The sequence below is a fragment of the Macaca thibetana genome, chromosome 12 (genome assembly GCF_024542745.1).
Source record: "Macaca thibetana thibetana isolate TM-01 chromosome 12, ASM2454274v1, whole genome shotgun sequence".
Taxonomy (NCBI): domain Eukaryota; kingdom Metazoa; phylum Chordata; class Mammalia; order Primates; family Cercopithecidae; genus Macaca; species Macaca thibetana.
In genome coordinates, this window is record NC_065589.1 from 25937128 (window position 1) to 25999629 (window position 62502).

Genomic DNA, 62502 nt, shown 5'->3' on the forward strand with positions numbered 1-62502 from the left:
ATTGAATGTAAAAGGCATTTATTCATTCAATCTAAAATAATAAGATGTACCATTTAGTTTAGGTTCTATTAAGAAAGGGGCGGAACACTGCTAAGAATCACATGATCTTGTCATTTGTAAACAGCATCCTGGTTGTTCCAAAAACCAAAGGCCCCAGGAAGAAAGTCTTGCTAAAGAGATGGTGGGCAGGAATTGGATCTGGGTTGGAAGGGAATCAGCAAGCAGCCAATTCTAAGGTAGTTTCACCCTAAACCCAAGGCCTGTATTTAGAATATTTCAAATAGACACCCTATGACTTTGATGAAAATCAAGTTGGCAGCTTCAGAGAAAATCAGCCTGGGATTGCCAAAGCATGATTATTTTATTAGATTGCATGTTATCTTGAAATGGTAAAATAGGCCAGGCGCAGTGGCTCACACCTATAATCCCAGCACTTTGGGAGGCCGAGGCTGGTGGATCACCTGAGATCAGGAGTTCAAGACCAGCCTGGCCAGCGTGGTGAAACCCTATCTCTACTAAAAATACAAAAATTAGCCGGGCTTGATGGCACATGCCTGTAGTCCCAGCTGCTTGGGAGGCTGAGGCAGGAGAATCACTTGAATCCAGGAAGTGGAGGTTGCAGTGAGCCAATATAGTACCACTACACTCCAGCCTAGGCAACAGGTGAGATTCCGTCTCAAAAAAAAAAAGAAAGAAAAAGAAAGAAAGAAAGAAAGAAAGAAAGAAAGAAAGAAAGAAAGAAAGAAAGAAAGAAAGAAAGAAAGAAAAATAAAAAAGAAAAGAAAAGAAAAGAAAAGAAAAGAAAAGAAAAGAAAAGAAAAGAAAAGAAAAGAAAAGAAAAGAAAAGAAAGGAAAGGAAAGGAAAGGAAAGGAAAGGAAAGGAAAGGAAAGGAAAGGAAAGGAAAGGAAAGGAAAGGAAAGGAAAGGAAAGGAAAGGAAAGGAAGGAAAGGAAGGAAAGGAAAGGAAAGGAAGAAAGGAAAGAAAGAAAGAAAGAAAGAAAGAAAGAAAAAAGAAAGAAAGAAAGAAAGAAAGAAAGAAAGAAAGAAAGAAAGAAAGAAAGAAAGAAAGAAAGAAAGAAAGAAAGAAAGAAAGAAGTGGTAAAATAAGCCTGTGACTTGCCACACGGTGGTTTAGTCCATCTCACCTACTCACTGCTCCCTGACTTTACCAGGCTACTTAGCTCCTCTGTGTACTTTCCAAAGTAGTTTTCTCTGCCTGAAACATCCTTGTTCATCCAGAAAATACAACTCAAGACTTACCATCTTAGGGAGACTTTCCCTGACCTCCTCACCAAGGAGGAGCTGGAGCTGCCAGCCCCCCGAAATAGACCACTCCTTCCTTAGACCTACCGCTAACTATACACCCCACTTCTGGGTAAACTAGGCCCTCTCAGACCAAAACAGCTTGACAAAGACAAACCTGGCACGGGGCTCTTCGCTTGGTGTTGCTGACTCTAATAGCCAGAATCTTGCCTGATTGTCAAGCAAGATTGTCACGGTCTGGTAACAATAAGCTTACCCTGCGGGCTCTTTAATTCTGAATGTTTTGAAGATAGTGAAAGGATTTGATGAGAAAGGCAGAGCCCAAATGAGTTCTACATACATTTTACTAAAAAGCCCACTTTATCCTATTCAAGGCAACCACCAGGCTAGGGAGTGCCCTCAGATCAGCTGTCAGTTTCCCTCCCTCTGAAGCAGTAAAGAGCCTTCACCTTAGGGAGTGGGTTGTTCAGGCATGGCCTTCTCTCCTCCAGCTGGCACTCACAGTTCCTCCAGTCCTCACCTGTGCATGCCACGTCTTATTCTGCATTGCCAGTTCTCAGTTACCGAATCTCTGAATTGTTGAGTTTGTTTTTAAAACTGTTCTTAAAACCCAACAAAAACCCTCCCTTACTAACAAGCCGTGCAAGGAGCTTGGGTCTGTTTGTACAGCCCAGCAGCTTTCTCTCTAATCTGGGCATGAGGATCTCAGACTCCCAGTGTTCTCTCTGCCTGGGAGGATCATTTCAAATTCCTTTTGGCGGGAAAGGGAAGTTCCTACCGGGAGACTTGACAAGAAAGGATCAATTCGTTCATTCCTCAGCACCCACAGCAACTCAAGAGCTTTACTGTTTAACCACTTTGTGCCCACTCGTCTGTAGACACCAATAATCTTAATCACACTGTGTTTTAATTAAGGATTCCCATATATATGTGTCTGGAAGTCCCTGGAAACCTGGAAGCATGTCTTAATTATCTTTGAATTCACAGCATTGAGCACAGTGCCTGCCAACCTCAATAGGTATTAATTTAAATGAATAACTGAATGCAAAAATGAGGTGGATTCAAACTGCATCTGCTTTGTGAAGAGATCTGGAGCACTGAAGTTCGAGCTGATAACACTCCCAGACTCTTGTCTCCATTGTACACCATCCTGTGTGATCACCAGTTGCTGAAAACATGCTCCTCTTTGTCCTTTGGTTTCTTTCTCTGTTCCCTTTTCTCACTGTTCCCCATTTCCATCTTCTCCCCAACCTCCAAAAAGCACATAAGATTTAAACGAACAAATCATCTATCTACATAAAGTTTGTTCGGAGATGGCATCACACCCTAGTAAAATCGCTTGGCACAGTTAAACAGCTGAAGTGAGATTGTGCAGACGGTGCAGGAATGCAGGAAATAAACAAAGGAAAAAAGCAAAGGCCTCCAGGTTGAGGTCTTTGGGAGACAGCCCATTGTCAGCTGCCTCTGCCACCCCATTTTTTTGGACAGGATCTCCCAACATTATCCAGAGCACACATGACGGAGCCTCCTCTGTTGGGGTGCCAGAGCAGCTTCTCACTGTCACCCCCACAGCCATCTTTCTCAACAGAAAGCATCCCCTGGTACAAAGCAATCTGGGCTTTTACCCTCGGAGGATGGACAACTTCTGTCTGTGATGAATCCTACCAAGCCCCAGTTACCAGGTGTATCAGTCAGAATGGACAGGCAAAGTATGCTTTATAACAACCCCCAAATCTAAGAGGCTTAAAACAACACAGGTTTGTTTTATATCACGTGTGCATTGCAGACCTGCTGCCATGCACCTCTTCTCCCTCCAGGATCCAGGCTGATGGGGCCAATCATCGTCAGTGTCAGTGACAGAGGGCAAAAGGGGAAGAGTGCAGTGAATCCCACACCATCTCTTAAAGCTTCAGACAGGAAATGACAACCAACACTTCCACTCACATTCCATTGGCCAGAGCAAGTCACTGGCCGTGTCTGTATTCAAGTGGGTAAGGAAAGGTATAATAAAACTATCCCATGCCCGTGTGAGCCCCAATGACCAGCACACACTGTGTCTTCCATGAAGTTGGAGTCCAATTAATCTATGTTTAACAGGAGAAAAAAAAAAAAAAAGATTAATGTCCCACTAGGGAAAAGGTAAAGAAAGGAAATGAAGCAGGAATATGCAAGACGAGAAGGGAGATAAGTACAGAGATGCTCTATGCAAAAGAAAGACTGACCCAGGGGAAGGGCCCAGGAGTCCTGAGTGAGTGGAGGTAGCTTGTCCCCTGTCTAGGGATCGGGAAATGAAACCGAAAAGGACAGAATTATGGAAAGAGACAAAAAGAATATGGTAGCAGCCAGAGGTAGAGCAGAGATGGTGAAAGAGGACATTTAGAAAGTCTTGTTATATGGGATATGCTATGCCCTCTTCCGGCAGCTCCCCCTGCTTTAGGAGCGTGATTTGTGGGTTTTGAAAGTGACAACATGCTGAGGCTGGTCTCAGGGCAGGCACCAGGCAAGGCCAGAGTCTGCCAAGGAGGCCCAATTACTGTCTACAGGCCAGAGTCAAGTTTCATTTTGTTTTGTTTTCCTGATCTGGCTCCAGTGGATCCATCCCTCATCCTCTGCTGTGTCCCAGCCCCAACCCAGGTGCATGCACTGTGCTCTACCCCAGGGCCACACCAGGCCTGTTCAGCACTCCCCTGCTTTTGTGTCTTGGTGCTTATTGTCTTTACCACCTCCTCAGCCCCAGCCTCAATGTCTCCCACATTTTCTTCCACCTCTTCCACTCTCGAAATCCTCCCTGCTCATCAAGCTCCGTCTCAGAGACCACCAGTTCCCTTGAATCACCAAGTCAAGCTGCTCGTCCTCTCTGTGCCACAGCCGTCCCCCTCCTGGAGGAATGCCGTTATACTAGAATTACTGTTGACATGCTGTTGCCCTTGAAAGACCATGAGACCTTGGAAGGCAGGGGATCATTTCTACTCAGCTTCCATTTTTGTCCCCAGCTCCCATGACAGGATTGCATCATGACCACGATGATGCTAATAGGAACAATCGTGACAGATGAGGTTGGTGCTGGGCCCTCTTTGAAGGGCTCAAGTCCATCCTCATTTTATCTATACAACCACTCTGGCGAGTGTGATGCCTTATTCTCCAGTTGAAAACCTGGCGACCCAGAGAGTAAGTAACAAGTCTCAAATCCCACAGCTCTGGAGTCAGACCGACCTCTATGGGAACACTTTCCTCAGTACTTACCTACGTGTGTGCCATTAACACCAGTGGCCAGTTGCTTCTCCAGAGTTCTGAGCACACACAACTCAGTGGTGGACTGGGATTTCAGCTCAAGTCTTGCTGACGCCAGAGATTATGTTTTGTGGCAGAGACCACAAGAGGCTCACCAAGCCATCATCTTTTACCCCCAGGCACTACATTTCCCTCCTGGTATGCGAGGTGTGGCCATGTGGGCGAGAGTGATGAACACCGCCTATTGACCAGTCCATGGAAACTTTCTGTACAGGCACCCATGGCCTCTCCTCCCCAACCCCTGCTGCCCTGTGAATGCAAGGCTCCAATGGAGGACACTGAGCTAGATGGCTGGTGTTTTCATGAAGTAGAGTCCCCTACCCTCTGCCCCTGCCTGAGGGTCCCCACCTCCAACAGTGTACCCCTCCACCCTGGAGATGTGAGCAAGAAATCAACATCTATTGTGTTAAGCCATTGAGGTTTGGTTGCTGATTGTTTAAACCACACAAACCTAAACAGCACTCCCTAGATTGTTAATTGTAAAGCAATATTTAGGGCAAATGGCAAGACTGCAGCAGTTTTATTATCTTAGCAAGAACCAGGAGAGGGTCCACAGGCGTGCTTAGAAGATTTGATGTCCATTCATCCATTTGAGGCTACACACCTTGAGGGCAGGCCACAGACTAGAGTCCTAAGAATGAGCTGGACAAAGGTTGAAGGGAGGTGGAGAAAGCTGAGCCAAGCCCCTGAAAGCAAGGAGGAGAGTCAGAAAAACGTGTGACTCAGAGTGTGCCTTGGAGAGTCTTCAGGGCAGAGCAGGGTGATTTCTGTCTACAAGGACAAACTGGTGCAGCTGAGGGCAGCTCCAAAAAGGAAAGGAGTTAAGGCTCCCTCCTGCCCTGCATGCTTGCCAAGTGTGAGAGGAGCCTGCATGGCCGCCATACTGGATGGGCAGCCTGGGCCACCCAGCTGAGATCTGGCCAAGTTCCTTCCCAGGTGGCCCCCTGAAACACGAGCTGGCGTTGTCTCCAGGCAGCCTGCTTTCCATTGCCACTCTCTTTCTTTCTCTTTTTCTTTCTCTGCAATCTCCTCTCCCTACCACCTCCCTCCTACACATAAGTCAATGCATTAGGGAGAGATTGACAGTCCCCTGGGGCAGAGAACACCCTAAACCTACAAGCAGACATCCCTCTGCCCACCCACACATTGTGCCCTGAATATTTGAATGTCAACACCCAGGGTGCCCTGCCTGCCCATGCCAGAACCATTAAACAGCCAATGCCAGCATCTGGATCTGAGAGCTGGCAGAGCTAGGTGTGCCTCCAAAGGCAATATGTTTGCTTTCAGACCAGCTTGAATGGGGAAGGAGCTGCTTTGCTGGCAGCCTTGGTCCCCATGACAGAGCTCTTCTAGCTTGGCTCAAACTAGCATAAGGCAAAAAGAAACCTGCATGCATTTAGAAGCCATTTCTGAAGCCATCTGTCCAGGCTCCAAGGCCCCTATACTACCCACCAAGTCCTCTCACCAACACAGCCTTCCAGATTCTAGTGCAGTCCAGCCCTCAACCCAAGACTGGGCTGCTAGAGAACTTTCTCAAAACCCAGATTTGGGGAGTATTTCTGCACCCCTATCCCATAATTTCAGCATGCAACAGCTTTCTCTTTGCATTCAGAGAGGGGAAGCAACTTGCCAAAAACCACACAGGTGTGATGAGACCCCAGCCTTGGTCCTAGTGTCCTGGAGTTCCCCCAATCAGCTGAGAGGTATCAGTTCACAGTTCCAGAGAACAGCTTGGGAAAAGCCGACTTCTCTAGGTCAAGAAGGAAGGGGGAGTCATACAGGGAGTGCAAATAAAGCACCAGGCAAATATCTGAGAGAACAAACATAAGGAATGATGATATATGTTAGGGAAGGGAGTGGATGGATCCAAAGAAGAAAATGCAAAAACAGCAAGCAGGACATGACCTCCATGCTCAGCATTATCCAAGGAGGGTTCCTTTTGTGCTGAGTAAATAAGACCGGTCTGCTTCTGCCCCTATAGGAATATTAAGCACCATTCCTGATTCAGGTAGATATTTAACAGCTCAATAATTCATTCATTCATTTAGTTAAAACTGTTGTGCTCATTGTGTGTCTGACATCATGGTGGCAACGGAAAGATTAAAGATGTGGCCTCTGTAAGGTGGAGCTTTCCTACGCTCATGTGTATAGCCAGCCCCTTTCCTCCCTGCCATATTCAGATGATGGCTTTCCAGGTGGCAAGGATGTGTCCCCCTGAGTTATCCATGCTCCCTTGCCACCTTCACCCCTACCCAATAGCATAGGGGTAAAAGTGAACTCTGGAACCACACTGCTTGTTTTCAAAAGTAGGCTCTGCTCCTTCCCAACTTGGGGATCTTGGGTAAGTTCCTTAGCTGTGTGCCTCAGCTGTTTCAGTTGCAAAGTGGAGTTAATAATAGAACTCCCTTCATAGAGTTGAGGACTGAATGAGTTAACACACAGTGTCTTAGCACAGTATCGGATGCATAACAAGCATTCCATAAACAGTAGCTGTTGATATCATTGAACTGACCACACAACAAAAGTCACTGCCAAACATAAGGAAGCAGTTGTCAATGGCCATAGACCTGAGCAAAGCTGAAAGGTTTGCATAGAAAACCAGACAATGAATCTGGCCTCCTTGCATGGACTCTAATCGGATAAATACAGGAAATCAAGCATTTATACATCTACAGGCCAAGAGATAAATGGATTATTGGAATGGTGATTGGCTAATAAGTTTGGAGAATTTCCTATTTAAACCTAAATATGAAAGACCCACTCCCGCTCTCTGGCTCTCAGCCATGGCACTGTTGTAGGAGAAAAGGTAGGTGAAGTGGGATGGGAGTCCCACACAGACTTCTGAGAGGGTGCTATGGCTCAGAACCAGGAAAGGCAGGGGTCCTAACAGGAGATCAATGTAAATCCAAGTCCTTGAGAAAGGTGATAGGTGGCCATGGCTAAAGGTTTTCACAATTTTGACACCATACTTTCCCTGGTGTCTTCCCACCTGCCCTCCCTCATCTCAGCCCAGGGTGGGGTCAAAGACAGAAGGATTTGGAAGGCTGGACCCGAAGTCCCAGGAAAACTCCTTTCTCTGTTCCCCTGGATTAGAAGATTAGGAAAACAAAGGAGCAATTTACCAGTGGATTCTGCAATTCTCCCATATTAGACTCAGCCACCACTGAGTTCCCACCATCTCAAGTGGCTGGAGAGGGGGTTGAGACCGGCTGTCTGGCCTTAAGCAGTGTCATTGCACAGATGCTTCTCCCAGAGATGCTCCTCTGCCTTCCTATGCATGCAGTGTGGAGGAGAAGGGAGTGAGTGTATAAGTGTGGACACGTGTACGTGTGTATATGGGTTGCTTAGGGGAAAATCAGAGGCAAGGGAAATAGGTACTGAGTCAGAAAATCTTCCACAGATCTTCTGTTCAGAAAAATGCATGGTTCCCACCCAGTTTTCTTAAATCAAGAAGACGGACAATGACCATGGAAACTGATACAACTGAACTGACTTCCAACAGAAACACTCTGCAAGACAGAGACAATTGGAAACTTGTGGAAAATTGATGAAGAAAGAAACATGCCCACAATTTCATTATGGACAGAATTTGGGTATATTTCTTCCAGTTTTTTTCCTCTTATGTTTCTTTTAAAATATGTATACTCATTATCATGCAGTTCAAACTTTCCTGGGTCCTGTGATGTCTTCTTTTTCTTAACACTATATCACAAGCATTTTTCCATGTTCCACACATTTTTATCCATCTAGCTTTCTTATACGATGAAACCGAACTGGAGGATTGATTGTTTTTGTTTCTCTTTTTAAATTTTTATTATTTTATTTTTCCATAAGTTATTGGGATACAGGTAGTATTTGGTTACATGAGTAAGTTCTTTAGTGGTGATTTGTGAGATTTTGGCTCACCCATCACTGAAGCAGTATACACTGCACCATACTTGTCTTTTATCCCTCACCCGCACCCCCGCTTCTTCCCCCCAAGTCCCCAGAGTCCATTGTATCATTCTTAGCCATTGCATCCTCGTAGCTTAGTTCCCACATATCAGTGAGAACATATGATGTTTGGTTTTCCATTCCTGAGTTACTTTACTTAGAATAATAGTCTCCAATCTCATCCAGGTCACTGTAAATGCTGTTAATTCATTCCTTTTCATGGATGAGTAGTATTCTATCATATATATATATATATATATACCACAGCTTCTTTATCCACTCATTGTTTGATGGGCATTTGGGTTGGTTCCACAATTTTGTAATTGTGAATTGTGCTGCTGTAAACATGTGTGTGCAAGTATCTTTTTCTAATAACGACTTCTTTTCCTCTGGGTAGATACCAAGTAGTGGGATTGCTGGATCAAATGGTAGTTCTACTTTTAGTACTTTAAGGAATCTGCACACTGTTTTCCACAGTGGCTATACTAGTTTACATTCCCACCAGCAGTGTAGATGTGTTTCCTGATCACCGCATCCACACAAACATCTACTGTTTTTTGATTTTTTTGATTATGGCCATACTTGCAGGAGTAAGGTGGTATCGCTTTGTGGTTTTGATTTGCATTTCCCTGATCATAAGTGTTGTTGAGCATTTTTTCATATATTTGTTGGTCATTTGTTTATCTTCTTTTGAGAATTGTTTATTCATGTCCTTAGCCCACTTTTTGATGAAATCGTTTGTTTTTTTCTTACTGATTTGAGTTCATTGTAGATTCTAGATATTAGTCCTTTGTCAGATGTATAGATTGTGAAGGTTTTCTCTCACCCTGTGGGTTGTCTGTTTACTCTGCTGACTGTTCCTTTTGCCATGCAAAAGCTCTTTAGTTTAATTAGGTCCCAGCTATTTACCTTTGTTTTTATTGCATTTGCTTTTGGGTTCTTGGTCATAAAATCCTTGTCTAAGCCAATGTCTAGAAGGGTTTTTCCAATGTTATCTTCTAGAAGTTTTATAGTTTCAGGTCTTAGGTTTAAGTCCTTAATCGATCTTGAGTTGACTTTTGTATAAGTTGAAAGATGAGGATCCAGTTTCATTCTCCTACACATATCTAGCCAATTATCCCAGCACCATTTGTAAAAAATGGTGTCCTTTCCCCACTTTATGTTTTTGTTTGCTTTATTGAAGATCAGTTGGCTGTAGGCATTTGAGTTTATTTCTGGGTTCTCTATTCTGTTCCATTGGTCTATGTGTCTATTTTTATACAAGTACCACGCTGTTTTGGTCACTATGACCTTATAGTAGGGTTTGAAATCAGGTAGTGTGATGCCTCCAAATTTGTCCTTTTTGCTTAGTCTTGCTTTGGCTATGTAGGCTCTTTTTTGGTTCCATATGAACTTTAGAATTGTTTTTTCTAAGTCTTGAAGAATAGTGGTGGTATTTTTATGGGGATTATGTTGAATTTGTAGATTGCTTTTGGTAGTATGGTCATTTTCACAATATCGATTCTACCCATCCATAAGCATGAGGTGTGTTTCCATTTGTTCATGTCGTCTATGATTTCTTTCAGCAGTGTTTTATAGTTTTCCTTGTAGAGGTCTTTCTACTCCTTAGTTAGGTATATTCCTAAGTTTGTTTGTTTGTTTGTTTTGTAGCTATTGTAAAAGGGGTTGAGTTCTTGATTTGATTCTCCACTTGGTCACTATTGTTGTAGAGAAGAGGTACTGATTTATGTACATTAATCTTGTATCCAGAAACTTTGCTGAATTCTTTTATCAGTTCTAGGAGTCTGGAGGAGTCCTTAGGGTTTTCAAGGTAAATGATCATATTGCCACCAAACAGTGACAGTCTGAATTCCTCTTTACAGATTTGGATGCCCTTTATTTTTTTCTCTTGTCTGATTGCTCTGGCTAGGAGTTCCAGTACTATATTGAAGAGGAATGGTGAGAGTGGGCATTCTTGTCTTATTCTCAGAGAGAATGCTTTCAACTTTTCCCCGTTCAGTATTTTGTTGGCTGTGGGTCTGTCATAGATGACTTTTATTACATTAAGGTATTTCCCTTGTATGCCAATTTTGCTGAGGGTTTTAATCATAAAGCAATGCTGGATTTTGTTGAATGCTTTTTCTGCATCTATTGAGATGATCATGTGATTTTTGTTTTTAATTCTGTTTATGTGGTGTATCACATTTATTTACTTGCACATGTTAAAACATCCCTGCATCCCTGGTATGAAACCACTTGATCATGGTGGATTATCTTTTTGATGTGTTGCTGGATTCTGTTAGCTAGTGTGTTGTTAAGGATTTTAGTATCTATGTTCATTAAGGATATCAGTCTGTAGATTCTTTTTTGGTTATGTCCTTTCCTGGTTTTGGTATTAGGGTGATGTTGGTTTCATAGAATGAATTAGGGAGGGTTCCTTCTTTCTCTATCTTGTGGAATGGTGTCAAAAGGATTGGTACCAATTCTTCTTTGAATATCTGATAGAAGTCTGCTGTGAATACATCTGGTCCTGGAATTTTTTGTTGTTGTTGGAAAGATTTTAGTTACTGTTTCAATCTCACTGCTTGTTATTGGTCTGTTCAGGGTATCTAATTCTTCCTGATTTAAGCTAGGAGGGTTGTATTTTCCATAAATTTATCCATCTCTTCTAGGTTTTCTAGTTTATGTGCGTAAAGTAGTAGTAGCTACTACTCATAGTAGCCCAAATGATCTTTTTTATTTCAGTGGTGTCAGTTGTAATATCTCCTGTTTCATTTCTTAGTGAGGTTATTTGGATTTTCTCTCTTCTTTACTTGCTTAATCTTGAATGGTCTATCAATTTTATTTACCTTTTCAAATAACCAGATTTTTGTTTCATTTATCTTTTTAAATTTTTTTTGTTTCAATTTCATTTAGTTCTGTTCTGATCTTGGTTATTTCCTTTCTTCTGCTGGGTTTGGGTTTGGTTTGTTATTGTTTCTCTAGTTCCATGAGGTGTGACCTTAGATTGTCTGTGCTCTTTCAGACTTTTCGATGTAGACATTTAGGGTTGTGAACTTTCCTTTTAGAACTGCCTTAGCTGTATCTTAGAGGTTTTGATAGGTTGTGTGATTATTGTCATTCAGCTCGAATAATTTTTTAATTTCCATCATGATTTCATTTTTGACCCAATGCTAATTCAGGAGCAGGTTATTTAATTTCCATGTATTTGCATGGTTTTGAAGGTTCCTTTTGAAATTGGTTTCCAGTTTTATTCCACTGTGGTCTGAGAGAGTGTTTGATATAATTTCAATTTTCTTAAATTTATTGAGGCTCGTTTTATGGCCTATCACCTGGTCTATCTTTGAGAAAGTTCCATGCGCTGTTGCATAGAATGTGTATTCTGCAGTTGTTAGATGAAATGTTCTGTATATATTTGTTAAGTCCATTTGTTCTAAGGTATACTTTAAGTCCATTGTTTTTTTGTTGACTTTCTGTCTTGATGACCTGTCTAGTGCTGTCAGTGGAGTATTGAAGTCCCCCGCTATTATTGTGTTGCTGTCTATCTCATTTCTTAGGTCTATTAGTAATTGTTTTATAAATTTGGGAGCTCCAGTGTTAGATGCATATATGTTTACAATCATGATATTTCCCTATTGGACTAGGCCTTTTACCATTATATACTGTCCCTCTTTGTCTCTTTTAACTGCTGTTGCTTTAAAGTTTGTTTTGTCTGATGTAAGCATAGCCACTCCTGCTTGCTTTTAGTGTCCATTTGCATGAAATGCCTTTTTCCACCCCTTTACTTTATGTGAGTCCTGATGTGTTGGGTGAGTCTCCTGAAGGCAGCAGATAGTTGGTTGGAGAGTTTTTATCCATTCTGCAGTTCTGTATCTTTTAAGTGGAGCATTTAGGTCATTTACATTCAATGTTAGTATTGAAACGTGAGGTACCATTGCATTCCCCATGCTCTTTGTTGCCTGTGTACTTTATTTTTTGGTTTTATGTTTTTGCTTTTTAACTTGTGTTTTTGTTTTATAGGTCCTGTGTGATTTATGCTTTAAAGAGGATCTCTTCTGAGGTGTTTCCAGGATTTGTTTCAAGATTTGGAGCTCCTTTTAACAGTTCTTATAGTGCTGGTTTGGTAATGGCAAATTCTCTCAGCATTTGTTTGTCTGAAAATGACTGTATCTTTCCTTCGTATATGATGCTTAATTTCACTGGATACAAAATTATTGGCTGATAATTGTTTTATTTGAGGAGGCTGAAGATAGGGCCCCAATCCCTTCTAGCTTGTAGGATTTCTCCTGAGAAATCTGCTGTTAATCTGATAGGTTTTCCTGTATAGGTTACCTGGGGCTTCTGTCTCACAGCTCTTGAGATTCTTTCCTTCAGCTTAACTTTGGATAACCTGATGACAATGTGCCTAGGCAAAGATCTCTTTGTGATGAATTTCCCAGGTGTTCTTTGTACTTCTTGTACTTGCACGTCTAAGTCTCTAGCAAGGCTGGGGAAGTTTTCCTCTATTATTCCCCCAAATATGTTTACCAAGCTTTTAGAATTGTCTTCTTCCTCAGGAAGACCAATAATTCTTAGATTTGGTCATTTAACATAATCCCAGACTTCTTGGAGGCTTTGTTCATTTTTTCTTATTCTTTTTCCTTTGTCTTTGTTGGACTGGGTTAATTTGAGAACTTGTCTTCGAGCTCTGAATTCCTTTCTTCTACTTGTTCAATTCTATTGCTAAGACTTTCCAGAGCATTTCAAATTTCTAAAAGTGTGTCCCAAGTTTCCTGGATTTTTTGTTTTTTCTTTAAGCTATATCTATTTCTTTGACTATTTCTCCCTTCACTTCTTGTATCATTTTTTGAATTTCCTTGCATTGTACTTTGCCTTTCTCTGGTCCTTCCCTGATTAGCTTAATGACTAACCTGAATTCTTTTTCAGGTAAATCAGGGATTTCTTATTGGTTTAGATCCATTGCTGGTGAACTAGTGTGATTGGGGGGGGGCGGGGCGCGGTGCTGACGAGCTTTATTTTGTCATATTACCAGGGTTGGTTTTCTGGTTCCTTCTCTTTTGGGTAGGCTCTGTCAGAAGGAAAGTCTAGGGCTGAAGGCTGTTGTTCAGATTTTTTTGTCTCACAGGGTGTTCCCTGATGTACTCTCCCCCTTTCCCTGTGGATGTGGCTTCCTGTGAGCCAAACTGCAGTGATTATTGTCTCTCTTGTGAGTCTGGCCACCCAGCAAATCTACCTGGCTCTGGGCTGGTACTGGGGGTTGTCTGCACAGAGTCCTGTGATGTGAACCATCTATGAGTCTCTCAGCTGTGTAGATACCAGCACCTTTTCCAGTGGAGGTGGCAAGAGGGTGCAATAGACTCTGTGAGGGTCCTTAGCTTTGGTGGTTTAATGCTCTATTTTTGTGCTAGTTGGCCTCCTGCCAGGAGGTGACACTTTCCAGAAAACATCAGCTGTAGTAGCGTGGAGAGGGACCAGTGGCAGATGGGGCCCTAGAACTCCAAATATTATACACCCTTTGTCTTCCACTACCAGGGTGGGTAGGGAAGGACCATCAGGTGGGGGCAGGGCCAGGCGTGTCTGAGCTCAGACTGTCCTTGGGCAGGTCTTGCTGCGGCTGCTATGGGGGATGGGGGTGAAATTCCCAGGTCACTGGAGTTGTGTACCTAGGAGGATTAGGGTTGCCTCTGCTGAGTCATGCAGGTTGTCAGGGAATCGGGGGAAAGCCAGCAGTCACAGGCCTCACCCAGCTCCCATGCAAACCAAAGGGCTGGTCTCAGTCTCACCGTGCCCCCCACAATAGCCCTGAGTCTGTTTCCAGGCAGAGGGCGAGATTGGGCTTGAAAACTTGCCCAAGGCTTTACACCTCCCAGAGTATTTGGGGTGTCTCCTGGTCCTGTGGGAGCAGTCTGCTTCCTTCAGAGGGTCACTGGGTTCTCTCAGGATTGCTGGTTTGTTCTTACAGTCAATCTGATGCTAAAATTCACAATACAAGCCTCCACATGCTGCTCTGTCCAGAGCTGCAATCTAGTCCTGCCTCCCATCCACCATGATCTGCAAATCCTTGGATGATTGATTGTTGAAGGTATCCAACATGATTCACAGCAGAGAAGGAAAGACCAAAGTCACCATATTGAAGCTCATCCAAGGCTACTTCCAAATACACTACGGGAGGCACAATCTTTTCAGTTGCTTTATGATACAAATAAAATAAGAGAAAGCAATGAAAACTGAAGCTGTAAGGAAAATTTTCTGACTATAAAGATAATTGTACCCTAACATGGATAAGGAGTTCCTTAGATCTTTCTGTATGGGGTGAATTGAGGTCAGTTCTTCCTAGATGCCAAGAGATGCACCAAATATCTTACCAAAAGGGTTTAGTATTTGATAATTCTTAATGGATCATTTTCTTCAATTTCTGCTTTCCTCTATAAAGCAAATTGACACACATTCCCATTTCCTAGAACCACAGCAGCCTCCCAAGTTAAACATAAACAGTCTTCTTCTGCACTTTCTCCAGGCTGCGCATGCTCATTAGTGGCATTGAGGAGAGCCTAAAAAATATTCCTTTACAATGAATTGGGGGTTCATTGTAAAATGGAACTTTTAACAAGTACTGGTAGATCCCATGATCTTGTTTGTGACAGTACTTAGTGTCTACCTTCCTATTCTCTAAAAAGCAATGCCAGGATGGGCCTTTAATACAATATCTAAAGCAGAAGTATGTTGGCTAAACAAGGAAGGGGTGGTTCTTAGATGGGCAGGTATTGCATTAATGAGGGAATGACCTTTGGAGAAGTAAAGACCTGTGTGTGGGCAGAAGTCTGTGTGGAGCAGAGAAGCTTCCAGCCTGAGTGTGGAGAGTTAACACATTCTGCCACTCAACTCCCCTCCTCTGGTCCATGGGGCAGGGAAGAAGTCATTCAGAAGAAGAAGGAGAAGAATCCACCCTTCCTCACTCTCTAGCTCCCACAGAGACATCAGCTGCACTCAGCTAGTCTAAAAAGACTAAAGACCCAGCTCTATGGGGTCTTCATGGAGCAACCCACCAATCGCTTTGGCACAGTTTTGTCACGGCCCACAGAAGTTAGGAAAGAATAAAGATGAGAGTGGACCAGAAAGGCAAAAGTTAATAGTCATAATTTGGAAGGAAAAGAGGTTCTTCTCTTTGAGGTCATTTGCCTGAATTGCTGGGAGGAAAATGGAAAACTTTTTCATGGCAATTATAATTGGAGGTTTGAGGAATCAACTGATGCCATTACTAACTGGTGCCCGTCCTCTACCTTCTTTTCAGAGCCCTTCCTAACTGCTTCAGCTTCCAGCATCTGAGTTCTCAGGCTCCCCACCCAACTGTCCATAGAAGAGTATCTTCCTAACTAGGAATGAACAGGTGATGGGGAAGGGATGAAGAAGGATAGAATCATTATAACAAAGTCTCTGGACAAAATTAAAGTGGAAAACCAATGTCATCTAGCTCACAGGACAACTAAGGCCCCAATTTGGAAAGACATGTGATTCCAAGTCCTAAGTGGAGATGAGATTACAAAGTGAGACATGGATGCTGGGGGGAGAAAGAGTTGGTGATTCTTACAATTAAGTCTTTAAAAGCTATAACATATCAACAATTGGAAAAAGGAGCTAAAATGTCATCTTGAAAATCCCATTTTGCAAGTGAAGACACCCAGCTTCAGTTCACCCAGATGGCCTGCCAGAAGTAACATGGCAAGTCAGGGCCAGAGCCAGAGCTGTGGCCACAGGATTCTGAATCCAGATCCAGGGTTCTTTGCATTGTTCCATGTTCATATTCTCACCACATGTAAGCCCCTGCTAAGCCTCACTGGGATATTCCCCTCTCCCACACATCCCGCCTTGAGTGCGGATTATTTCTCATCAAGGCTATGCTTGATGCTATTGTACAGCCTGAGGTCATGCAATAGGGAGAGAAGCATGCACAGGGCAGGGCATCAACCACAGAGGACTCTGGGGAAAGTCTTAGAGGAAGGGTGAATGGCTGAGAAATAGAAAAGGAGTGAAGACCTCAAAACATTCAGAGTGGGAAAGTTGAAAAGCTTACAGCAATATTGGAAGAAAAGCTAAGAAAGATTCAGCTTTAGACAGAGCTATAAAATGTAAACTTTTGTGATCTGTGCCCCAACCCTCCTTTTCTTTGCCTTTTCCTCTCTCTAACATTGAGTTTCTCTTCTTCAGGAGCAAAGTTTTCTTCCAAGAAGAATCTAATGAGCACCTCTGAAAATTCTGTCAGGCAGATGACATAGGATGTCAGAACTAGAAGGGACCAGGACATAACATTGCCAACCCAGCCTGGAAATTTTTTTTTAATCTAGACCCTCAGTAATAGGGATCACCATCATCTTTGTTGAAGGCCAAGAATGTAAATCTAAACCCTTAATAGCCTGCCTGGCATATTGCAAGCCCTCAGCAAAGAGGACTGAAACTATGGAGTTTCTCCTAGACTCTGCTTCCCACCTCAGGAGAGTGTGGCCTCAGTAGGTATTTGCAGGGCGTGATCAAATGCTATTGCTTGCATATGTCCTTTCAGGGTACTCTGCCACAGGTTTCACTCAGGGGCTCCCCTCTGGTCACCCCAAGTATTTGGAACCATATTCATTCCAAGAGGTCATTATCCCTTCTCTACTTGAATTCAGGAGAAGTGGAGATGAGACAACACCTCCCCCTCCTTTTCCTTGGCCACCACAAGACTCACACACCAAGTTGCAGTTATATGCAAATTTCTTTGTTGAAGAATTAGGAAAAACTGTCCAGGCACCGTGGCTCATGCCTGTAATCCCAGCACTTTGGGAGCCCAAGACGGGCAGATCTTCTGAGCTCAGGGGTTCGAGACCAGCCTGGCTAACATGGTGAAACCCCATTTCTACTAAAAACACAAAAAATTAGCCAGGAGAGGTGGCACATGCCTGTAATCCCAGCTACTCAGGAGGCTGAGGCAGGAGAATAGCTTGAATCTGGGAGGCAGAGGTTGCAGTGAGCTGAGATCGCACCATTGTACTCCAGCTTGGGCAACAAGAGCAAAACTCCGTCTCAAAAAAACAAAGGGGGGAATTAGGGAAAACTGAAAAGAATGATCATTTAGTCTGGACAAACTTCTGGTGAACTGTGAATAGAAATTCTCTCTCAGCTCCCAAGGGAAGGCATCTAAGGCCTAGGCTTTCTCAAGGAACACATCGTCTGTGCGGGGCTGCCACATTGCACAACTCAGGGAAGCGTCATTCACATAACAGTCTGTGTGAAGGCTCCCCTGGCCCTGTGTGGGGCCTGACCTACCCATAGCTATCAAGGCAGTCTTGTGTCACCCCTAAGTTGACCCACTTGCGCTCAGATCATTCACACGCCCTGAAGCTCCTGCTTCTTCAAGTCTCTGTGTCCTAAATACCACTCTCCTTCAGGAATCATCTTCTCCTTTCCATACAAAAACGTCTGTATTCCCTAAATCATTCCTATGCTTTACTGTCTCATGTAGACCTATCCATGCAGCTATGGTCAGCATTGGTATGTTGGCCTCACTCAGTCTCAGAAATACCAGTAGAGAAGAATGGCCTCCAGTCCCATAAGCAAGAGTGAATATGGATCCTTTCATTCTCCTATCAGTGATAGCTGTCCCAAAGACAAATGTTAAATGGGAGTGGGAGTGAGAAGGGTGAGGCATGAACCACAATGGGAGAAAGCTCTCGCCCCACCCTTATGGTCAATGGGTATCCATTATAGTATGACAAAGATTTGGTTTATTTGGGGCTGTCTTTTATAGACAGTCATCCCCACCAAAGGGCTACTCTGGGGTTTACTTGTTACTCCGTCTAACCAAAAGACTTTAGTAATAACCTGCACGATCCCCAGATAGCAGAGCTTCTCCAAGTATGAGCTCTGAGGGGCCATATTGTTGGGAAATTGGATCTTGGGGGATTAAAAAAAAATCTTAGCTATCACAATGATTCATAGTCTCTAAAGGGTCACGCTATATTAACAGACATAGAGTATATGGGGGAGAAGGGGAAATGATATGGGAATCAATGTCTTACAAGGCTCCTTAGGGGAGTGATAATTTTAAAAAGTTGAGAAACACTGCTTTAAAAGAGGAGGGAAACAAGGATAGAGGGAAGTTGTCATTTTTAGTGCTATCATAGTTAGTGTTGTTATTTATTACCATGATCATCATTATCATAATTAGAAACATTTCATACTCATGCCCTAAGTTAATCCTGCTGACCATCTAAAGGTGTAGATACTATTTTCTCATTTAAGATGTTGAAACTGAGCTTTAGAGGTATTGTCCAAGGTCACACAGCTAGTAGTTGGCAAAGACATGATTTCAACCCAATTCTGTCTGACTCCAAAGCTCGTGGTCTCAGCCATCCTAGAATACTGACTGTAAAAGGGAGAGTAGCAACAGAACAGCACATCCCTACATCCTACCCTCTACTCTACCAATCTAAGTCTAGCTTTCAGACCATGGAAAGCAGTCGGGTTGTAAGAAAGGAGACAGTCATATCCTGAAAAAACTCTAGGTTGGGTTGAGCATGGGGTGGAAGGAAGATGATCTTGCTCTTTCCTGAGTGTGCCCCTTCTTCCTGCCCTAGGAAGCACCAGCCTTTGGAACCAGGAGCCTGGAACCCAGGGCAGAGAGAGAAATAAGAAGTCCCTGGTGTGTGTTCAGCTACTGCTGCCGAAACCCCAGCTGGGGCTGCAGCCAAGCCCAAGAGATGAGATGACCTCTATACAAACAAAACTTCCCCAGGCGGTGCTTCTGCAAATATAAACATGGACTCACCACGTGATGGGTTCAACCAGTTCACATAAACACCAAAGAAAGAAAAAAAATCCAAGGGGAAAAAATATGCTTTAAAAGGACTGAGCAGGGTATATAGTTTTGTGACTCAAAGAGGGGAAGATCAGGAGTCAAAGGGCCCTGAGTCTAGTGGGCCTGCTATCAAGTCACAGGGGCTCTTCCAAACCTGCACACAGGAAGCCTGCACCCCTTCCCAGGGTGGGAATCCTTTGTCAGGGGCAGCAGATCCATGCACGGTTGACTTTTCCTCTATATCTGAAGCACACTGGGCTGAACATCCCTGAAAAACAGAAAGGGTAGTCCTGAAGCAGCAGGGCCAGCTGTTAAACATCAGAAGGACTGCCCCACTGCCAGGTGTTTCGCAAAGGGAGGGTACCTCAAGAGGTCCATTTAAGCTTAGGAACTATGTAAGCTGAATTATTTGGAGGCAGGGAATGGATGGGGTGAACTCTGAAGAAACAGCACACCCTTTCTTTCTGCCCCTACGTCCCCCTACTCTGTTGCCTGTGCTGGCAAAGAGGATGTTTTCCTCTGCAGCCCTGTGTTATCTGTGGGAATGCTAGCAGAGTCTCTGTTGTTTTTGCAAATAATCCACACCACTCCTGCGAGAAGAGCCAGCTCTGCAGAGCATTTGCAAAGACCACGCTCTCCTGGACCGGAAAAGCCTTGACAGCACTCATTTCTGACACCCATGACCCAAAATAAACTGGCCTAGGAGAAGGTTGGCCACTGGACCCGGTGGGCTGTGGGGATGGGATGCTCGGTGCTGCTGTTGTGGTCTCCCCAGTGTTTCCAGAAGAAACCACAGAGCTCTGGGAACCCACAGCAGCCAGGGCAGTCAGACGTCTCCAACTCTGAACTGAACCAAGAGGACTGTGGATGCTGCTTCCAACCCCACCCCTGCATTGGGATTCATTCTGCAGGCTCAGCCTCCTGGCGGCTCAGCAGGGCATCAGAGAGGCCCACCTTTGCTGCAAAAATAGCACTGAAACCCAGTCCAGCACAGGAATGGGAAAGGGACAAGGGAAAAGATACATGAGCAGGCATAGCCTGTAGGAGACTGGAAGAAACTGGGAGGCAGTATAGAGAGGGAATAAGGACGGGTGGATTGCAATGTATCAACACTAGCAAACCCTACCTACATTGTTGCACCCATTTACTTTCATAATATCACATGCACGCACTCAGGCCCCTCCACATGTGCCAAACCAATAATAGGTACGTCCTGTAACAACAGAAGATATTGGAGGCAACCCAGGCCAGTAGACTCCTAACTCTACCACATATCTGTGTAACTTTGGGCGAGTAACATGACTTCTCTGTATGTCGGTTTTTAAATGGGATAAACGATAGTACATATCTCATAGAGAAACTATGAGAATTAAATGAGTTAATATTTGCGAAGCACTTAGGACAGTGCCTGGCACACATCAAGCATTATTAGCATTGGTTCAACAAACACAGGCTCAAATGAACTTACCTTATATTTAATGTCAAAGGGCCCCTCACCCTATTCTTCTTTTATTCATTCATTTATTTACTCAATAAATATTTATTGAATGCCTTCTGTATGTCAAGCTCTATGTTAGCACTGCAGCTGTAAAAATGAGCAAAAACAACCATGGTCTACTCACTCTTGAGGTTCAGAGTCTAAACGGCATCTCTTTTGATTAACTTCTTCTCCAAGTAGCTATGACCTCTGTCCGGTGAAACCAGCCTGACCTAAATAAAATCTTGCGTAGGGGCACACAATCCTGAATGCGGAATCTGAAAAAGAAAGTTGGTTGTGGTTTTACAGCTGTCCCAGTCTTGGCCTACAGATGCAAAAAACTGCTGGAGTCACTGAATGAGCCCCAGTGTCAGAATGCAGGTGGTGTAAACCCTGGCTTAGTTGAAGTGGCCGGTTCTGTAGATTGCCTGGCCCAGACCCCATTCCAGTTCTAGCAGGCTTTCCTCTACTGCAGAGGCTAGAAACCGAAAAACTACATTGCTAAGATGCCCAAGCAGTGAAACTTTTGGATGTGATCTGAGACCTATTAACCAGATACATTCCTTCTAAGACTCCAATTTGGAATCAAGCTATGAGGGAAGAGAGGACCCACGTGGGATGTCCATTTCACTGGAGCTGACCAGTCTGCAGGCAGGTACATGGAGCAGCCACTGTCGCTCTGGCTTCCCGATTCAACAGGCAGCTTCCTGATCATGGCAGAGGCAGCAGCTCCTGTGGGGGCCCAATTCTGCAGTGTGGTTTTGGGAGCCATCCCGGAAGCTTAGCCTAGACTCTTTTTCTTTAGTCCTCCAAGTTGGTCCGTGATACATCTATACCTCTTTATACATCTCCTTCATCCTGTACTCGTTGGACTGGATTCCACTGTCTGCATCTAGAAATGGAAGAATCCCCGAAGAAGAGGTGACCACCCTTAACAATGTAATTATGGTTAAACAAAGGCCTAAACCTAATCAAAAAACCAGATCCCCTAAGGTGCCAGGAAGGAGAAGTCACCAATTTCTTTACTGTCTGGCCAGAACCAACAGCACAACCAGCCAGCAGATTCAACAAATCCCTGCTTGACATTTTTCTTAACAGTAAACTTCTCCTGTTTACCAGGCAGAGAAGAAGTATGTCTACACAGGCCATGAGGAACTATTGTAGATTCTGCCCCACTTTAGCCCTTAGGCATGAAGGACTGCTGATCTCTCTCAAACACAAATATATCCCCCACCCCAAGGCATTTGCCCTTACTGTCCTGCCTGCTGGGAAGTGACTTTCTATTACATTTCCCTATTATATAATATCCTCTTTGTGGCACTTACGAATTATTTTATTGATTTATCTGCTTACGTGTTTATTATCTGTTTTCCCCCTATTAAAACATAAGCTTTGGGAGATCAGGAGCTCTGATTTGTTCACTCCGAATCCTTAGACTATAGAATATGCCTGGTAAATAGTAGGGGCTCAAAACAAATGCGTTGACTGACTAACTTGTTCACCGATTCTAATTCTTCAAACCTACTTCCTAAGGTCAGAGGCTTTTGAGTCAACCAAAAAGACCCAGCAGGCAGACAGGGTATGAATTAATCCCTAGTACATCTTGAGAACAGAAGGGGCTCATGGGTTAAAACATAAAGGTCAATGGCAGGGAAAACCTTCTCCCCTGAGAAATTAATAAGTTAAATCAGACGGAAATAAATTTAATCTTCTCCTTCTCCCCTTATTATCCTAATTGGTTTAATTTTGTGGCAACTTCTCAGCATTCTCACAATGGAAAGCAACTCATGTTGCGTTGGTAGCCCAGAAAGTAATTATCCTGTGGTTTTATTCTAATTCACTAACAGACACTTTGGCTTTAAAGGCCTCTGAGAGTGAAGTAAATAATGAAGATTAGAAAATGCTTTTACCATCCCTTATTCTTTTTCAAAATTTTAAACCATGATTTCAAATAAGTACATATGACAATTATGTTTTTTGAAATTAAAGTACATGATTTAGAGTACAATGTAAAACATAAATAGATGCAAACACTGAAATACAACTGGGCATCTCAGTTGCTGACCTTAACTGGTTTTGAATATTGCTGAATATAGCCTTGGTTTTATTCCAGAACTGAGCAAATTAAATGCTTTCTGATTATCCTAACTTGGACATAAAGTCTCCCCAGGGCTTATTCCAAGCCTGGTGTTCTTTGTATCTTTGTAGCAGTTTTTGTTTAACGAAAAAAAAAAAAAGAAGAAGAAGAAAAGTTCAAGGAGCATCTATCCAACTTTGGTCTCTAACAAGAGAGACCTTGAATGTCCTACTTGCAGTTTATCAGAGAAAAGTCTAAGTTGTCCTCTCAAGTTCCCAGCTCCCTTCCTGCTTCCTCCCCATCTTGCTGCTCACCAAGAAGAAAATAAAAAATCAGACAAAACTTTTCCACCCTCTTGAGATTTTTAACCCAACACAATCACTTCAGCCTTCCCAGGACATGCCTGCCATGGACACAGACTATCTTACAGAAAGAAAAGAAAAGAGCAAAATAGAAAAGAAAAAAGAGAAGAAAGGAAAGGGAAGGAAAAGGAAGGGAAGGAAAGGGAGAAGGAGAGAGAGAAAAAGAAAAAGAAAGAACAAAGAAAGGAAAAGAAAGGAAAGGGAAAGAAAGAAAAAGAGAGAGAAAGAAAGAAAGAAAGAGAAAGAGAGAAAGAGAGGGAGGGAGGGAGGAAGGGAGGGAGGGAGGAAGAAAGGAAGGAAGGGAGGGAGGGAGGGAGGGAGGGAGGGAGGGAGGGAAGGAGGGAGGGAGGGAACCAGTAATTCCTCCTTTGCTCCATACTTATCTTAACAGGCAAGAGCACTGCTTAAAAAGGGAAGGATGCTATTTTCAAAAGATGTGCAAAGTGATTTCTCTACCATGGGCATCACCCACATTGCACCCAAATTTATATGCAAGATCCTTTGAAAGTCCTGAACAAAGTGGCAAAACAGAGACAAGCACAATCACCATCAGAAGGAAAGGAAGGTCCTGGGAACAAGCCCCAGATGCCTCAGGCTTCCTGCCCACCCCAGCCCTTCTTCCTTCTCAATTTGGTGACATGAATATCTGGTGTAGGAGCCTCTCCTCAAGTTTAATCCACCGCTTGTCAAGCAGTGGGTCAAATTCTCCCAGCTGTCACCATGAGTCTGCTCTTCCAAACAGATGTTGACAGTTTGGTTTACAAAGAAGGAAGCTAGAGAAGTGGAGGAGTGGGGTCTGGAAACATGGGAGGGAATGAGACGTGGCTGTCAGAGGACTTAGCAGGCCTGTTAATTCCATGGCACCCTTATTTTCTAAGAGTTTTTCGCTCTGTCTGATTGCATAGCCTCAATTCCTTCTACTGCGTCTCCATCTCGGCCCCTTTCTTCCTTCGTGGTGGTTCCTCATGATTGGAAACCTCCAAGGGTCATTTAATGTGGTGGTTCACAGATTATAGAGAACAGTAAAATGTCCCCGAACGTTTGAGTCCTACTTGGGAATACCAACTCATTTTCCAAATGCTCACCCAGGGGAGCTTCTGAGGCAAGTAATGGAGCCCCCAACTCAACCTGAATCCAACAATAAGGAGACAAATCTTCTCATGTCACTGGAAGAGCAAAGGTAGAGCGACTTTATACAATGTCACATTAGCAGTCTAGTGACATTCTCTAGGCCCCAGAATGTCACCTTCCCCTCTCTCTACACTGCTATCTACAGCCCCTATATGGTCCCTCCTGGCTACACAAAGCTACCAAGAGCAATGCAAACTAAAAGCTTTCACATTCAACAAGAGAAAGCAGAGAAACTTCTGCCCCAAGCATGGAATATAAATCTTTCCACCATCGAATCTGAGTGGGCTAATTTGGGTCACTTACATGAACAATAGCTGTCATGCACCAGCTTAAACTAGTAGTTCTCAAACTTTTCTGACATGGAAACATTTTAAAACTCTAAAAATTATTGATGACTCCAGAGAGGTTTTTTTTTAGGTGAGTTACATCTGTAGATAAGTGTTATAGTAGGAATTAATACTGAAAATTTTAAAAAATATTTATCAATTCATTTAAAAATAACAATAACAATCGCATTACATGTTAACATCAATAACATATTTTATTTTTTTTGAAACTATGGCCTTTAAGAATTCAGTAAGAAGTGTGGCATTGTTCCACATCTTTGCAAATCCCTTTTATTTCCAGTTTAATAGAAGACAGCTGGCCTCTCATATCTGCCTCTGCATTCAATCTGTTGCAATATCACATGACAGCTCGCCTCTGGAAAACTTCAGTGTATACTTGTGAAAGAATGAAAGCGAAAAAGGCACATAATGGCTTAGTATAAAAATAGTTCTGACCTCCCAGACCCCCTGAAAGGGTCCCATGGCCACTCTCTGAGGACCGCTGGCTTAGCCTCACCAGGCCTGCCCTCCGAATCAGGGGGTGGGGTGGACGCTTGAACAAAACAGCTCCTGTTGGAGGTGGAAAGGGGCGCTGAGTTTGAGTAGCAACGAGCAGTGTCCCTTCACCATATGAAATACACACAAACAGACAACAGCTGCCATCTACCATCTCCAACATTTCATTTAAAAAGAGCATTTTGATGTCAAAGATATAGGGTGAACACAATTTCATGATAAAGGGTGAAGGTATTGATTGAATGCCTATAAAGTTTTATGAAAAACATACTACACAGTCTGGGCATGGTGGCTCATGCCTGTAATCCTAGAACTTTGGGAGGCCAAGACGGGAGGATCACCTGAGCTCAGGAGTTTGAGACCAGCCTGGCCAACATGGTGAAACCCTGTCTCTACTAAAAACACAAAATTAGCTGGGTGGTGTGGCACATGCCTGTAATCCCAGCTACTCGGGAAGCTCAGGCAGGAGAATCACTTGAACCCGGGAGACAGAGTTTGCAGTAAGCTGAGATCGTGCCATTGCACTCCAGCCTGGGTGACAAAAGCAAACTCCATCTGAATGAAGGAATGAATAAAGCATTTGATATCAAAAACATAGGATGAACACAATTTCGTGATAAAGGGTGAGGGTTTTGATTGAATGCCCATAAGTTTTATGAAAAACTTACTACACTGATAGGAAATGGAAAGAGAGGAAGAAGACAGTGGATGGGTGGTCTCCGGCTTGAGAAGAGGTGAGAAAAGGTGGCAGAGGAGGACATTTACTCAAACAAAGAAACAGAGAGGAAGCAAGTTTGGGGTAGAAACTTGAATTCCACTTTGGACATGTTGAGCTTGACCAGGACCTGGAAGATAGCCAGGTCAGACAACTGAATATGGAGATTTGGGGCTCAGATAGCTCCAGAATTCTAAAATTTGGGCTATACAGAAAATGCATAAAGGAGGAAATAAAAGTCACCCAAATTCTCATAACCCAGAGGCAACTGTGATTAAGACGTCGTTCTAGTTTCTAACAGACATATTCCTTGGTTTACTGAGAGGCAAAGCAGTGTGAAGGTTAAAAGCAAAATCTCAGAGCCAGGAGCAAAGCCAGTTATTAGCTCTGTGACCGTATACCCTTATACAAGTGATGGCCTTCTCTCTACTTCAGCTGCTTCATGTGTAAAATGTGGATCATCATGGTACCTATGCTAGAAGGAGGGAATTTCAGGAAAGGTGACCCCCATTAAGTCCCCACCTTGTTCATCTCAGTAACCCCTTAATTTAGCACAGTTACATGGCGAGTGCTTGATAAATATTCAACTAATAAATATGATTTTCACAGATGATATATAAGGAAGGAAGGAAATAAAACCGCCCCAAAGAGGAAGTTTAGGAGGACTTCCTAACTCAAAACCATGTAAAACCAAAGCGCATATTCCCCAGAGATATTTCCCAACGTGATAGACTTCAGTCAGTTTCAGATGGGAGCAGAGGCAGAGGAATGGCCACAGTGACCCGTAATGACTCTAAGGGCCTGAGCAGAGGCAATATGTCCTAGTTAAAAAACAAACATTAAAAAATCATCTGGGTTTGAGTCCCAGCTTGTAGAGGTTTATAGAATGTGAGGGTTTATGGGACTTCAGGGATCTTCCCCACTTCTCCCACAGCACACATGCAAATCCCTCCCACACTGTCACCATCTTGCAACCTGACCTCTAATCCCCATCTGACCACATCCACGATGAGGGGACTTATTCTCCAAAGAGCCCATTTTAGCTACAGGTCCTTGGAAAGATCTGAGGCAAACCACTTTGAAAATATCATTGACATGACATTTTCTGTCCTAGAATGGCGAAGCTGGTTGATATCCTAGCCGGAATGTTTATGAGACTGACTCTGCCTTTTCTCTTGCCCACGGGAGATACCACCTCTAGTAAGAACAAACAAACCCACCTCAGCAGATGCTGTTTTAGAACACTTGATCCATTTTTCCAAGTAGTTTTTTTCAAATAAGAAAAACCTCTGCTAACTCTATGAACTTGATTAAATTTCTAACCTTTCTTAGCCCTCCATTTCCTCATCTGTAAAATGAGAAAATTAGATTAGACAACTTCTCACTGAAATCTAATCTAAGACTAACACTGCAATCCTGTGATTACCCTTGCAGGTAAACTGGCAGGTGGGGAGAGAACAGGTACACAGGATTTATGTGGGAGTCAAACCTGAGCTCCAGGTATAAACCAGCCATGGCAATTAGCAAAGGCTGGAAACATGGAAAGGAGGTGTATTTGCACTTGAGAGTCAATGGCTGCCCAGGGCTCCAGGTGCACAGAGAAGGCCAGGGTCTCAAGCTGCTTGAGGACACGCCCACCTGAAGGGAAGGCCCCACCTGCCCAACGGTTGTCAGGGCTGTAGAGGAGGGTGCTCAGAGCTCCACCCAGAAGCCAGAACTTCAGAAAGTGCCCCCTTTCCCAGGTATAGCTCTGGGACTGCAAGGTGACTGGGGAGGCAGGTGACTATCTGGGGAAGGTTTGGCAGGGTCTTTTCTAGGTGAGGTTTCCAAAAGTTCTTAACAAGGCTTGGGAAACCACTGGGCAGATTATAACTGAGGATGGATTAATACTGAGCATTAGCAGTAAGACATCAGGGAAGTACAAGCAAAAATAGGAAGTTATACATTCAAGGTCACAGCCCAGAAAATGCCAACCATGGTATGGATGAGATGGGGATGGCGCCAAAATGCCGCTGCTGTGTTCCCCAGCCCCGTTCCAGCGCAGTGCCAGGGCAGGAAGAGTGCTGCCATGGACAGGGTGGGCTCTAGCAGAGATCATGGAGCTCAAGTCCCACCACACTCTGATTCACAGCTGTGTAACTTGGACCAAAAACTTAACCTTTCTAAGTTCAATTTCCTCGTCTGTATTACGGGCATAATAATAGTATCTACCTTGGCCGGGCGCGGTGGCTCAAGCCTGTAATCCCAGCACTTTGGGAGGCCGAGAAGGGCGGATCACGAGGTCAGGAGATCGAGACCATCCTGGCTAACACGGTGAAACCCCGTCTCTACTAAAAAATACAAAAAACTAGCCGGGGGAGGTGGCGGGCGCCTGTAGTCCCAGCTACTCGGGAGGCTGAGGCAGGAGAATGGTGTGAACCCGGGAGGCGGAGCTTGCAGTGAGCTGAGATCCGGCCACTGCACTCCAGCCTGGGTGACAGAGCAAGACTCCGTCTCAAAAAAAAAAAAGAAAGAAAGAAAATAATAGTATCTACCTCATAAGGTCCTTATGGGGATTAAGTGAGATAATTTTCCAAAGCAGAAACCTAAGATGCACCCACTAACGTGAGTAGCAGTGGCAGTCAGAGCAGCAGTCATTGTCATCTTACAGATCAGCCCTCGCCCAGCCCTGTGCCAACAATGAAGCTCCCGCTTATTCTCGAAGTTCCAGAGTTTGGAGGAGATGATGGAAGGGAGGAGGCAGGAAGGAAAAATCAACCCCAATGATAAGCCTGAAGAAAGAGTCCTTTTCTTCTCTGCAGGCCACCTCTCACCCCCATCCCCTGACCCAGCTATGCCTCTCATAGCTTCTGGCGAGGAGTCTGCAGAGACCAGTGGCAGAGGGCCCACAGGCCATCTGGACTCCCACAGGGGCTGCTGGAGTGGTGGAGAGGCTAACCCCATAGGTGACAGACAGGGAGCCTATGGGACAGCAGGGGACCACACACTCAATGGAAAGACAGGAAAAGAAATGTTTTGCAGTGATCTGAAAGGGGAGAAACAGGAAAGCGTTGGCTAAAACAGTGTGGAGAGTAGAATTGTCAGATAAAATGCAGGACACCCAATTAAATCCGAATTTCAGATAAGGAATAATTTGTAATACAAGTATGTCCCAAATAGTGCATAGGATATATATATTTTTTTTAATTGTTGGTTATCTAAATATCAAACTTAACTGGACATCCTGTATTTGTATTTGCTAAATCTAGCAACCTTAGCAAGAAGTACCACTACAGTAGGCTGAAGAGGGTCCTCTGTGGGCAGGAAGAGGGGAGCTGGACTCCACCTGGCAGAGGAGGGGAGGCGGCAAGGTCAGACCAAATGTGCAGAGGAGTTGATGGGGAACCCGATGCATAAGCTGTGAAAGATGACAGAGGCTGCTCAGCCAGAAAAGGAAAGGAAGAGCTCTACAGATCTCATGTACAAAGGCCCACATTCTGAAATAGCTGGGAGTTTTTGGAGAACCACTGGCATCCAGTGTGGCTGGAGCAGAGGGCATGAAGCAGAGAGGGCCGAGGCAGGACACCTAGCAGGTCCTCTCGGAAAGGGTCTGGGCAAGGTGACTCTGGTTCAGGGTATGTTTGTGTAGAACGTTTTTAGCATCACCATGTGCTGGACTTTCTTCCTGAGGCTACAGTAGTGAACAGACAGACAAGATCTGCTCTTATGGTGCCACTTATTCTAGCAGGAAGTGAGGGCATTCCAGACAATAAACTAGCAAACAAGATCATGACAGAAAGAGACCACCAGAACTGACCACCACTCCCATGCATATCTGGTTAATTCTAATTCACCTTTAGGTTCTTTCTGGATATTGTGTCGTTGAGGAAGCCTTTCCTAAACCCCTTAGCTAGGGTTAGGTGCCCCTCTTGGTTTTCCCAGCACCTCCTGGACTTCTGCCAGCACAGCACTCAGTACCTTTGTTGAAATGGGGTGTTTACTTCTCTATGCCACATACTAGATCCCAATACACAGGTGCCCCTTATAATTATGAAGCTTTACCAAACTCAGAATGCAAAGTGCTAGAACAGGGGACCCAAGGATGCTCAAAGTCTCCTACGGTAATTTCCTTAGGAGATTCCTCCTAATGAAACCCCTCCTCCTAGGTAACCCTTGTCTCAGATTATTTCAAGGGAACATTGACTGAAAGTAGAAGAATATGCTGCAGAATATCTTTAGTTGTTCTTTCTAGATCTATAAGAATTGATGTTCCAGGAGAACCTGAATGGTTTGCTATTATTGTTAGTGTGTTTTTCTGTGTGAGATAGTATGAAATCATGCTGTTTCGTTTTTGGTGTGGTGGTGATGGTAAGGGCAGAGAGCACAATGGGGTGAGTGACTGGAATAACCAACTTCAGGTTTAGTGGGCGATGTCTAATTTATGTATAGATGTGTGTTCAGTGTGCAGGTGCATATGTCAAGATAGACATCTAGACATGTTGGTACGCTGCAGGCAAGCTGCCCTCCTGTTAGAGCACCTGGGATGTACAGATTTGGAAAAGGCCTCCCCATGCAAGCAACTGTCAAGAATGATGGATCCTGAAACCTCAGGGAAGAGGAAGGCACAAACAAGAGGCCTGAGCTTTGAGAACCTGTTGGAACTTAGTTCCATTCTCTCCATCCTTGACTATCAATGACCAGTGATTGGTGGTTCTTTCTAGTTTGCCTAGAGGACATTGGAGCCTAGAAACCAGAGAAGTGATTGGAGAGGTGATAAGAACAGCTATTTGAGGGAGAGGGGCACGGTGGAGGAGGGTGATCATGGGACGAGGAGGCAATGGGGCAGAGACCCAATGGGGAACACCAAGAGGTGATTTTGCATGTTGGAAAGAAAACTGGGATAGTTTTCCTTTAAAACTACTGTTTTGGATAGGAAATCCTATTCTCCAGCTATAATACTGAGTATCTTTCTCCTAATTTTCAAAGCTCGATGGCCTTCCCAAATTTCCCTGCCCAATTTATCTTTCCTTTCACTTCCCATTCCTTTGTTTCCCACTTCACATCTAAAGGAGACTGGAAAATGTTAAAGTCAACAGGCACTATTTCACCAAGTTTTAAAATAGCAGCAGTCGGCCGGGCACGGTGGCTCACGGCTGTAATCCCAGCACTTTGGGAGGCCGAGATGAGCAGATCACTGAAGGTGGGGAGATCAAGACGAGCCTGACCAACATGGTGAAACCTCATTTCTACTGAAAATACAAAAATTAGCCAGGCATGGTGGTGGGCGCCTGTAATCTCAGCTACTCAGGAGGCTGAGGCAGGAGAATCGCTTGAACCTGGGAGGCAGAGTTTACAGTGAGCCCAGATCGTGCCACTGTACTCCAGCCTGGGTGACAGAGCAAGACTCTGTCAGGAAGGAAGGAAGGAAGGAGGGAGGGAGGGAGGGAGGGAGGGAGGGAGGGAAGGAAGGAAGGAAGGAAGGAAGGAAGGAAGGAAGGAAGGAAGGAAGGAAGGAAGGAAGGAAGGAAGGAAGGAAAGAAGGAAGGAAGGGAGGGAGGGAGGGAGGGAGGGAGGGAGGGGGAGAGAGAGAGAGGAAGGAAAGAAGGAAGGAAGGAAGGAAGGAAGGAAGGAAGGAAGGAAGGAAGGAAGGAAGGAAGGAAGGAAGGAAGGAAGGAAGGGAAGGAAATGGCAGCATTCCTTTTCATGTGTATGGTAATTACCAGATTGAAAAGCATTTCCATGTATGCAATCCCATCTGATTGTCAATCAGCCCTCTGAAATAAGAAAGGCAGTCATTATTTTTCTTGAAAGATAAGAAAACAGTAATGGAGAGGCCGGGTGCAGTGGCTCACGTCTGTAATTCCAGCACTTTGGGAGGCTGAGGCGGGTGGATCACAAGGTCAGGAGGTCGAGACCTTCCTGGCTGACACGGTGAAACCCGGTCTCTACCAAAAATACAAAAAATTAGCTGGGCATGGTGGCGGGTGCCTGTAGTCCCAGCTACTTGGGAGGTTGAAGCAGGAGAATGGCATAAGCCCAAGAGGCGGAGCTTGCAGTGAGCCGAGATGGTGCCACTGCGCTCCTGCCTGGGCCACAGAGCGAGACTCCATCTCAAAAAAAAAAAGAAAAGAAAAGAAAAGAAAACAGCAATGGAAAACTAAAGACAAGTGTTCAAGATGATGTGTCTGGAAAGGAGCAAAGTGGAGAGAGGTGAATCCCTTTCTTCTTAGAGTTCTTTCTGTAACACCACACTGCCTGAAACCTATGCTCTTTACTGCTTACCAGAAGGGAGTGTGATTTACTCTGGACAAGAGGAAAGGAGTAGAAAATAACATCAAAGTTTCTTGGAATGGGAGCCCACTGCAAATGCTCCTCTGATAGGGAGATACTGCCTGATCCATCCATTCTGAAACTATGTGCAGAACCACTGATACGGGTAGCTGCCCCTCCTCCTTTACCATGTAGCCCTTGTAGGTTGGGTGGAGTGTGACCCACCCCAACTCCAAAGACAGGCCCTAATTGGTCTAAACCAGTCAGATAATCCCTTTCAATTTACCGTAAGAGTTGATCCAGGAATGAGCAATAATCCAAATTTAAGTGAAGCAGCCCATGGCATTCCCCTGGGAATCACAGTGATGGGTTCAAGTTGGCCCAATGGGAGCGAACCACAGGACCAGCCCCAACCTCATGGGCACATGACCTTTAAGGTCAAGGCCCCATACTTACTGGGTCTCACAGTTGGTGTAATACTCGGTTTTGCCTTCTTGAAATTCTTAATCATTGTTGAACAAGGGGTCCCACATTTTCCTTTCACACTAAACCCACAAATTATGTACTGTCCTGCACAGAACTTTGGTCTGTTGGCGGCGGGAGGATAAGAACAAGAAGCATGCATCCATGGTCGTGGCGGGCTGCCATCTTCAGCCATTGGGCAAGTCAGCCTGAGGATGCAGCCAACATTTAGAGGAGGACAGAGCTCAGAGAATCACAGTGAGCTGCGGTCCTGATGGAGCCCAACCTAAAGCAGCCGCCACTCAGTCGGACTTCTCGGTATTACCAACTAAAACATCCCCTTTCTGGTTTAAGCAAATTTCAGGGAAATTTTCTATTACTTGCAATTGAACACATCCTAACTGATACAATGACTGAGGATGACTGTCAGTGCAGTAACTTAGCATCACACCTCCAGGGCAGAATGCAGTGGCCTCAGCTACTTGCTCTACATATTCGCACTTGGGTCTCTCTCGCTCCATAAAACCTGTCCTGTCCACCCATTCCAGGCCCCAAAGGAGCCCCCACTCCTCCATATTTCCAAAGCAATTCAACCAAATCAACACACGTTTCTTGATCATTTGGCATAGGACGCGTGCTAAAGACCAAGCTGGGCTGAGTCATTCATGTGCCTTATAGTGTGTGTATTTATACAAAAAGCATTAGAAGTATGACATTTAGAGCTGGACATGATCTATCAGATCGAGTCCAACACCACTGCATTTTCCAGAAGGAAGAAAGCCCACAGAGAAAGTGGCTTGTTCTAGGGCACACAGTGAGTCAGAGGCTGAGCCAGGCCTGAGTCTCCACCCCTTACCCCCAGCTTTCTCCACCCCACTCTGCCTCTGGAACTGTCCAGGTATTTCTACACATAAGTTGAAAGATTGAGTTTAGTCCCACTAAAGTTGAAGAAGGTGCAGTAACTCTGCCAGTCATAAAGAGCTTGGTTCACAAAATCCCTTCTACCTTCTCCAAGAGTTAGACTCCACCATTTACAAATGTCAAAAATCTTCCCAATATCTGATCATAATAAAAATTGCTTCTTCTCCCTATTGCAATTTATTTATTTTTAATTTTATTTTATTTGAGACAGGGTCTCGCTCTGTTGCCCATGCTGGAGTGTAATGGCTCAATCTCAGCTCACTGCAACCTCCACTTTCCGGGTTCAAGCAATTCCCCTGCCTCAGCCTCCCAAGTAGCTGGGACTATAGGTGCGTGCCACTATGCCTGGCTAATTTTTTGTATTTTTAGTAGAGACAGGGTTTCACCGTGTTCGCCAAGGTAGTCTCAATCTCCTGACCTCATGATCTGCCCACCTCACCCTCCCAAAGTGCTAGGATTACAGGAGTGAGCCACCACACCTGGCCCCTATTGCAATTTAATTATTCATCTTCTGGTACTAAATTATCTGGGTTCACTTCCTGAAATCTTGCACTTACTAACACTGTGATCCTAGGCAAATTTTTCTGCATCTCTATGACTCAGTTTCCTTCCCTGTAAAATGAGATAATAGTTCCTACCTCAAAAGAGAGAAACAGGGATGAAATAAATTAATGAATATGAAGTACTTAGAGCAGGCCTTGCACATAGTAAGTGCTTAGTAAAAGTTAGCTATTATTACTATGATTATTATTATACTCTCCCTAGTGATATGGCACATGGCTGTCTTGCATTGACATTTAACCCTTAAGTTGATGTTTATCTTTTCATAGATATGCGCTTTACCCTCTCCCAAAGCTCCTTCAGGACAAAGGCCATGCCATAATTGATTTATTTCTCCTATAATACTTGACCCATCTCTTCCTCCTCTACTAGTTGGGATCCAAGAACTTCCTCCCCATAAGCTTTAGAAAAGCCTAGCTTTGCAAGATGGGGATCCAACCAATGAACTTTAAAAACTGGCCAGTTCAGAGAAGAGTCCGTGGGCTCCTTGAAGTGGTAGAAATAAGTTACCTGCCCTTCATGCCAAGGTAGACAGGACCAAAAACAAGAGGGCTCCACTACAGCTGAAGAAATTTGAGTTAGGTATCAAGAACTTCCTCATGGTATTGGGCTCTGATAAACTTTCAAAAACAGGATCATGGTGTTTTCTTTTCTGGATATTTTTAGAAAAGGCAGAGACTGCTTTATTTCTAGCATGATTAGCATGAGGTCCTCCCACAGCAGACACGTAGACATCTAGTGTTCTTTTGCGGGCCTGGGATGAAGGCAGAATAAAAACACCAGAGCCCTGGGCCCCAAGTCCTGAAAACCTCACATCCCAGCAGATCCCCTGGGGCGTCCATCCTGGCCACAGAAGCTGGGGTGTCTCTGGGTTGGGATGGGAGAGAATGGTTTGGGGACAAGGAAGGCAGGGATGAGGTTGAGAGGAATGAATGACATCATCTCCCTACGGTATTCTGAGCTCCTTGGGAGAAAGGTGTGGTGTAAATAGCAGGTATTATTATTATGAATCAGAATTTCTTCTTTTTAAATCCCTTATACACCTTAATTCTCTTAACAATAGACCATTTCTACGAAAGAGAACAAAAGACTTGCAAGGTGGCTTTCCAAAAGAGTGGCGCATTTGGGATCCCTTCCACCAGGCTTCCCAGGCTTTTCTTCTCTCAGGGATCAAATGTCACCAAGTGACCAGACACCATTCTGTCTAAACAGGAAACTCTCTGTTCCCAACCCCAACCTTCCCTTCCCAACCCCCATTTTACTTACCCTTTGACCTGAACATAACATAAATATTTAATGTCATTTGTTACATGAAAATTATCTGTATTTATCCTGTTTATTTACTGGCAGTTCCTTAAAAACAAAACAAAAACTACAGGATTGGGTCAGACAACACCAGTTTGTCTGATTTTTCCACTGAAGTCGTCATTTCTGTATTTGATTTAAGTCACTGACTAGTTGCTCCCCAAACACACCATAGATTTTTTCCAGCCTTCTTGCTCTGGGCCTTCCTCCCTGCCATATCTCTTCTCTGCCTGGCAAAATCCTACTCACTTTTCAAAACCTATTTCAAGTACCCCCTCCTCTGCGGAGCCTTCCTTGAGAGACCCCTCCACCCTCTGCAGGCTGGATCCACTGCTGTTCCCTCTGTGTTCCTGCAGTGCTTTGTGTGTTCCATAACATAGGTGCGGGAGGCGAGAAGGTGGAGGTATCCAAGCAGGACTCTGGAATCACACTGCTTGGTTTCAAACACAGGCTCTATAGATCCCTAGTTTTGAGACCCAAAGCAGGTGTCTTAGCTTTGGGCCAGGGATCCCATCTTAGTTTGGTTTTTTGTTGTTGTTGTTGTTGTTGTTGTTGTTGTTGTTTTCTGAGATGGAGTCTTGCTCTGTTTCCCCGGGCTGGAGTGCAGTGGCGCAACTTCTGCCTACGGAGTTCAAGTGATTCTCCTGCCTCAACCTCCCGAGTAGTTGGGACTACAGGCGCCCACCACCACGCCCAGCTAATTTTTGTATTTTGACTTGAGACGGGGTTTCACTGTATTGCCAGGGTGGTCTCAAACTCCTGATCTCAAGTGATCCATCTGCCTCGGCCTCCCAAAGTGCTGGGATTACAGGCATGGGCCACAGCACCTGACCCAATTTTGTTCATTTCTGCTTGACAAACTTCTGACTCTTAGGAGATACTATGCAATTCTCGGAGGATGGATAATAGGGAAAAAAAGGAAAGTAAGCAGAAGAATAAATAAAGATGGGGCTGGGAGAATGAGAAGGACAGGGGAAGAAAAGAGGAACAAGTTTTTAAAGAGGGAAGAATCTATCATTTGGCAGTGGTTGAGATATCCAACATCTAACTCCTAAGTTAGTATCCCACACCCTAACCCGACAGCTACTCTGGGCTTCTGGTTTGGGGGCTACAGCCAATCTGTTAGCTAGCTCTGCGTTCCTGCACCCCAGCGAGGTCTTGGGCTGAGGCTTGCCTGCAGCGACAGGATGAGACGTGAGCAGGCAGGTTACAACAGTCCGACCTGGCACCGTGTGCAAAGTCTGCCTGTAGGGCAGGACCTGGCTTTGGGACTATCCTGCCGCCTCCCCTACTAAGCCAGATCTGCTTAGCCTTGAGCTGGAAGAAGCCTATAGCTGTAGAACTTGGGAATCAACTTATCCTTTTAACACACCAGCCAGACCATGCCACTCCCTTGTTCTCATGGCTCTCATGGTGTCCTCAGTCCCTTAGGAAACAATCCAAGGTCCTTACCATGGCCCCAGTGCCTGGCTACTTCTCTGCACTCTGTCCTCACCTGGTCTCCTTGCTGTTTCTCAAATACACCAAACAGGCTCCCTTCTAATGGCCTTGCATTTTCAGTTCCTTTGCTGAGGATCCACTCCTCCAGATATACGTGTGGCCTGCTCCCTCCTTTCATTCAGTCTCTACCCAAATGTCACCTCTTGGGAGACATCTTCTCTAAGGTGGGCCCACCACTCTCACCCCACTTACCTGCCGAGTTTACCTGCATGACACTCATCTCATCTGACATTACATCCATTACCTATTGCTCACTGCTTTATTTGGTTTTCACCTGCCTCTGCTCTAAATGTGCCCTATGACTGTAGAAGCTGAATCATTGAAGTGCCTGTCACATAGTAGGTACTCAGGGAACAACTGTTGAGGACAGAACGGAGGAATCCATTCCCCTCATTCTTGGTGAGAATCTGGGGACCCAGAGTGGGAAGAACTTGTTCAATGTCACCTTTGCCACTTTGTGTAGACCTAAGTTCACCCACATCCCCTGGCTCCCAGATGGAGGTTTTGGTGCCCATTCACACAGACTGTGACCTGGGAAGGGCCACCTACCCTCACCAGTCACCTACACAGACCCCAAGGTGGACTCTGCAAGGGGGTCTTAAGCATAGAGAGCCCAGTGCATGAGGGCACCTTGCACCCAGGTCTCCTTCTGTGCTGTGCCTAAGTCTCTTCTCATCACTTACCCATTCTGAATCTGAATGAAAAGGTGCTTTTAGACACCAGCTCAAGATGATCATGGGCTGGGGGTCACCAGTCCTAGACTAGGTCCACAGAGGTTAGGACAAGAGCCCACTGGATTTAGCTGGAGTGGGGTTAGAGGGCAGAAGGCATCCCTGACAACACAGGACAGCCAAGTCTGAAGTTGGTGTCCAAGACAGGGTGAAATATTTTGAGAGTCCTTCAGAGACAGGGGAAAGCCACTGCTACACATTTATGTAACCTCCTCTTGGTCCTTCAGCATATATGTATTGAGTGACTACTACAGCATTCTGGTGTGTGCAAGGTCAGGTGTGTGCAAAGTCAGATGTGTGACAGGCGACTTGTGGGGCCTCTCACAAGCCCAAAGAGCCTGAACCTGTGTAACCTGGTCCTCAAAGAACCTCATTCTAGAACAGCTTGTTCATCAGTGAAGTGCCAGCCCTCAGGGACAGGAAGTGCCCAAAAGAGAAAGTGACACAACCTCCCCACTCTGCTTCAGCAACAAGGGATAACAATGACACCCCCATAGCTGAGTCATGGACGCTGGGATCCATGGCTCATTCTGACCATCACCCTGCCCCTAAGAATAAGTAACACTTTCTTTCTCCCAGACAAGTGTGGGTCATTCTTGGAGCTTCCTCAGCCTCATTAATTCCACAGCCTCCTTTTTTCAACTTTCAGTGACCAGTGGCCCTTTCCATAGTAAAGTTCCTTCTGAAGTCTGCCTTTATACCTCCCTGCTACTTCTTTTAAAGTTCTTTCTTCAAGTTAGTTTCAGTTATTCATCCTAAACAACTCTCTTGACACCTGGACCTTTTTGCACTGTTTATTGAAGAATACATTTAAAAAATTAATCAATTGGTCCTCCACAAATATGTACTGGGTATCAATTATATGCGAGAATCTATGGTAGCTTTAGGGAGAGGAGCAAAGAGAAGGCAGAAGGGAGCGCAGTGGATCTGCAGACAGAGATCTAAGTTGGAAATTCCAGCTCTGATACTTGTCTCCATGAGAGCAAATCCTCATTCTCATGCCAGGTTTATTATCTGTGAAAAGGGATAAGGAACTCTTGCTCTATCTATCTCATTGGGCTGCTGTGAGGCTCAATAAAAATTGTCAATAATCGGAGACTTTACAAATTGTAAAATTCCATAGAAGTGTAAGTGAAACGCAATATGGTACAGTGGAAAAATAACTGAACTTAAAACCACAGGTTGAGCAGGGCCCAAGGACTGACTGTGTCATTTGCTTCCGTTGGGACTTTGGGAAAGTCATTTAACCTCAGTTTCCTTATCTATAAAAATCCCTTTTGGTGAACATTGAGATGCTGCCTGCAGAAGCATCCATCATTAGCTGCTGGTACCTAGCAGATCTTCAGTCTGTATTTGTTCATTCATTGGCAACCAACCAAGGGAGAGCTGTGCTTGCAAGTGGACAAAGAAGAGAGGCAGCAGCAGTGAGCACCTTGGTCTGATCAGGCTTGAAGGGTCTGCCATGGAGCAATGAGAAATGAGACTGGAAGGACTGTGAAGGAGGCACAGGGCAAGGGCAAATGCCAGACTAAGGAGTTTGCACCCTAGAGAGTCATTCATGGGCATTAAGGAGCCATTGATGGTTTTAGAGCAAGGGAGTAACAAATGAAAAGTTATCTGGGGAAAATGGCTCCGGAATGGGGAATGCTCTGGAATTGTCAGGTTCTCCATTCCAGGGCTGCAAAGCTGGAATGGAATGTGGGTTTCAGAGGCCTAACTAGCACCTCCTCTGACATAGCCAAACCAGAGCAAAACCTGTTCCGACTTATGGAACTTAGGCCTTGTATTAGTCTTCTATGAGTGTGTAACAAATTGCTTCAAGAATTAGTGTCTAAAAAGAACAATCAACACTTGTTATCTCATAGATTCCATGGGTCAGAAATTTGGGAGTGCCCTAGTTGGGTAGTTTGGACTCTGGGTCTCTCATGAAGTTACAGTTAAGATAGCAGCTGGGGCTGCAGTCATCTGAGGGTCCGACTAAGCTGGGATCCACTTTCCAAGATGGTTCACTCACAATTGGCCCATGGGTGCTGGCTGTTGGCAGGAGGCTTCAGTGACTCACCTTGTGAACCTCTCCACAGGGCTGTTAGAGAGTCCTTACGGCATGGCATCTAGACCCCAGGGCAAGTGTCCAAGAGAACAAGGCAAAAGCTACAGTGTCTTTGCAACCCAGCCTCAGAAGACACACACCATCACTTTCCTGGTATCCCATTCATCACACTGACCAATCCTGATACAGTGTGGGAAGGGTCTCCCTAGGAGAGTGATCAGGGTCATTGGAGCCTGGCTACCATGGTAGGGAGAGTGTCATGTTGAACGGAATGATCCTGGAATCAAATAGACCAGGGCTCAAATCTCAAGTCCTTGACTTACTCCTTGTATGACCTCAAGCAAGTTGCTTAAATCCTCAGTCTTTATAGAGCTTCTTCTCTATAAGGCAGGAACAAATGTAATGGTGCCAGCATCATGGAAAGGTTGTAAAAAGTCAGCAAGATGATGCCAGCACATAGAGTGCCAGGCTAGTTCCAGCTACAGAGTTCACGCTCTTGTTTACTGTTATAACGGACAGGCAGGTTGAAAGAAGGCAATTCTAGATGCACAAACCATCCCTGTGGTCAATTGAAAAATGCCTCCCAAAGATACCCATGCCCTAATCCCAGAAATTGTGCATACATTACCTTATATGGCAAAAGGGACTGTGCAGAAGTAAACAAAGGATTTGGAGATGGGGAGATTGTCCCAGATTATCTGAACGGGCCCAGTGATATAATTACATAGGTCTTATGATAAGAGAGGCAGGCAGTGGATATAGAGAAAGGAAAGGGTGATGTGATGACAAACACAGGCAGAGATTGGAGTGATGCAGCCATGAGCCAAGAAGCTAAGGTGTGCCAACAGCTAGAAACTGGAGGAGGCAAGGAATAGATTTTCCCCTGGAGCCTCCAGAAGAAACCAGCCCTGCAACACCCTGATTTTAGCCTTGTGACTTTCAGGACTATAAAAGAATAAATTTGTGCTGTTTTAATTCACTAACTTTGGAGTAACTTGGTACAGCGGCAAGAGGAAATTACTACAATCCTTCAAGGGTACCTAACTGACACCTGCAGTCTAGGGAGGAATACAAATAGGGAGAGAAAGGATGGCAGAGGAGGAGGGGTAGGTGCACATTACTGAACTGCCTCCAGGGAAATCCATCACCCTCTTGCAAGGCAGAGTGACAGCCCTAATTCTGAAGGCTCTGGAGCTACCTAAGTGAGAGGAATGGGTTCAGAACCCAAAGATGGATAAGGTAGAAAGCAGAGGGTGACAGCTGTTTTGAAGTTGACTGGCCAGGCTTGTGGGCTTAAAGTGCCTTTTTGCTTTGCAAGAAATAAAGCTGTGTTGGTCAGTTCCTGACGGTCTCGGTGGCCCTGTTCCAAGATGGGCATTCTGCAAATGTCTTTTGCAGAATGAGACTAGGAAAAGCCGTCTCCAGAAACCATGGGGAAGGGGAAAGAAGGAGGCTCTAGTGAGGAGGGTACTGTAGATGCCTGTAAAGAAAAAAGGCACAGAATTTAAAGGCAGAAAATTTTCTTTTGTCTCCAACTCTGCCACTTGCTGCTTAGGGACACTGAAAAGGTTCATTTCACCTCTCCAGGTCTCAGTTTCTTCATCTGTCAAATGAGATTGTTTCAAGGATTACATAGGGGAATGCATGTGGTATAGTCTATAGAACAGACATACAGTAAGCAATTAATGTTAACTATTATTATGGTGACCAATTTCATTTAGAAAGCAACTGTTAAGTGTTTACTATACATAAGGCGGTGTAGATGCCAAGTGAGTAAGCACAGTCTCCCTGCAGGGAGAAGTACCTCATACTAGATGGATGACACCAAAGAATCCCTCTGCTCTCCTGTGACCTGTGCTGCTCACCTGGGTACCACTGCACAGGAATGATGGCAAAAGGTGAGAACTCAGCCCTAGGCATAGCTGATTGGATAGGGACAGGAGAGGAGTGATCGCCCAGCCAGGAGCTGCACCAGCCACAGTGCCCTCTGTTGCATGCACAGCCACCTCCAGGCATCCTCGCCAGTGGACCTGCTCTGGTTCAATGCAAAGGCAACACTTCTGCCTCCAGGGGCCATATCAACTGTTTACAGATGGAGGTTCTCACTGGCACAGAATCTCAGTCCTTCCTGCTGCAGCAAACTCTGAATGGGACAAGAAGGCAGGAGGGTCCTGTTCACAAACAAAACCCATGTGGTCTCCCACTATAGCAATAACAGAAGCTGATACCTATGCTCACCATGTACCAGGGGCTATGCTGAGCAGCCTTCTTAAGGAGGTATATTACCATTATACCCATCTGCCAGATGAGTAAACTGGGGGACAGAGAGAAATTGAGTAACTTGCTGCAGCTTACGCAGACGGTAAGCAGAGACTCAGGTTTCAAATCTAGTCATCTGACTTTGAAGACCCTGCCCCCTCACCACCAGGCCATGCAGGGACACTGTCCCTGGGACCCACGATACAAGGAAATTACCCTCATTGATGGCCATGGCTGCGCCCATGCTGAAAGGCAGCAGGTGCTCACCTGGAAATTCTGGGATTTTAAGAGGCTTCCTGCCTGGAGAGATCCAGCCAGACTGCACTTGCCCCTGCAGGATCCTGGCCCTCCCCCTTCCTCCTTCAGGACCTTCCCTATGACATCCCCCAAGCCCTTTTAGGAGCTGGCTCCTGAGTCACTGTGGAAAGAAGCCTGCCTCGACCACCTCCTTCCCAGCATCTCCAGACCAGCCCTGTAGGAAAGGTTTCTTGGCTGAGGACACTAAAATGTCTCAAACCCCTCACAAGCCCCTCCCAGGCAGGGAATTAAAACAAAAAGACAGAGAGGGAGAAGAGCCATCTGAGAACGGAGTCTTTGCCCCAAATGCCGTGCCAGCCTCACACATCCTGTGGACTGGAGCCCAACAAGTTGCAACTCACCCAGGGTTCTTCCCTCCAGCTGCGTCCACTAATTATAAGGGAAAAGTTGAAAGGAAGGTTTCAAATTTTTCATGATGGTGCAGTTTTCTCTTTTGCTCTTCTTTCTCTCTCCTCCAGTCTCCCTTTCCCATTCCCTTTCCTTCTCTTCTCTTCTGGATCCTGGCAACAGGCTCCCCCAGATAGGTACGGGAAAGGACCGTGCGCACTGAGCACAGAATGGTGTACTGCAAGATCCTTCCAGAGGTCATGGAACCGAATCTCTGCCTCCTTACACAAAACCGTCGCTCATCCCTTAGCACCCTTGAGAAGGAGGTGAACAAATGACCTCTCCCTCTCATAACAGTCTTTAAAGTCTTTATGGTTTATTTCTCACTGTACCAAAAAACAAAAATGTATATCCATACATAAAGATTCAAAGAAGACTTTTCAGATCATCCATTGTCCCAGAACACAAGATAACACACTATCAGTATTTTAATGTACAGTAAACTCTTGACATTCCCAAGGATTATATCTCGAGATCTTCATGAATCCCCCAAATTTAAGAAAGTGGGAATATCAGAGACAACCCCGAGAGCCTTTACAAAGTGGTTCTTAACTCTTGATCTACATCTGCAAAGACTTAAGGAAGGGATGTCCTAGTTTAAAGCTGAGTTATGGATGAAGTGCCACTTACCGACGAGGAAACCGAGGCTAAAGGGGTATATGGTTTTGTCTGCGACCCTGAGCTAAATGAGAGTTCAAGGTGTGGCAAAGAGGAGAAAAATGCCTTGGCAGGGTCAGTAGGGAACTAGCTGGTGCCTGCGTTGGCCAATAAATTGGAGGGACAGGGAAAACAGCAGAAATCCTGCCCTCCCACGTGCACTAACACGTTGAGTCCTCCCATTTGACCAGACCCAGCTTTTCCAGGAGCTGGAGTCAGGCATATTGTCTGGGTCTAGAGAATGAGATACTGGTGGGCTGAACAGCCTGCCCTGGCCCAGGAGGCCCCTCACTCACTGTGGTGAAGTGTGGGCTTCCAGGCATTAGAGCTGGGACCCAAATGTCTCCCAAGAAGGTAGCCAAGAAGGCAAGGAGCAGATGCTTACCCTGGATGCCACAGGAACACTTGGTTCCAGAGGACACGTCCTACCAGGCAAACAGGAGAGCTTGCCAGAGCTGGAAACCTGGAACCAGCTTGCTTCCTCACCTCCGTCCCACACTTAACACTACTCAATATTGGTCAAGTCTTCTGACAAACTAGCATCAAACAGTGGCAAATCTGCCCTGAACAAAAAGATCCAGACATCCCAGCCTGGTGATGGCACTTACACCGCTATTCCAGGGCAACCAGAGTGCTCTGAGGAATCTTTTTTTTTTTTTTTAAGACAGTCTCACTGTGTGGCCAGGCTGTAGTACAGTGGCACGATCTCGGCTCACTGCAACCTCTGCCTCCCGGGTTCAAGCGATTCTCCTGCCTCACCCTCTCAAGTAGCTGGGATTGCAGGCACGCAACACAATGCCCAGCTAATTTTTGTGTTTTTAGTAGAGACGTGGTTTCACCATGTTGGCCAGGATGATCTCGATCTCTTGACCTCGTGATCCACCCACCTCAGCCTCCCAAAGTGCTGGGATTACAGGCATGAGCCACCGCTCCCGGCCTGTGCAATCTTTTGGAGTTTGTTGCAACCTGTGATGCCGGGGTGCCCACCCTCCCTCCTCCGGGATCCAGCCAGGGGCTAACAGCCCTCACCTGCCACTCCCTTTGCACAGCCCGGAGCCAGCTGTGTGGAGTCTGCCATTCCTAGACCGGCGGAGGACTGATTCAACTCCTGCCAAAGCTCCCTGAGTCCTAGCCCCAAGCTTTTTCTCGCCGCGCCCACAAAGCCCTTGCTGGATGCCCCTCTCTCATGCACTCACACCTCACTAAGATTTGATTTTATTTTTCACCACCACGCCTAAGCTCTTAGGGCTTCTGACTTCATATTTTATCTCCTTGGTGGCTCGTCAGAGAGAAGAAAGAGGAGTGCAGGAGAGCGATCCGAAATAATGACAGAAAGAAAGGGGGAAGATCACATATGACTCTAAGACTCCCAGCTAGCTCCTTCTTCCTAATGACCTAGTGGGGAAATTTAATTAAGAAGATCCATCAGTCAAGTTTCTGGAGGGCCTCTGGAATTCTCCAAGGATCTCCAAGGACTTGAGAAATGTTTCGAAATAGAAAATTAACAATTATGGAATCATTCAAAAAACAAAACAAAAACACTGAAATGACCTCTGGCCTAGATAGTCCTATTTGCTTTGGTACCCCAAATGTCCTACATGCAGATGTACATGCACACCAGCTCCACACAAACCTGAAGATGCCAGGGACTGGGCCCACCCAAGAGGAGTTGCCAGAGTTAACAAATAAAAATATAGCACACTCAATTAAATTTGAATTATAGACAAATAATTTTTGTGGGCACCTGTAATCCCAGCTACTTGGGAGGCTGAAGCAGGAGAATCACTTGAACCCAGGAGGCAGAGGTTGCAGTGAGCCGAGATCGCGGCACTGCACTCTAGCCTGGGCAACAAGAGCAGAACTCCATCTCAAATAATAATAATAATTTTTAAAATAAGTGTGTCTACTATGGAGTGGGAGACACTTTTACTGCAATTTATTTGCTGTTTATCTGAAATTCAAATTTAACTGGACTCCCTAGATTTTATCAGGCTTCCCTAACCCTAAGGCATCTGCTTCTAGGCTCTCCACAGAGGTACTCTCACCTAGGCCCACATAAACATTCTATCCATGAACGTGAACCTCGATCCATTGTCAATTCTCTCTATTTGCATGTAGTCATCTAAAAATTACCCAGGGCTGGGGAGCTAGGGAGTAGTGCATTTTTTTCATGCCTCTTACCACCTCCCTGACCCCTGATCTCACTCAGGAATGTCATCCGTGACTCGAAATCTAGTCATCTGATTTTGGAGGCCCTGCCCCTCACCAGGCCATGCAGAGACACTGTCCCTGGGACGTGTGGTGTAAGGAAATTGCCCTCATTGATGGCCATGGCCCCTGCAATGTTGAAAGGAAGCAGGTGCCTGCCTGGAAATTCTGGGATTTTAAAAGGCTCCCTACCTGGAGAGATCCAACCAAACTGCACTTACCCTTGAGTACTAGGAGTACTCAAACTCACCAAATGTCAAGGACCTTTGGCATCCCGGAAGGTTCTCAGCTCACCCGTTCTAAATTCTCCCTCCACAGCAGTCCTGGGAGAGGAAGTTTGGGTTAAGAAAAAGGCTAAAAGTATTGGCTCATGTAAAAAGTTTAATTTCCAGATGCTAGAGAAAATCAAAGAAGTGGCTTAGATTGCTTTTTCTGGTTTCTAAGGTAACATCACAGAGATGTCCAGGTCAGTGGGGGTGCTGTCTTGGCAGCTGTCTTGCTAAAGGGCCAGAGGAGTGCTTTGTGCCTGTTATGAATGGTCCCGACCCTGCACTCCATAGAGACAGACCACGGCCCTGGAGCCAGGGTCTCAGGACATCTCTAATTCTTTTCCTGGCACTCAGTCTGGAGAGCTGGGCATCTGCCAAGTGGGTGGGCTGTCTCTCCCAATAGAGAAGAGAAAAGATCTCCCAAGTATCTGGTAGGACTCCTTGAAACATCTCCCTTGGGGCTTTTCCCTTGGTCGGCATGTGAGAACAAGACTCCCTCATGTTTCTGACTCACTCTGAAATGAGTTCTGCCCAGAGCTCGGGTCTCTAGTTGGCAGTTTGGCAATGAGCCTGGGATAGTGGGGAAAGGAGGCATTCTTCCCAGGTTCCCAAAGCTGACTTGCCTCAGATACCCAAGCCCCCAGCCAGCCTTCTTCTAGGCTTCTATTTCCAGGTTGGGAGAATGGGTTCACTGAGCCAGCCAGATATTGTGGGAAGGACCAAGAGATGACATCTGTGAATGTATGGTGAATTCTCAAAAAAATAGGGCTGAGATCCAAAACATCAGGCATCTTACGAAGGTAAGATAGAGTTTAAAACTTTCAAAACAGACTTTATGTCTCCAGAATCTCTCCCTTGAGAAATTCAGAGTCTGATCTGTGGTCTCCTTGAACCCAATCAATTAAAAAAAAAAAAAAAAAAAAAAAAAAAAAAGAGTTACAAGGCTTCCAAAGGGGGAGTGGGGGAAAGGAACAATGAGGCCAGGCGCAGTGGCTCACACCTGTAATCCCAGCACTTTGGGAGGCCAAGGTGGGCGGATCACCTGAGGTCAGGAGTTCAAGACCAGCCTGGCCAACATGGCAAAACCCCATCTCTACTAAAAATACAAAAATTAGCTGGGTGTGGTGGCAGGCGCCTATAATCCTAGCTACTCAGGAGGCTGAAGCAGGAGAATCGCTTGAACCCAGGAGACCAAGTTTGTAGTGAACCGAAATTACACCATTGCACTCCAGCCTGGGAAACAAGATCAAAACTCCATCTCAAAAAAAAAAAAAAAAAAAAGAAGAAGAAGAACAATGAGAAGAAGAGTTCAAACTGCAGCAAGAGGAATATTGCTGGATGCTACAGGAGTTTCCTAAGCGTGAAAGTTGTCTAGCACGAAAACTGATGGAAGAATGAACTCCTGTCGTGCAGCACCTTGCAGAGTTGACATTCCATGAAGACACAGAATCCCCAACCCTTCAAGGTGAGAGAAGAAGAGGACTTCTGTGACAGCCAAGCAGCACTCAGAATCAGAAAATCCATGACAATGTTCTCATAAAGCCTCTTCGGGTTGCCAGGAACAGAAACCTTCTCCAACTAGTTCAAGAGAATAGAGCAGTGGTTGAAAAGGTAACAGGAATGTCGTGGGATAATGGGGAAGATGTCATGGGTCCCTGGAACAGGAGAACCAAAAGCCTTTGTGATCCAGGGCCACTGTCTCTTGATTCCATCTTCCTCGCCTGCTACTATGTGTTCATCTTATCCTTGTTCCAATACTCCATCTTCCTAAGCCTTCTCACCTCCCACGACTGCCCCTAACTGATCCTTCCTCCTGTGTGCCTTTCATTCCCATTTATGAAAGAGAGAATCCAATTGTCCCAGACTCACCTATGGGTGGATCCTGATGGGATCAGGTGTCCTGCCTTGAGCAGTCACCGTGATGGGGCAGGAGAGGTTCGAAGCACTAAAGCTCACTCCCCATGAACAGAGGCAGGACACACAATCATCATTATGCCTGGTACAGAAGGAAATGGGAATACACTAAGAGGAGAAGCCAAGGCGATCTTAAAAAGAAGGAATACTCTTTGCTAGCCACAGTGAATGTGAAGAGTTGGAACTTCAGGTGGAAAGCCCGTTTACTTATTGAACAGTATGCTTAAGAATGTTATGTATATTATCCCATCTCTCATTCCTACCAACCTTGCATTGTGGGTTAAATTATTTCTGTTTTACAAGTAAGGAGCACCGAAGCTCAAAACGGAACACACCAGGGTCACTCAGCTAACTGAGGGAGGCATCGTGGTCCAACTCAGTTTTGCATGACTCCCAGCCGGTATGTTTTCAGACAGAGTCAGACACTGAAGAAGGGTGTCCCTCTGAAAATTGAGTCAAATGAAATGTAGACAATTCAAGTCAAGCTACTCTCCAAATCACCCTACATGAGGAAGAATGGGATGGGAGAGGAAGGCCGGGGGAGGTAAATGGATTTTTCTTTCTGATAAATAGGAAGGATGCAGAGGTAGAAAGATGGAGGATGTGTGGCCTGAGGACTCTGGGGGTAAGGCACGGGGTGGCAAAGAAAATGAAATCCAAGGCCATAGAAAAGTACATACTTTAAAGGAGTGGGGTTTTTTCTTGTTGTTCTTTGTTCCTGTACCAGAAGTGCCTATTTAAAAAATAAATAAATAAATATCTGCTGTTGCTCCAGCAACGAACAGAGCCAGAGTCCTGCAAGGCCTTTGCCAGGTCAAGAGCTTTGTCTATTCCCCCACCCCCAACATTTCTATTGTCAAGGAGGAAGAGCAGAGGCCGCCGAGACACACCACTCAGAAGACTCAGCAGAAACCCAGACCTTGCTTGAACTAGAAGGGAAGTTAAAGACAGGTATAGGGAGGTAGGTGGGGGGAGGAGGATACTACAGACTCTGCCCAGTGATACCTGAAGACAGTGACCGAGGCAGACACCGAAATCAAGCCCTGACGTGGATCTATATGGAAAGTAAAAGGACAGAGAACAGAGAAAAATGCTCAAAGCTAAAAGAGACACACACACATACACACTCCCAGAGACCTAGAAACAGACACACACACAAAGTGAGAAACGTGAGCCAGAGAAAGAAAGGAGGGCTGCCTTGTTTATTCTCGTGAAAGACATCTGGATTTCTCAGTGAGGTCTCCACTTAGGTCCTTCTCTCATTTTCCAGCTGGACTGGCTGGTGGAATGCTGGCTGCAGAGGTGCCGTGAGTCAGCACCAGATCCTAGCTTAGTCCCGCTGCCCCTCTGCTCTGCCTTGTGCCAGACCACACAGCCTTCCGCCCCTTCCTGCCAAGCATGGCTCAGCTCCCCGTCCAGGTAACACACTTCAAAGGCACTGGGGTGAGATGGGGCAGGCTGGGCCAGCCTCGGGATGGGAGCAGTTTCCAAAAGGCCCCAGCCCAAACACTCCTCATCAATTTTCTAGAATGTCTTCCCTCCGCCACTCCCTGCCCCACTTCCCTGACACTTTGAATAACCCCTGGAAGTCAGAACTGGAGAACTCAGTTTTTCACTGGGGCTGTCAGCCTCTTCTGCACTTTGAGTCTGTGCAGTTTTAGTATTGTAGGGTTGACCAGATGTCAGTCAGTGTCAAAGCGCAGCCCTGTAATAACACAATTGGTATGTTCTTCCCTGAAGCTGGTCATGCTCTCTGGGAGTCAAAAAGACAAGGGGATGTTTAAATGGCTAGGAAGCATAGGACATCTATCAAGGTGTGTGTACTATAGAGATGCCTGTGGGAGTGAGTCTTAATCCCCAGCCCCCAAGCTGGTTGCCTGCATCTCTCTGAAGATAATAACTGTATGCTACTTTGTACTAACTATATGTGTCCAGTCTTCCATAGAAAACCATAAAGATCTCTGCAATCAGGAAACATACTCAACTTTGTGTTCCTGGTAACACAAAACAAAGCACAGTGCCTGGTGCTGAAGTACTCTCATGGAACATCAGCTGACTTGGGTTCATTTGCTGGTGGCTTCTTCTGACTTTTTAAAAATACTAGAGAACTTTAGAACCATGAAAACAACTTAATGTTTCTTCTTCTTGTAAGTTCTTTTTTCTCTTGTCAATTAGGTTCATGCTTGAGATCCAGCACTGACCCAAGGACTCAGAGTTTAAGGATGATGGATGACCCATATGTCATCTTAGACATGTAACTTAGCCTCTATAACAATGCCCAGTAAAACTTTTTGCATTTATGGGAATATTCTATATGTGCTCTGTCCAATACACTAGCCACTGGGCACATGTGGCTATACAGCCCTTGAAATATAGGTTGCAGTGAGCCAAGATCATGCTGCTGCACTCCAGCCTGGGTGACAAAGCAAGACTCCATCTTAAAAAAACAAAATAAAATAAAATGAAATGAAAAGTGATGGATCTGAACAGACATCTCTCCAAAGATAGGCAAATGGCCAATTAGTACATAGAAAGATGCTTAACATCATTAGTCATCAGGCAAATCAAAATCACAATAGATACCACTTTATATACAGTAAGATGATTATAATCAAAGAGTCAGATAATAATAAGTGTTGACAAGACTGTGGACAATTGGGACTCTCATACACTGCCCCAGAGAATGGAAAAAGATGAGCTACTTTGGAAAACAGTTGGTCATTTCCTCAAAAAGTTAAGCATAGAGTTACCATATGACCCAGCAATCTCAATTCCAGGTATATCACCTAAGAGAAATAAAAACATATGTTCACACAAAAAAACTTGTATACAAGTGTTCATAGAAGCATTATGCTTAATAGTCGAAAACTAGAAATGACTAAAATGTCTATCAACCGATAAATGAATACACAAACTATGGTATATCCATACACTGGAATATTATTCAGCCATAAAAAAGAATGAAGTACTGATACATGCTGCAACATGGTTGAAACTTGAAACCATTATACGAACTGAAAGAAGCCAGACACAGAAGACCACATATTATATGATTCCATTTACATGAAATATCCAGAATAGGCAAATCTATAGACAGAAAGTAGATTAGTAGTTGCTTAGGGGTAGGGGATGTTGGGGAGATTATAGGGTAATAGCTAAATGGCTCAGGGTTTCTTTCAAGGTGGTAAAATATTTTTAAATTAATTTTGGTGATAGTTGCACAGCTCTATGAATATGCTAAAAATCATTGAATTATATACTTTAAATGGTTGAATTATATGGTGTGTGAATAATTATATTTCAATAAAGCTGTTACTAAAAAGATACCCCAGACTTCTCAACTAGCATTGATCCTGCTCACATTCCCCAGTGGCCTTTAACTGGGCCACGCCTTTCTCTTCCTGTTGCTGTCACATTGTATGGCTAAGAGAAACCAACTTGCTTATAGCCAATGCCTGTGGCAGAGCCCCATCCATGTATGTCTAGAAAGGAGATGGCAGCTTTATTCATGTTTCTTTGGGCCTGCTGGGAATTTGGACTTGGGTTAGGAGTTGGGGGGCACTGGCTACTACCCCAGGAGTTCAGGGGGAAATTCGCTCTAAAGTAGTTGGGTGCCTGCTCTGAATTGGGCCACCTGAGTCGACCTCCTTACTCCCAAGCTCACTGCAGTGCTGCCTGGGTGGTGGCAGGAGGTAGGGCAAGTAGTTCTTACTCTGGGGACAGGGACCACTCTGAGAATCTGAACCTTAGGCATAAATGACCATCCTGGTAAAGAGTGAGGCTGAAAGCATAGAACTTCTAAGCACGCCTCACACCTCCCAGAAGCTGGTGGGAAAGGAGTGTGCTGAGACATGTGAGATCACCATGCTCCCGCCAGCCACCTCTCTCTGAAATCTGGTTGGAGAGATGGCTCGGCCAGCCCTGGATCTGGGCAGCAACTTGCTCTGAGAGGAGACTCTCAGTCACCTGAGTCAGCCTCCTCATCCTTGAGCTCACTGCAGTGCTGCCCAGGTGGTGGCAGGAGGTAGGGTAAGGCAGGGATGTGGGCTCCCTGCCTCCTGCTTCCAAACCACCTCTCTTCTTTCCCATCCTGCACTCCAGGCACAGAGCTGGCAGAGGGAGGGAGAAGGCACTGAGGAGCAAGTTTGATCTGATTTCCAGGCCTCTGTCTGCCTTAACCAATTTCTGCAATGCTGGCCTCTGTGGTCAAGTTGAGCCACTACCAAGAAAACTCGAGAAATATAAATGCACACTTCTCTGGGACTCAGGCTAAGCAACTTCTTGGCAATCTCAAGAGTCTGCCATCCTACCCAGTTTATCCCAGCTGTTTCACACACTCATTTCTCTCCATAGGTTCCAGTCTCTTCTCACCTTGACATGATGACAAGCTCTTGACTTCCTTCACATGATCAAATCAAACAGGTGCCCTTCATCCCTCCTTCCTTCCTGGAATCACTTCTCTGCCTTCATGCCTGTACAGAAACCAAGCCCCTCCACCCACACCAAAAAGTATCTGTTCCAGCTCTCTTCCTATGTCCACTCCCTGCCTTCGCCTCTTGTCTTCCTTGTCACCAGCTTCTCCACTTCCCTCTCTATTTTGCAGAAAACTAGGGTTTTCCTAGGACCACTGTATCAGTCAGAGTTCTCCAGAGAAGCAAAACCAATAGGATAGATGAATGGTTGAATGGTTGCTTGAATGGATGGATGGATGATGGATGGATGGATGGATGAATGGATGGGTGGATGGATTGATGACTAATACATAGATACACAGATACATACAGAAATACATAGATACATAGCTAAAAGATTTTTTTTGTTTTGTTTTTTGTTTTTGAGATGGAGTCTCGCTCCTCACCAAGGCTGGAGTGCAGTGGTGCAAAAGGAGATTTTTTTATTGGATTGGTTCATGCAATTATGGAGCCTAGGAAAGCCAGTAGTGTAATTCAGTTTGAGTCCAAAAGCCTAAGAAGAAGCAGAGCCTCTGGTGTAACTCCTAGTCCAAAGGCCTGAGAATTGGAGGGGATTGGGGGTGAGACTCAGGGGAACTTTGAACCAGGAGCTCTGATGTCCAAGGGCAGGAGAAAATGGATGTCCCAGCTCAGGAAAAGACAGAGCCAGTTCGCCCAATCTTCCTTGCCTTTTTTTTTCTATTTGGGCCCTCAATGAATTGGCTGATGCCAGCCCATGTTAGTAAGGGTGAATCTACTTCACTCAGTTCACTGACTGAAATGCCAATCTGTTCCAGAAACATCCTCACAAACACACCCAGAAATAATGTTTTACCAGCTGTCTGGGTGTCCCTTAACCCAGTTAAGTTGACACATAAGTTAACCATCACAGTCATCGATCTAGCCACTACCTCTCTCTTCTCTCTTCTAAGAATGATCTCTTAGACTGGTTGGTCTGTACTGATGACTCCATGTGGTGGCTCTCATTGACTTCTACTCTTGGCAACCCACCACCCTTTCCCTTAATTCAGGCTTCAGTGGTGGTTCTTCACCATGTGAAACCAACCATGGCTTCCCCAGGCAGGCAGGTTAGCATGGTTAAGTGTAGAGACTGCCAGCTCAAAGTTCCTGAGCTCATAGCCCAACTCTTCTACCTAGTAGCTGTGTGGTCTTGGGCTTGTTTAAGCCATTCAGTGCCTCCAGTTCCTCAGTTATAAAGTGAAGTTAATAAATGTGCTTTCCCTTATTAGGCTGTAGTGAAGATTAAGTGAAATAATGCATGTCAGGTGGCTCGCATGTAAGAAACCTTCTATGAAAGTTGGCTAATGGTGTTATTATGGTGATTTTCGTCTTTCCCTTAGAGCATTCCTAGTTCAAGAAGGCAGAGACTGATGCCTCAGTTGCTCCTTTTATTTCCAGACTGTTCTTTCTCTGTTCCTCTTTTCCTCTCTAGCAATAACTCGGGCTCTTCTCCTAAGCTCAGATCAGGTGCTCTCTTCTGCACAGTGATTCTTCGTGGGAGGTCATGTTCATGTTGCCACAATTTTGTGGATGATCCCCAGATAGGTACCACCAGCCCCACTTGTTCCAGTCCTGTGGGCTCCCCTATGCTCAGGACGCTTCACCTGGATGTACCCTCTCCACCTCCTTTTCTCCACCTCTTGCTTCACTGCTTCCTCTGCCCAGATCATCTGTCCCCCACCCCATCCTCCTGTATGTCCAGACTCTGGAACCTCACCTGCATCCTCCATTGACCCACTTTCCCCAAACACTCACTTTTATAGATAACCAAATTTTCTTCTCTAATAGAGAGAGGAATCATCCCCCTCCCTACTTACTAGTCAGGAAATGCAGGTGAGTGTTCAGGGTATAAGAAGAAAGATGCCCCATAAACATAATACTGTGCCTGCACTGAAGGGCCATGTTTTCATTCTATTTTAAAATCTAGTCAATGGAAATGAGGGGAGTAGATGGAGCTGTGTATATAGGGTAGGGTGGCCATGGAGTGATAGGAGAGCCATCTTTTGTGGCTGTTTGAAATTTTCTACAATGAAAAATTTGTGTTAATATAATCAAATAACCAGTCAAATTTTTGGTGGGGGAGGGTGAGCCAATGCTGTTTTCAGAGTCCCACATGGTGACACTAGGCAAAAAGTGAATTGCAACTGTCCCCCTTAAACCCATGTCTCCCAGTCCCCAGCCAGCTAGCATCCTTCCTGTTTCTTTCCAGAGCTGTGTGCATATGTAACCTCTGTTTTATAGCTGTGAGAAATAGGTAGGTAGGTGGATAAATTCGTATGTACACAGATGATGACAGTTAATCAGTAATGATTAGTGTGCCTTCAGTTTCCAGTCACTTCTGTTTCGGGCGAGTAGGGGATTCAGTCCAGAGACCACTGCAGAGCTTAGCGTATGACCGTTTATCTCAGGATTTGTAGAACACAGAGCATTTTCTCCCTGTATTTCATATTCCGGGTTCTGCCTGAGTCCAAGATTTATACAACTCCCTATGTGTTTGCGGACCAGAAACCATCTGATGCAGGTGACCAAATCTTTGGGGCCTTTACTGGTGGTGCCTCATTTAAACTTTGACTTTGAACCTCTAGGGCCAATATTGACCTCACTTGTTTATTCCCAGACTATTGAGTAGAATTAAGTCCCATTCATTCCAGACTCCCAGCCCTGGCCCATATCAACCCCTAGGAAATGCCCCAAGTGGACTCTGGCTCTCTCCAACACAGGCATCTCTCCCCACCCCCAATACCCCCCTACTCTCCCAGGCCCTTTCCCATCTGGTTGGGTTTCTAACGGGCTGCAGAGAGCAAGAGATTAGCAAGGATTTAATAATTATCAACAAAGAAAATTAAAATTTGTGGGGGTTTTTTGCCTTTAATATTTTAGCAATGTAAAAAAGATAACAAGGAAGAGAAGCTGGCTATTGAGTAATCAAAAGAAAAAATGGAAAGAGGAAAGGAGGAAAGAAATAGACTTCATTCATTTACTCACAAATATTTGAGCGTCTACTATATGTTGGTTGCTCTTCTAGGCCCTGGGCAACACAGTGGTGAACACAGCCATCAAATTGCCTGCTCTCATAGCACTTTCTCTCCAGGCATAATTAAGGCCCAGAGAAACCATGAGAAGAGAGATGCAGATCTGAAAATTTTGTCTATAAAAATATTCACAGAGGCCAGATGTGGTGGCTCATGCCTGTAATCCCAGCATTTTGGGAGGCCAAGGCGGGTGGATCACCTGAAGTCAGGAGATCGAAACCAACCTGGCCAACATGGTGAAACCCTGTCTCTCCTAAAATACAAAAATTAGCTGGGTGTGGTGGCAGGTGCCTGTAATCCCAGCTACTCAGGAGGCTGAGGCAGGAGAATCGCTTTAACCTAGGAGGCAGAGGTTGCAGTGAGCCAAGATGGTGCCATCGCACTCCAGCCTGTGTGACAAGAGCAAGACTATCTCAAAAAAAAAAAAAAATACAGAAAGGTAATTTCAAAAGACATTATGAATAATAATTACCACTTGAGTGTGTTATGGATTGAGTTGTACCCCCAAAATTCATATGTTAAGTCTGAACCTCCAGTATCTCCAAATGTGCCCTTATTTGGAAATAGGGTCCTTGCACATGTAATTAGTTAAGATGAGGTCATACTGGAGTAGAGTGGACCCTTAACCCAAAATGGCTAGTGTCCTTCTCGAAAGGGAAAATTTGGACACAGATACACACACAGGGAGAACACCATATGAAGATGAAGTTATGCTGCCACAAACTAAGGACCTACCGGAAGCTGAGAGAGAGGCCTGGAAGAGATCCTTCCAGAAGTGATGCCTTCAGAGGGAGCATGGCCCTGTTGATAGCTTGATCTTGGACATCTAGCCTCTAGGACTGTGAGACAATAAGTTTTTGTTGTTTAAGCCATTCTGTTTGTAGTACTTTGTTAAGGCAGCTTTAGCAAACTAATATACTTTGTAGTAGGTGCTGTGCTAAGTTATTTACATAGATGATCTTATTTAGTCCTCACAACACCCCATTGATAGGTACCCTAACCGACTTTACAGAAGAATAAATTGAACCAGAAGAAGTTATGCAACTTGGTCAAGGATGAGCCACTTTAATAAAAATAAAACAGTGATATTCAACATTTGGGCCTCAGAGAAACGCACCTTCCACATTCAATCTATGCCAATTGGGTAAATCCCATATCTCTGTCCACTCAGTCTTTTTGAGTTTGTGTTGTTGTTGTTGTTTTGTTTTTTGAGACAGAGTTTCGCTCTAGTGCAATGGCGCGCTCCTGGCTCACTGCAATCTCCACCTCCCAGTTTCAAGCGATTCTCCTGCCTCAGCTTCCCAAGTATCTGGGATTTCAGGCATGCGCCACCACACCCAGCTACTTTTTTGTATTTTTAGTAGAAACAGGTTTCACCATGTTAGCCAGGCTGGTCTCGAACTCCTGACCTCAGATATTCCACCCGCCTCAGTCTCCCAAAGTGTTGGGATTACAGGCGTGGGCCACCGCTCCCAGCCTGGTCTTTCAATCCTTGCTTTAAATAGATGTTCTCTTGGTTGACTTGTGGTTAAGATGCTTTCATTCTCTGCTTGGTAATCGAATTGGTGCATTAACCTGTTGTAAGTCTACACAAGGAGAAGGACCTATTAAGTCATAATGTTTATGCTGTAAACAGTATCTCCCCCTTCTTCATTCAGCAACAAGTTGGTAGCCAACTCTCCTGGTCCCATGACATCTCTGTATGTAGCTTCCAATATACCCCCCATCACACATACACACACGAGCCGTAATACTGGAGACTGTTCATGTTGTTTATATTTAATGTGTGGTTTTGCCCAAGATTTGTCATTTGGTTGTGTGTAGATTTTTTGTCCCAGCTGGTCAAGTGTGTCTGGCTTAGAAAGAAGCTCTCAGAGGCCGGGCGTGGTGGCTCAAGCCTGTAATCCCAGCACTTTGGGAGGCCGAGGCGGGTGGATCACAAGGTCAGGAGATCGAGACCATCCTGGCTAACACGGTGAAACCCCGTCTCTACTAAAAATACAAAAAACTAAGCTGGGCGTGGTGGCGGGCGCCTGTAGTCCCAGCTACTCGGAGGCTGAGGCAGGAGAATGGCGTGAACCCGGGAGGCGGAGCTTGCAGTGAGCCGAGATCGCGCCACTGCACTCCAGCCTGGGCGACACAGCGAGACTCCGTCTCAAAAAAAAAAAAAAAAAAAAAGAAAGAAGCTCTCAGAGGATAAGTCCTGAGTCTATTTTAAACCCAATAATTGCCTAGTTAAACTGAGTGACTTCACAGTCTTGCCAGCAGACCAAGAGTTGGAACAGAATCTCTGCAGATCAGCTTCCTGGAGCTCTAGTCAGCTCAAGAGTCTATGAAACTGTGAACCCAGCTTTCGGTTCATGGTTGAGCGTCTGTGTTCCTTGTATTGATGAGGAGGTAACTCCTTGGGCCTGGACCAAAGAAGCAGCCACTGAATACCATTTATGCTCTCCTTGAGTACAGAGCCATCTTGGATGAGAGTGAAAAAGACAGTGAAGGAGTACACCAGTATTTCTCAAACTGGAGTGATCTAGAGATATATTCTATGCTAGTTGTTTTGCAATATATGTGTGTATGTGTCATTTTGCTAATAATCTTGAAAATAAACACATTTTAGTTCATCTGGATGGCCACCTAATTCAGTTCTAGAAGACTTTTTTCATTTTCTAAGGCATAGAACCCAAGTAACACCACTTTCAATGTCATTTGCTGATGGGCTGAAGAACAGAAGCAGACATGTTCCTGACATGATGTGTGGAAGCTGAGTGAAGGCTGGGTAACACGGTGCCATGTTACAAAAAGTGAGGGTTTGGCAGTACCATTGTGTTTTGTAAGTAATTTAAGGACTTTTCATGGGGAATCTTGATTATACTCAATTTTTGTATTTCAAGATGACTTTAAAACTAACCACTATGCAAGACATGACTCCACTGTTGTTTAAAAAACAAAAAAAGAGTAGTGGGAGGATTAAATCACCAGAAAGAATATCATATTTGTATGCCAAGCTCAAAAAAACTTGCACTGTCACAGTTAAACCATAATCACAACATGAGTAGTGATTTATTTTCAGCAAAACATCAACCAAACACCAATCAACACACAAATTAATGTTGTCATTTGCGCTTTGTTGAGTTTGTAACTTTAGTTGGGTTTATTTACATATTAGTTGGATTTTACAGTAAGGTTAGCATACAGAGCATACACCTTAAAATGTTTGTACATATTTAAGTTACATTACAATTAACATATTTTAAGTCCAACAATAGGGGTCCATTGGAATTTTTGTAAATGTTTATAAGTTACATTTGCAATATACAGGATTGACCAGACTAGTATATAAAAGAACATAATAGAAACACATCAACATAGACATTACCAACAGTCAGGCATAACGATGCAAAGATAAACTCAGGTGTTTAGGAAGATTTTAGAAGATGCTGGAATAATTCAGGGGTGGTAAATGTTTTTCTTTCTGTTTTTTTAAGACAGGATCAAACTCTGTCATCCAAGATGGAGTGCAGTGGTGCAATCATGGCTCACTGCAGCCCACAGGCTACCATGCCCAGTTAATTTTTGTATTTTTTGTAGAAACAGGGTTTTGCCATATTGCCCAGGCTGGTCTTGAACTCGTGGCCTCAAGTGATCTCCCCACCTCGGCCTCTCAAACTGCTAATAGGCGAGAGCCACCACACTCAGTGTTTTTCAATTAAAAATAACTTATTAAGTGCCTTCTGTGCTAGGAGCTATACTAAGGAGAGGAGGAAAACCAAGATGAATAAAATCTGGGATGCTTCAAGCCTGTCAGTTTAGTAGGGAAGATGGGACTATAGCAGGTAATATTGATTAAGCACTAACAAGATTTACAGGGACTGCCTCACTCAAGGCCCACAAGAGCCCTGTGGAGTAGACAATATATTCCCCACTATTTTACGAAGAAGACACAGAGGATCCCAGGGGCACCAGCAAGATGCACTTAGGAAATCACACATGACAGTCAGCAAAATCCTCCAAAGTAAACGCAATTTCATCTAGGTCTTTAATGACTATTAGCAGCTCACCAGTTAGCAGTGAAGAAGAAAAGTGTGCCTGTCAGAATGAACAGTTTGTGCAAAGGTGTGGGGGCATGGAAAAGCTTGATTTCTCTAAGGAAAGAAGGGTTTAGATTGACCCAGCTGGGAACACGGCCAGAGGCAGCTGCTTTAAATGTTTCAGGACTATCCCTTAGCCCCAGTAATGGATCAAATCATGTCACTGGACCCATGCTTTCCACACTAGTAGAAAAGCAGTGTTTCCTGATAAGTTTAGGTACGAAGTTTAGCTCTTCCAACCAGGGCCATTGCATAGAGCTGTGCAGATTGTGTACTGCACAGCAAGGGCCCCAGTTAAGTGGTGCTATTCACAGAACAAACGTAGACATGTACATTCATCATGACAATTTCCTGGAAGAGGCAGCAAAGTTTCCTGTCCTCACAGAATCTGTATTTTATAACAATATTCTGATGGATAGAAGTAAAGTATCTTGAGGAAGGTCTTTTCCTAATTCACACAAATTTACCCTCTGCACTAATAGTGGTAAGCTAGCTCTTACCACTTCTCCCTCCTGAACTGTGTGAAATCTAAGCTGCTAACCATGCACTGTGATTTTACTTGGCCTTTTCACAGTTCATGTGAATCATATTAAACCTGCTTCTAGTAATTAACACTCTCTCCCTCTCCTCTTTTTCCATGTGATTCCATTTTTTCTACCTACCCTCTCTCTCTCCCACCTAGATCTGGAGCTACCAACACTGTCTCTAAATCACAACAGATCACTTTTCCCGGTTAATCTCATTTTCCAAAATTGAAGCAACTTCTGAGCGGTCCATTGTAGGAACATGCCAGATCCCATGATCCAAGAAGACAGAAGGGCTCCAACCAGAAACAGTATTTATGGAGCCTGCCCTGCTGTGCTCTATCTGTCTGGAACTGCTCCAGAAGCCTCCTAAACATCAATTTGTGCAGCTATTAACTTATATGCAGCCCACATCAGGATATAAATCACTCTGCGTCACAGCTGGCTCCGGCTCCTTTAACAGCCAGCCTCAGGGTCAATTTAGACTCTAGTTAAATTGCCACCACTGCAAGCACCACTACAAAATTAACTCTAAAGTAGCACGTGGTTTCACCCTCAAAAATCACTGTAATTCTGCTCTATGAGAAACTACACATAAAACCTAGAAAAATATTGTGCAGAAAGGATACAGAGCTATTTCAGGATAGTGGCTACTTCTGTCCAGGGAAGGAGATGCAGGGATGGCATGCATGGGAGGTGAGCTGTGACCTGTCCCACTCTACTTCTAACAAAATCTTTGGCTAGGCGCGGTGGCTCACGGCTGTAATCCCAGCACTTTGGGAGGCCAAGGTGGGTGAATCACAAAGTTAGGATTTCAAGACCTGGCCTACATGGTGAAACCCTGTCTCTACTAAAACTACAAAAATTAGCCAGGCACAGTGGTGCGCACCTGTAGTCCCAACTACTAGGGAGGTTGAGGCAGGAGAATCACCTGAACCTGGGAGGCGGAGGTAGCAGTGGACCAAGATCATGCCACTGCACTCCAGCCTGGGAGACAGAGCAAGACTCCATCTCAAAAACAACAACAAAAAGTCTTCAACAACAATGGCAAAAAGTGAACATGTGTTAAATAAGCATAGAGAGTAGAAGGCACATGCTCTATTATCTTCTGTTCTTTGAATGTTTGAAATATGCCATAATTACCTTTTTTTAAACAGGGGGAATTTTTATGAATTGTGGCTGAAGATCACTTCTGATTATTCCTCAGAGAAGGCTTAGGACACACACCCTTTGATGAACCCAAAGTCATCAAGTTCCTACCCTGGCCATACCTTTTCTCCAAAGAAAAGTAATCACGAACATAGCATGCGGTGGGACACAGAGGGTTTTGCACCTGAGGCTGGCCTGGTGCTGTTGGGGTAACAGTGCAGTGCCGATGCTGGGGTGGCCTGTAAGTGGACCCACAGGGTGTCCGTACATGTCCCTCCATCCATGCTTTTTCTTTCCCCGCTCCCCCATCCCCATTGTTAAACACTTCTACCGGTATCTGCTTCTTTCCCTTCATGAAAGGAGGCATGTTTCTAATGATGTATCTATCCTGCCACCTAGCCTTCAGCAATAGCACTACAACAAAGCTGCCTCATGCTGCTCTTCTATACAGACCTGTCTTGCTGAACCTCCCAGATCTAGGCAAGGACCTGAACAACGGGTTACTTTCTTTATTGAATATCACTGTGCCTTAGTTTGAGACCAGCACAACATGGCCACAGCATTAGTATTCTTGATGTATGTTGGCCTCTTGGAGAGACTGAAGTCAATGTCATGAGGTCTTTAAAAATTGAATAAATTATACAAATAAGCCTGAGAGTGGTGGGAGTGACGCAGAAAAGAGAATGAAGATCCTTAGCTAACGTTTTTCCATTCTGACCAGCAGAATCCATAACACTTTGTGTCCTACTAAAAAGTCTAGCTTTCCCAAACTGTGTTATCAGACATCATCCTTGAAAATCACTTAGAAACTCACAGAAAATGACCACAGGTAAGGAATCCGAAGCTTTATAAAATAAAAATGCTATCCATACTTGGAAAAGTTATCCAGATAAAAGAGCATGAATTTTTCACTTGGTCGCATTTCTTGAAAGTTGGTTTTGATAAGCAGTTAATCTTTTAAAGGAAAGAGGAGGGGTGATCTCCGGGGAAACGGGACACAAGTGGTTGATATTTAAATACTACTTCCCCGAAAAAGATACAGTTAACAGGTATAGAAGCTAGTCTATGCTAGAGTTGGGAAGCCCATGAGAGCAAAAGCAAGCTGGCAGCAAAGGGGGTCTTTAGGAAGGGAACATTTGTATATGGCAGGAATTAATGATCCCCTCCCAATTAACCTGGTTGATGCAAACTTTTTTTTTTTCTAGAAGCAATTTTCTAAAGGTGATTGTGAACAGATCTAGACCTCCAGAATGGAGGGGAGGGGAAAATGGAATCAAGTAAGGCTCATAGGCATCCTCCATAATCCCGTATCCCGCAGTAACAACACCAACACCTTCCCACTCCACTGTAATATGTTAATTATGGACTCAGAAGCAAAACCCATCTGGCCAGTCCTCCATCTTTGGATGAAATTACTACAGACAATCCCAGGCTGAGAATTCTTCTCTTATGCCCTCTCGGGAAGCCTATCCCAGGGTCTCTTGGACAACAGCTCCAGTCTCTGAATCCCTCATAACATAAGCCCATTTCTAGGTGGAGATAAAG

General features: G+C 44.8%; 1 long non-coding RNA gene across 1 annotated transcript; it reads right to left on the reverse strand.

Moving 5' to 3' along the window:
* Positions 1-4850: 4850 nt before the first annotated feature.
* LOC126932464 (uncharacterized) lies at positions 4851-21339 on the reverse strand. Its single transcript, XR_007718194.1, has 3 exons — positions 20920-21339; positions 19452-19565; positions 4851-5240 (listed from the first exon to the last, which is right to left on the reverse strand). It is a non-coding gene; the product is annotated as an uncharacterized LOC126932464 (long non-coding RNA).
* Between the last annotated feature and the right edge of the window lie 41163 nt (positions 21340-62502).